Source organism: Rattus norvegicus, chromosome 5, assembly GCF_036323735.1.
Source record: "Rattus norvegicus strain BN/NHsdMcwi chromosome 5, GRCr8, whole genome shotgun sequence".
In the NCBI taxonomy this organism is placed as follows: domain Eukaryota; kingdom Metazoa; phylum Chordata; class Mammalia; order Rodentia; family Muridae; genus Rattus; species Rattus norvegicus.
In genome coordinates this window covers 24,085,350-24,157,438 of record NC_086023.1, presented here as the reverse complement: position 1 = coordinate 24,157,438, position 72,089 = coordinate 24,085,350, and the positions used below count along the sequence as shown (strand labels likewise).

The 72,089-nt window shown below is 41.1% G+C and overlaps 1 protein-coding gene and 2 long non-coding RNA genes across 5 annotated transcripts; 1 reads left to right on the top strand and 2 right to left on the bottom strand.

Annotated features, from left to right (window-relative positions):
- Positions 1 to 28,233: 28,233 nt before the first annotated feature.
- Positions 28,234 to 56,252, bottom strand: Ubxn2b (UBX domain protein 2B). 3 transcript variants are annotated; one of them, NM_001107905.1, is made up of 8 exons: positions 56,115 to 56,223; positions 51,382 to 51,485; positions 45,417 to 45,567; positions 44,043 to 44,126; positions 43,260 to 43,369; positions 39,233 to 39,370; positions 34,819 to 34,980; positions 33,056 to 33,691 (listed from the first exon to the last, which is right to left on the bottom strand). In NM_001107905.1, the coding sequence occupies exons 1-8, from the start codon at positions 56,196 to 56,198 to the stop codon at positions 33,529 to 33,531; spliced, it is 996 nt and encodes a 331-aa protein (NP_001101375.1). In that variant the 5' UTR covers positions 56,199 to 56,223; the 3' UTR covers positions 33,056 to 33,528. The 3 variants fall into 3 exon arrangements, 2 of the variants coding, with proteins under 2 accessions (XP_017448819.1, NP_001101375.1); XM_017593330.3 differs by lacking the exon at positions 44,043 to 44,126 and having other exon boundaries at positions 28,234 to 33,691; positions 56,115 to 56,252; XR_005504428.2 differs by lacking the exons at positions 33,056 to 33,691; positions 34,819 to 34,980 and adding an exon at positions 41,242 to 41,381 and having other exon boundaries at positions 39,149 to 39,370; positions 56,115 to 56,252.
- LOC134478926 (uncharacterized) lies at positions 56,249 to 64,733 on the top strand. Its single transcript, XR_010051695.1, has 3 exons — positions 56,249 to 56,451; positions 56,577 to 56,784; positions 63,239 to 64,733. It is a non-coding gene; the product is annotated as an uncharacterized LOC134478926 (long non-coding RNA).
- On the bottom strand, positions 56,423 to 57,510 carry LOC134478927 (uncharacterized). The gene is made up of 2 exons (XR_010051696.1): positions 57,384 to 57,510; positions 56,423 to 56,776 (listed from the first exon to the last, which is right to left on the bottom strand). It is a non-coding gene; the product is annotated as an uncharacterized LOC134478927 (long non-coding RNA).
- Positions 64,734 to 72,089: the final 7,356 nt, after the last annotated feature.

Sequence of the window (72,089 nt, the reverse complement as noted above, 5' to 3'; positions counted from 1 at the left end):
GTGTAAAATATGTTACTTTTTAGGGAGTGCACTGTATATTTCAATGGGTAGATTAGTGATGGAGATCCTTTTTGGAGCATGAATAAACATCATCCTGCAATCAAATTTGGAGGCACCTCCTCTTCGAAGGCTAGCCTTTATATGACTACTCGCCCACAAAACTTCAAGGTTGTTTTGTTTGAAAAAAGTTTGCTTTTTCATCCACTCTCCTTAGCTCTTACCAACCTGTGTTTAACATAGTAATCCTGAAAAACAACCCTGGGGTTCAGTGCTCCAACCTAGAACCTTTCACTGGATGTCTTCCAATGCTGTCTCATGGTGTTTGAAATTTTGGCACCAGATCTAGAAAGTCCACAGTAGCTTACACAGTGTTCGTATTTGTTATCTTTGTAAAATGCTGTAACCATTGCTGTATCATGGGTAAATCTAAAGTCACTTGAGGACATTGGAAAGGATGATTGGTAAGAATAAAGAAAGTTAAAGCCTAGTCCAAATGTGCCATGATTGAATCTCTCTCTCTCTCTCTCTCTCTCTCTCTCTCTCTCTCTCTCTCTCTCTCTCTCTCAACAGCATTCTATACTCACAATAAAAGCATTGCCCCAGCTCTAGATGACAAATTAAGAGCAAGTGAAGCAGGGTGAAAGAATTGGGGAGAAAATAAGAGCACAATGATAGACTAAGTAACTCCTTATTCAGAGATGCATTTCTCACACCACCTACATTTATAAATATCACTCAAACATGGACTCCCTTCTGAAATATGCCTTCCACAGGAAGCTAAGTTAAGATGTCAATTTGGGATGACCAGGTGCCTTCAAGGCTTAGGTTCAATTCACATATATAATCCTCTCAACCACAACTTACAACACTAAGGAATGGGTGCTAGAGCCTTTGTGGGTGGTCAGAACTGTGCTAAAAGGGGGATTCCATGAGATTGTCCCACACCTGAGAAACAAAGACTTAGAAAAAGAAAGAAAGAAAGAAAGAAACAAACAAACAAACAAAAAACCAAGTCAGTGTTCAGAAAGATGGCCCAGTGGTTTAAAACATTTGGTACCCTCTGGAGAACCCACCATTGATTCTTAATACCCATGAGGCAAGTCACATACATTTGTAACCCCAGTTCTAGAAAATTCAACATGGTCTTCTGGACTTTGCGGAAACAGTCAGCATGTACATAGTAGACATATATTCATGTAAGCAAAATATTCATACACATAAAGAACAAAAAGCAACCTATGGCAGTGACTTACAGAGTTTTCAAGCTTGTGTTTGAGGACACTTCAGCATTCCTCCACTAAAATTTACCAAAAACATGTAAGACAGGTGGACAGGGTCATATTTTAATCCCTCAGTACTTTTAAAATACATTGTTAAATATAGAAACAATAACAATTTCTCTTGAATATTTTGATAATTGTAGACATAAAGAAAAATTCAATTTCTAGAGAAATTTAATATATTTTCTCTATATTATTAGTTAAAGAATTTCATGATATATTTTGATCAATCACCCTCCTTTGCAGCCCTTTGTAGATCCACTGCCTTCCCTACCTACCTAAAATTTTGTCTTAAAGAAAACCATCAATTCTAAATTATTCTGCCATATTACTCTTGGATGTGTGAGCTTCTACTGAGATATGCTGCTCTACCAGGGGTCACACTCTCCATCCCAAGCAGCAATCGATTGATTGTCAGTAGCCCCTCACCGAGCTCTGGGTCTTCATTGGTTCCCCTCTCCTTGCTGGGATTTGGTCTGGCTAGAGTTTACACGGGTCTTGTGCATGTGATCACTACTGCCATGAGTTCATATGTGCATCTGCCCTGGTGCATCCTCCAGACACCGTTTCCTTGCCGTTACCCACCTCCTGTCATTCTTACAATCTTTCCACCCCCCTCTTCCAAAATGATTCCTGAGCCTTGGGAGAAGGTGGTATGGCACAGACGTCCCATTTAGGGCTAAAGATTCCACAGTCTACTATTCTCTGCACTTTCACATGTTCAGGCCTATCAATTAACAACTACTGAAAACTGAAACTTATCTGCTGAGAGTCGAGAGATGCATTGGTTTACAGGTATAATGATAAGTCACTGTTAGTGTATTTAATGCTTGTCCACCCAGAACTATAGGTTCTCCCCTAGGGCTTCTGACTTACATGCTTTTGGCCTGATAATCATGCCAGATATGGTGGCCTTACATCCAATCACCAAGTGTTTGGTCATTCCCACAATGTTTGTTTCATTCTTGTACCAGTGGGGGAATCCTTTCAGGACAATCATTATTATAACTTACAGGGCTCACACTTATGTAAGACTAAGCATTACATTTCTCTTCCAGTAGCATTCATAGCACTTTCTAGCACTGTGAATGTTAGCCAGTGGAGAAGAAGTTTCCATAGTAGTTCAAGTTTTATTTCTCTATATTCTACTACTCAAGTCTTCAGCAATATGGTTTAAGTGTCAAGTTCTAGTGGGCAACTGTCTTTTTTTTTTTAATACCTTCATTTTGTTTTTTTGGTTTTTTTTTTTTTTGGAGCTGGGGACCGAACCCAGGGCCTTGCGCTTCCTAGGCAAGCGCTCTACCACTGAGCTAAATCCCCAACCCCTGTGGGTAACTGTCTTAAATTAGTTTTCTATTGCTCTAAGAAAGTACCATGACCAAAGTATCTTACAAAAGAAACATTTAATTGGGCTTATGGTATCAGAGAGTTAGAGTACATGATGGTGGACTAAAGTCATTGTGGCAAGAATAGCTAAGAGTTCACAACTCCATTTGCATGTAGGACACGCACACGCAGGAGAGAGAGAGAGAGAGAGAGAGAGAGAGAGAGAGAGAGAGAGAGAGAGAGAGAGAGAGAGGAGGGGAGAGAAGAGAAGAGAAGAGAAGAGAAGAGAAGAGAAGAGAAGAGAAGAGAAGAGGTCATTCTCATTCAAACCACCATGGCAACCAAGAGCACTGATAGCCTATAATGTTTGACACTATGTGACCTATGTTACCTCAGTGACTAACAACTTCAAGAGGCAACCTTTTCTTGGCAATGAGCTTTTCATTTGTTAGCCTGTGGTAACTAATAGGAATGTTGACACCTCACAATAGGGTGAGTTCTTCTTAACTCTTTTTTACACATGTGTGTGTATATATTTTAGGAAGCTTCTACAGTAAGTAGTAGGTTCTGTATGACTGTTTGGAAAGGCATTTAGTGTTACATATCCTTTTTCATTGTGAGGGTCAATGTTGATTGTCAACTTAACTACATTTGTACTCAATTAAAATCCAAAGTGTTAGGCACTCCTGTGAGGGATTTTTCTTTCTTTTTTTTATTGGAATTTTTATGTATTTACATTTCAAATGTTATCCCCTTTCCTGGTTCCCCCTCTGCCATCCCCACTCACCTTGTTTCTATGAGTATGCTCCCCCTCCCCCACAGCCACTCCCACCTCAACACCCTGGCATTTCCCTACACTGGGGAAACGAGCCTTCACAGGACCAAAGGCTTCTCCTCCATTGATGTCAGACAATGCCAATCTCTGCTACATATGTGGCTGGAGACATGTGTCCTTCCACATGTACTCTTTGGTTGATGGTTTAGTCCCTGGGAGCTCTGTGGGTTCTGGTTGGTTGAAATTGTTGTTCTTCCTCTGGAGTTGCAAACTCCTTTAGCTCCTTCAGTCCTACTTTCTAACTACTCCATTGGGGTACCCATGCTCAGTCTGATGGTTAGCTGCAAGCATCCTCCTCTATATTGATAAGGCTCTGGCAGAGCCTCTCAGGAGACACCCAGATCAGGATCTTGTCAGCAACTATTTCTTGGCATCAGCAGTAGTGACTGGGTTTGGTGGCTGCATATGGGATGATCCCCAGGTGGAGCAGTCTCTAGATGGCCTTTACTTCAGTCTCTGTTCCATTTTTTATCCCTTATTTCAGGGAAGGATTTTTCTTAACCAGATTATTTGAAGCATGAAGACCCATCCGAAATCTGGGCAACTCATCTGGTGGCAGCCCACAGAAAAGGACATGGAAAAAGGAAATCTGGCCTTTTCATCCTTGCTGGCAAGTCCACTTATCCTTTTGCTGCAGCCAGTATTAATCCAACTTCTTCAGAATTCAAGCATAGACTGAGGATCAGCAGATCTCCAAAAATCCTCTAGAACTTCAGCCCCAGGTTGGGACTGCTGAGACATCCAGCCTTGTGCACTGAACAACTGTTGGATTTTTAGCCTTTCTGTTGTGTGACAGCCATTGCTGGAATGCCTGGACCACACCCTGTCAGCCTATATATTATATATCATCTACCAGTTCTTTTCTTTTAGAGACCCCTGACTAATGTACCAATATTTTCTCCTCTGCTGGTAGGATATGCTTAAGAGGCTGAGGTAGGGGGTCCATAGGAATGGGTCAGAATGTTAATTGTTATGCAGGTAAACTGCCTGCTCTTCTCTTACATAAGGAAGAAGGAAAAGACAAGAAAGAGGAAGTGAAGAGAGAAGCAGGAGACGTAAGGTTGGGTTGCCCAAGATGTTTGCACACTGTCAGCTCTGGAGCCTGGATGATGGGGCCCCATCACTTCCCATTAAACCCAGTCTCCATATGATTCCCATAGGTAATAAATGGCTTCCTCTGAGAGAGGAATTAGTAAATAAATTTTAACATTCAAAAAGTTCTCAAAAGTTCTAAAAAATTATGAAGCTGAGCAAAACAATGCCATTAGTGCCCCTGCTAACCAGAGGCTTCATTAAGAAGTCATTGTCTACTTGTGATATCTTCTGCTGTTTTAAAATTAATAAGAACCTAGCACTCTGTCCTGGTGGTTGTATTACCAGCATACATAACACATTACCCCAAATAACATTAACTCCTGGTTTTCAGAAATGCAGAACTATTTAGCTGGATGCCTTGGTTCAGGTCTCTTCTGAGGTTGCAGTCCTTAGAAGGGCAGACTGGAGCTAAGGAGTCTTGCTCAGATTCCCTTGTAGAGTTATTGATCGTCTTTATAAACCTGTACTCAGTTTTATTTGTATGGTCTTCTTCACGGTCTCAGTAGCACTTGGGTTCTCCTTGTAATGAGCCATCTGAGTACAAGGAAGCATGTTATACATGTACTCTGTAGTCTGATGAGACCCTAACCTCAGAGAGGCATCTATCACTACTATTGTATCCTGTCCTTTAGATATTAGGCATGATGGTGGCTCATGCTCATAATTCCAGCACGTAGGAGGCTACAACAGATGCACCATTGAGAGTATAAGGCTAACCTGCCATACTATATGTTCCAGGCTATACCGGGGTGTAGTATGAGATCCTGTGTCAAAAACAAAATAGCAACAACAGAAGGAAGTCATAAGGTTTAGACTTCTTCCACAAAGTGGTTCCTAGAAGGAAAAAATACATGGCTGTCTTGGAGGCTGTCCCACCAAAGAACTGTAGGCTGGGCTATAGACTAGAAAGCCAGAATTGACTTTTTGGGTCCTCCACTTACTAGCCATCTATTGCCATCTCCCTGTATCTGTCTCCTCATTTTAGAGAGGAATAATAGACCACTGACCACAGAGGGTTGCTAGGAGAAAGAAAAAGTTGAAACCAGGCAGAGGACTAGGTAAGCCCCACAGAAGTTAGAGTTGCCGTTGAAAGGGTTTGTCTGATGTGGCACATTTCCAAGTGCTGTGACACATGGTGACTTTCCCTGCTACCCCATGTCCTGGAAAATCCATGCTAAACATGTTACCTGTATGATGCAGCCCCAAAGGAAGAAGTAAATGGTTCCATATCAGTAATGATAGGATTATAAATGTCTGCCTGGGCAGAGTAGACCTTGTTCCTTCATGGTACAGTCCTGCTTAGAAAGGGGATGCAGTTTTGTTCTATTTTCAGGTCCCCACCCTATTCCTGAGGACAAAATAGGGTACAAAGAACCTCGTAACTTTGCCCTTTAGAAGGACTATATTTGAGAACTGTCCATTTTAGTCCAAGGTTACAGAATTCCAATAGGACTAAAGTCAAAGTAAACATGCCACCTCAAGTCATTATTGATTTTAGGGAACAGGTCTGCCTCCACACTAGAGCCAAAAGCCCATGTAACTGCCGGTAAAGAAAACCCATGACTCAGGGAAGAGCACCCTCCTAATAAGGTGAGAGCAGTCGCTACACCCAGGGCTTGCATGATGTCCACGGTCTTTTGCACCCTATAGACTATGTAATGTCACAGGTAAGGAGACTGCAGTTTAAAGTTACATGATGTGTGACTAAGAAAAGCTCTGACCCCTGGTGATAGACGTCTGACTTCATGTCTCATGATCTACTACAATGTTAATGGCTAAGGGAAAAAAAACCAGAATTTCCAAATTATCAGGCAGTGTTTGCATATGTACACAAGTGATATTTCTTTTCAAATTCTTGTCCACATTCTTAACAATAGTAAAGCAATACTTCATGAGTAAACTATCATTCCTTTATACCCCCCCCCCCAGTAGATCCAAAGCCTCACAAACAAAAGGGGAACGGTAAAAGACAGTTAATCTCAGATTTTGGGACCAGTGCCCTCCTAGAAACATTTTGTCTTTCTTGAGAATATAACGTTTACTTCTTTTTTTTTTAAATCTTTATTAACAAGTATTTCTTATTTACATTTCGATTGTTATTCCCCTTCCCGGTTTTGGGGCCAACATCCCCCAAACCCCTTCCCTTCCCCTTCTATATGGGCTTCCCCTCCCATCATCCCCCCATTACCACCCTCCCACAATCACATTCATTTGGGGGTTCAGTTTTGTCAGGACCAAGGGCTTCCCCTTCCACTAATGCTCTTACTAGGATATTCATTGCTACCTATGAGGTTGGAGCCCAGGGTCAGTCCATGTATAGTCTTTGGGTAGTGGCTTAGTCCCTGGAAGCTCTAGTTGCTTGGCATTGTTGTACATATGGGGTCTCGAGCCCCTTCAAGCTCTTCCAGTCCTTTCTCTGATTCCTTCAACGGGTTCTGGTTCTCAGTTCAGTGGATTGCTGCTGGCATTCGCCTCTGTATTTGCTGTATTTTGGCTGTGTCTCTCAGGAGAGATGTACATCCGGTTCCTGTCGGCCTGCACTTCTTTGCTTCATCCATCTAATAACGTTTACTTCTGCTTGTCTAGAACCCCTGTAGGGTCAGATTACCAAGGACCAGTACTTATGTGCTGAAGATATTGGGAAACCAAAAGCCAATGGAAAGATACCGCAAATAACTGATGTGAAGAATGGTCTGAGGAATACTTGGCACACGGAGGTTAAGGGAAGGAATGGGGGTTGCTTTTCTTCTTGTCCTGAGCCTCCCTTGAACAGAGATGGGATAAAGCCACCAAATCCAAAGCTCTTTGGAGAGTAGACTATGATGAGGCCACAGGATGGTTCTGCGTGCAGTGTTCCACCTGGGAGCATGGCAATGATGGTGTGCAGATCACTGCCAGAAGAACTTCTTTCAAATAGCGGATAAAGAAGAAAACCATCACATGTAAGACTCCAGGGGGAAAACTTTACCATGACAGTGAAAGTTCTGTTCAAAGAATTATTTGTGGGGCTGGAGAGATGGCTCAGTGGTTAAGAGCACTGATTACTTTTCCAGAGGTCCTGAGTTCAAATCCCACAACCACATGGTGGCTCACAACCATCTGTAATGAGATCTGATGCCCTCTTCTGGTGTGTCTGAAGACAGCTACAGTGTACTTATATATAATAAATAAGTCTTTAAAAAACATAATAATTGTGGAAGATGGGAAACAAGGCACAAATGGAAGGAATTATAACATGTTCATGCATTGAAGAATCAATATTGTAAGAAACATCATACTGCCCAAACTCCTTTGGATATTAAATAATTCCTGCTGAAACCTTATAACATTTTGAACATAGCCAGGAAAAGAGTCCTAAACAGATAGCAATGACAAAACTGGAGATATCCTATTTGCAAGACTACAACAAAACAACAACAGCAGAACACTGGAACAGAAACACTGTAGGGAGCAGTAGAACAGTAGAGGCAGCCAGAAACAGAACGACCTCACCACAGTAACTTGACCTTCAGCAAAGTACCCAGTATGCAATCAAGAAAGAACAGTCTCCTCCACAGCTAGTATTTTAAAAATTGGAGACCCACATGCAGAAGAACAAAACTGGACTCTAATCTGACTTCACACATAAAAATCAACTCGAGATGAAATAAAAGCTTAGTTATGGCTTAAAACTGAAAAACTGCTGGAAGAACTGAAAAGACACTTGTTAACAATGGCTTTGGGTTTGCATATATATAATACATATATATGCAATACATATATGTATATATCTTATATATTGGTTATATATTATCTATTTGGTAAGATATATATATATATGAACATATCTTCAGAAACATAGATAACAGAAGACAAACAAGAGATAGGACTGCACTGAATTAAAAAGTTTCTGTATAACAAAAGAAATAGAATAAAGAAAATCTGAAGAATGGGAGAGAATACTTTATATTAGTAATATGAACAACTTAGTAGGAAAAAATAAAAAATTCTGCTGGACATGGAGGAACATGCCATCATACTAGTGCTCAGGAGACATAGAATTGAAATTTGAGGCTAACCTAGGCTACATATTGCCAGGCAGCATGAGCTACATGATGAGACTTTGTTTAACCAACTAAGTCTGACAACAGGAACCCAAGTAGAAAAGAAGAAAGTTTCTGAAATACGTATTTCTCTAAAGAAGACGTATCCATGGGTGCACATGTAAGTCCAACTATGTGGGAAAGTACTCAGTAACGACCTTCATCAAGAAAACATGACTAATCTCTGTGAGCTTCTGCACAGCCAGGGGAGGTCCACAGAGAAATCCTGAATTGAAGAAGGAAAAAGAAAGAAAGAGAATATCACAAAGCTACAAGGAGTTATTCTCTCATACATGTAAGAATGGCTCTCTCAAAAGGAGAATGACAGCCTTGGTGAGTGTGTTGAGAAAAGGGATTGTTATATAACGCTGGGAAGGTAAGATAAACATATAGACTGTTACAGAAGACAGCTTGGAGGGTGCTTAACAATTCATACTGTTCTGTGGCCCAGCACTATCCCTTCAGGGTATATATCCAAAGGAAACAAGATCATTATGTCAAGGAGACATTTGTTTTCCTATATTCATGTTACCATTGTTTGCAGTATTAAAGACATAGTGATAACACAGATGCCCACAAACAGATGAATAGCAAAGGCACAGTAGCACATATACACAATGGAAGACTTAGTTGACTAAACTAGGGATAGAAAGATTAGCATTGTATGATCTCACTCTAGGCTAGTCCTTAACTGGGGCCCTAGCTATTCCAGTACTAACATGCTTGCCAATTGCGGACTCTCTCTGCCCTGTAGTTACCTATTCTGGGCACAAAATCCAGGCGCTCCCACCCACAGGGTCTGTTCACCTCATACTTAAGTTACCCGAGTAAGTGGCTTGATTCCAGTGCTGACAAAGGGAGTTTGTGTAAGCTGTAGCTCCACAAAGGCCAACAAGTTTGCTCGTGTTGTTGTGGAACCTGCTGTTATGATCTCCAAAACTTTGACTACCTAAAGCAAATGTGGTCCTAAAATCAACTGACCAACCTCTAGTCTCTGCTCCTCATACTAATTGACAGAGACTAGACCGAAGATGAGAATAAACATTAGTTGTACATTAAAGTAGCTAAAGCACTGCTGCCAGAAGCATTAATATTAATATTAGTTAACATTAATATTAGCATTAATATTTATCTTGTGTATACATGTAAATATTAATTCCTTCTGAGCTAATTATTTCTTCTTATTCAAATGCCCATAAATTGCCACAAAGTAGCACACGCTAAGCCCAGGTAGACTGCCTAGCTAGCCACCTCGCTCTGCCATCTTTTTCTAACTGGGGCTTACGGTCAGGTGACTAGGCCCGCACAGCACATGCAGAATCTGCGAATCCAAATTCTAGTCCTTATGTATGAGTGCAAGCACTTCCCCTACCAAGTAATCTCCTCAGCCTCAAGTTGGTGTTTGTAAAGCCTTATAACAAGGATCTATATCCAAGGGAAATAGCATTGTGCTGATAGCTCAGGAGACATAATTCCAAAATCAAACAGGACAATTTCCTGCTGTGCTAGCTACCACAGTCTCTGTACTTCAGATCCATTGCTGTAAGTAACCCTCAGAGCGCATCTCGGCTTTTAGAAATGTTCACTGAGGACTAAATGTTTGAGAGTCATGCTTCCAGGAAACCCAGTTGTAGCAGCCTAGAAATGATACTTTTATGGGGGCAGAGTGGCTGTTTCATCGCTACTGGCATAGGTATGGCTGTCACTCAAGTGAACAGAACTGAGGCAGCTTTATAAAATTCTAGGTTATGAAGGAAACCTCACCCTCATAGCGATCCCGTTTTCTGAGTACAGGGTCAAGCCCACTCATAAGCCCAGCTGCATCCCCAAACAGTACTTGTGAAAACTAACAAGATTGTTTACGACTCAAAGCTAAAGATGAAAGGACACATTTCAGACAGTTCTAGAATAGAAGTGCTATACATGGAACTAACTTAAGCTAAGCACAGACAAGTAATTTAATCAAAGAGGAGACAAATTTAATTTAATTAAAGACATATGAATAAGTCAAATATATTGTTTATAGGTGTTTTTATCTTTTACCACACTGGTCATAACTCTAATGAAATCTCAAAGGTTGACAATGCTGAAAGCATCTTTAAGAGGATAAATCGACATCCTTTTTTTTTTTTTTCCAGAGATTTTGGTAAGCTGTCTAACATACACTGTAATGACTGAATATTGAGAAAAGTGTTGGGAGAGGACTCTGAGATCATGGTAATTGCCAGTAGGTGACTTTATTATTTTTTTTAACAACATTCCAAATTACTTTAAAAGGTTGATTTATTAAGAAGTAAACAAACTAGCTCCTAGCAACGGGGGATATGGAACCTAAAACAGCCATTTCCACTGACCAGAAAAGACATCCAAGGGAGGTATTGGGACACCAACCCAGCCACAGAACCTGTGACCCATAATTTATCCTGCCTACAAGAGGTGCAGGGACAAAGATGGAGCAGAAATTGAGGGAAATGCTAACCACTGAGTGGCCCAGCGTGAGACCTATGCCGTGAGAGGGAGCCCACCCCTGACATTGTTAATGATATTCTGCTATACTCGCAGAGAAGAGCCTAGCATAACTGTCATCTGAACAGCTCTATCCAGTAACTGATGGAAATAGATGTAGAAACCCTCAGCCAAACATTGAGCAGAGCTTGGGGAATCCTGTGGAAGATGGGAAGAAAGGATTGTAGAAGCCAGAGAGGTCAAGGACCCCACAAGAAAACCTACAGAACCAATTATTTTGGGTTCATAGGGGCCCAAGTCCTCTGCACATATCTAATAGTTGTACATTTCAGTCTTCATATGGGACTCCTAACAGCAGGAGCAGGGGCTGTCTCTGACTCTACTGCCTGCCTTTGACCTCTTTCCCCTAACTGGGTTGCCTTGCCTAGCTACAATAGGAGAAAATGTATTTTGTCCTACTGCAACTTGATATGCCAAGGGTGGCTGATATCCATGGGAGGCCTCCCCTTTTCAGAGGAGAAAGGGATGAAGGAGGTGAGAAGTAGGGAGCTGGGAGGAGAGGAGGGAGGGGATGCTGTGATCAGGATGTAAAGTAGGTAAATAAAAAATAAATAATTTGTATAATAGAGCAAGAAAAAGAGAAGCAAACAAATTGACAAAAGAGGAGGTGAAAGTGGGAGGACTTGGGAAGAAAGGATTCACTCAGTAGGAGGAAAGGGGAATGAGAGACTAAGTGGAGAGGAATTGTTAAAGAATAAGTAAATAAAATAACAAGCAAAATGTCTCCTATTTTCCAGACAGTAGTGGGTAAGGCAAAGGACCAAGTACAATAGATCATAGACACATAGACATTGCTACACTGTTCAAGATTTCACAGAGGAAAAGAATTTGTCTGAGGACTCACTGATAGTTAATGCATGGACTTGGGTTATAGTTCTATTTTCCCTGACCCATGCCATTTATGTATACTGCATTGTTTCTATGGAAGGTTGCATGGAATACAGACATTAAGAAGTAAACGAGTTCAAGTATGTAATTTGATGAGCTCAGTGTGGGATGCTGATCTAGTGGAATTTAGTTCAGGCAATGTTTGAAGCATCTGGCCAGGGGACATGCTGTTCTTCTTGCTTGCTCAACTGATTCAAACCACAAGGAAGTTCAAGGAAGGACAACATGAACATTTTCATACTCTGGCCTCCATTTAACATTGGTATATATTTTGTTGGTGACAGGGTATGTTCTACAGAAGGTTTGAAACATAAATCTCAAAGAAATCATTGGTTGTACACAGATGTGTTAAGTAAACTGAGATACTATTTTTCCCTTTGCTCTATTCAGTTCTTAGAAATTTAAAGTTCATACAACGGGCTTATCAAAAAGGTGAGTTCATGATTCATATGTCTTAGAACAAATAAATATCATAAGCAAGGTGTGCATGTGTGTACTAGATAGTTTAGAGATGCCAAGGGTTTGGTAACTAAAGAGCTAGCTGTATGGTTTCCAAAGTCAACATAGTCTTGATCCAAGATCAAGGCTGTTTACCGACAAGAGTAGACCTTGAACTGAGCTTAACAAGGTCTTTGGGGGTAAGGGGACAGGGGGCATTACCCCCAGACTAAACTTGCATGTACGTTTGATCTTTTGGTACTTAAGCTTATATTAAAATGATTTTATATTCTTAGGCTTATAAGCTCTAGTCAGATGAAATGACAAACCAAATAACCCAGTAATGCTATAGATACATCTTAAGAATAAAAAAACAGACCTCTATGAACTGGTAGGCAAATGCCATTTACTACCACTTCTTTAAAAGGCAAATTGCTTTCTACAGAATTGCTCCTGTGTTGCAATTCCTGCTGGAGACATCAATTGATTTGGTTAGGGACTCAGTTTATTATTTCTTATTTAGCAAAGGTAGCTATCAAGAAGGCACGTGCAGTTCCTTTCTAAGGCTTTTTTTCCCAGAGATAAGAGTGCATGTGAAAGCCACAGAAATTTCCAAGTTCAATATCTGTGTCATTCTAGTATGAGTCTGAACCATGCTCAAAGGACAGCAAGATGGCAGCACATACATCGAATTGGCCAAAGATGCTCATGAAAATGAAGTCAGCTGCCAATGCTAGAGAATTCTGGGAAAGGCTCCATACTGAATGGGAATCAGGATCTATCTCAGACAAGAATTAGAAGGAAGGGAACTGGAGCCATATCTGTCCACCATGTAGCCTTTTCTCTCCTTCTCTCTCCCTATAACCCTACTAACATTGTATTTTCAGAGCTGGGTGTGGTTCACAAATATGTAACTATCTTGTATCAGTTATTATGTCCCCATGTTTGGAAAATACTATTAGCTGTTGTTTATCTTGTAAGTGAAGACAGAATTCTGAATAACTTTTTTCCAGAGACACACAAGAGTAAGTAACAGAAATAGGACTCATAGATCTTTCTCAGGCTGGGGAAACTTTACCAGGCTACTCAGAACTGAGATCCATCTCATTTGCACTGGGAGTGAGGAGGACCCCTGGCTACTTATCCTCTAAATAGCTGATAGATATGTATTAGTGACTCTAAATATTGATCTCTACTTTCATATCTCTAAAGAAGTAAGTAGGAATTGCTTTTGATATAACTTTTTTTTTCTTATGATTGGTTCTTTATAAGAATTAATTTTCTTAGGCCAGTTTGGATATTAGTTACTTTTCTGCTGCTGGTAAAATATCATGACCAAAGGCCATTAAAGGAAGAAAAAAGTATTTTGGATGATAGCTCCAGAGGCATGATGGCCATGGAGGGATGACAGAAGGTGGCTGGAGTAGGAGGCAAAGAGATCACATCTTAACCACACGTAGGAAGATGTGGGGAACAGCTATAAACACATGAACCCCACCCCAGTACTGACATCTATGCAAATAATTCTGTGCTTCCCAAACGTTCCATAACCTTCCAAACCGTGCCACAGAGGAACCAAGTGTTCAAGTACATGATCCAATCAGAAAGGAAGCACATATTACCTAAACAAAACACAATGATTCTGTATTTTCCAACAGAAATGGGAGGAATCTGAAATAAATTACAATAAAAAATTTCTCAATGGAGAAATATCCACTATTAACAAGTGAGGGGTGAGGCAGAGAGAATGGCAAATATACAAGTTTCAGAGTTGAATTATTTAAAAACAAAGCCAATTAGGTGTCAGTTAACACAGAAGATCAGATTTTTTTTTAAACATAAGGCAGAGTTTATCTGGGCTTACAGTGACAGGGCTAAGAGAGTTCATCATGAGAGGGAGTCATAGCAGCAAAGAACAGGTGAGATGATCAGATCTTAAATACACATTATGAAATACTTGAAGACCAGAGGTCATAATGATTTCAAATTTATAAAAGATATATTGGGAGGTCAGAAAATAAAATTTTATTTCAGGGATCTTGACAAGATCTAAAAATTCACCTGCAATACACTTTTTAAGATTCAGGAAGAAAGCTTCTGTAAGATGAAGGACACTGTCCATAGGACAAAATGGCAACCAACAGATTGGCAAAAGATCTTTGCCAACCAATAGAGGGCTAATATACAATATATACAAAGAACTCAAGAAGTTAGACTCCAGAGAACCAAATAACCCTATTAAAAATGGGGTACAGAACTAAACAAAGAATTCTCCACTGAGGAATATCGAATGGCTGAGAAGCACCTAAAGAAATGTTCCACATCCTTAGTCATCAGGGCAATGCAAATCAAAACAACTCTGAGATTCCACCTCACACCAGTCAGAATGGCTAAGATCAAAAACTCAGGAGGTGACAACAGATGCTGGTGAAGATGTGGAGAAAGAGGAACATCCTCCATTGTTGAGACTGCAAGCTGGTATAACCACTCTGAAAATCAGTCTGGTGGTTCCTCAAAAAAATTGGACATAGTGCTACTTGAGGACTCAGCTATACCAGTCTTGAGTATATATCCAAAATATGCTCCAACATATACCGTGGACACATGCTCCACTATGTTCATAGCAGACTTATTTAAAATAACCAGAAGCTGGAAAGAACCCAGATGCCCCTCAACAGAGGAATGGATACAGAAAATGTGGTACATTTACTCAATGGAATATTACTCAGCTATCAAAAACAATGACTTCTTGAAATTCATAGGCAAATCGATGGAACTGGAAAATATCATCCTGAGTGAGGTAACCCAATCACAACACACACACACACACACACACACACACACACACACACACACACACAGAGAGAGAGAGAGAGAGAGAGAGAGAGAGAGAGAGAGAGAGAGAGAGAGAGTATGCACTCACTGATAAGTGGGTATTAGCCCAAAAGCTCAGAATACCCAAGATACAATTCACAAATCATATGAAGCTCAAGAAGAAGGAAGACCAAAATGTAGATGCCTCAGTCCTTCTTAGAGGGGGGAACAAAATGCTCATGGGAGGAAATACAGGGACAAAGAGTAGAGCAGAGACTGAAGGAAAGGCCATCTAGAGACTGCCCCACTGGGGATCCATCCCATATGCAGCCACCAAATGTAGTCAGTATTATTGATGCCAAGAAGTGCTTGCTGACAGGAGTCAGATATGGATGTCTTCTGAGAGGCTCTGCCAGAGCCTTACTGATACAGATTAAGATGCTTGCAGCTAACTATCAGGTTGAGCACGGGGAACCAATGGAGGGGTTAGAGAAAGGACTTAAGGAGCTGAAAGGGTTTGCAACCCCATAGGAAGAGCAACAATATCAACCAACCAGATTCCTCCTGAGCTCTCAGGGAGTAAACAACCAATCAAAGAGTACATGTGGGGGGAACCCAGGTATCCAGTCACATATGTAACAAAGGATGGCATCGTCTGGCATCAATAGGAAGAGAAGCCCTTGGTCCTGTGAAGGCTCGTTTCTGTGTAGGGGAATGTCAGGGTGTTGAGGTGGAAGTGGCTGGGTGGGAGGGGGAGCACCCTCATAGAAGAAAGGGGATGGGTGATGGGAGGAGGGGCCAACTATCCAATAGTGTGTGTGTGTGTGGGGGGGGGCTTTGCACTCAAATGTGTTCTCTTTCGATGCCACTCTGCTTGTTCCTCACCTTCCACTCCTGCATCTGGATGGACATTGACTGGCATCAGTGTTACCTAGGCAAGCTTGCCTGGGTGAGAGGCCTTTGATTTAAGACCTAATCAGGATGTTGCCATGCCCATCTGCACTTTTAGCTAAATAGATTCCCAGGATTCAGATGTGGCTCTCGCACTGTTCGGCTCCTCAGCATGTTTTATGATGTGCTATTCTCTTCTCAGAAACACCTCTTTCCTGTGTTATTGACTTTAATATAGGAAGATTTTTTTAAAGTTTATTTATTTATTTATTCATTCACTTTACACCCCAGTGCCAACCTCTCCTCTCCTTCTAGCACCTTCTCACGAAAGATTCTTTCCCCATTCTGTATCACCCTACCTCCAATAACAACGCATCAAGTCACAAGTCACTGCAGGAATAGGTACATCCTTTCTCACTGAGACCAGAGGAGGCAGCCCAGACAGGGGACTGGGATCCACAGGTAAGCACCAGATTCAGAGGCAGCCCCCACTCCAGCTGTTGGGGGAACTGCATGAAGACCAAACTGAATATCTGCTACATATGTGGGGGCGACATGGGATGGGGGTAGCTAGGTCCAGCCTGTGCTTGCTCTTTGGTTGGTGGTTCAGTCTCTTGAAGTCCCCCAAGATCCAGGCTGGTTGAGCCTGTTGGTCTTCCTCTACAGTCACTATGTCCTCCAAGCACCTCAATCCTTCCCCAACTCTTCCACAAGACTCACGGAGCTCCATCTAATGTTAGGGTGTGGGTTTCTGCATATCTTTTTATTGGCTGCTGGGTAGAGACTCTCAGAGGACAGTTCTGCTAAGTTCCTGTCTGCAAGCGTAAGAGAACATTATTAATAGTGTCAGGGAGTGGTGCTTGCCCATGGGATGGGTCTCAGTTTGGGCCAGTCATTGCTTGACCATTCCTTCCATCTCTGCACTATCTTTGTCCCTGTCCATCTTGTAGGTGGGACACATTTTGGGTGGAAGGTTTTGTGGGTGGGTTGCTGTCCTTATCCCTCCTGTTGCCTGGCTGTGGATGTGGCCACTTGACGATTCATATTCCCCACTGCAAGGAGTCTCAGCTTGAAATGCCCCCCATAAACACCCTGGGGCTTCCCCCAATCCCAGGTCTCTGGCAAGTCCTAGACATTGGCCCCCTACCCCCAATAATGATATTTATAAAAGATTTTACTATAAATGTTCTGAAAATTGATGGTAACAGCAAGTGAAACCCAAGTCGTTCCACTTGATAGCTGAAGCAATTCACATGTTTATACAAAGCACCTTCAGAGGAAAATTGCACCCGGAAGCAAGATAAAAAAAAAAAAAACAAACAAAAAACCAGGAAGCCATTAGTGATATAGGAACATCCTGAACTTCACTCAGGATGATATTTTCCAGTTCAATCCACTTGCCTATGAATTTCATGAAGTTCATGAAATTTTTGACAAATTTTAACATTAGGTCCTTTAGTTTTAAGACATCAAACTAAGACATAGAGAATTATGAATAATCAGTAAAGAAAAGATATATTGTTCAGAGTTAGAATGAGAAAGTATTAGGGATCATTGAATTGCTTAACGCCTATGAGGAACAATTATATAAAAGGAATTACATAACAGGAATAACTAACATCACGTAGACAACAAAGGACAATTTTGTAGTTTTACAGAGAGGGCGAGAGAATGAGTGAGAATGACCATAAGAACCAAAAGGGGAAATACAAATGAAACAAAGTGAGACTTAAAATAACAAGAAGCGAATTAGGAGAACTAAGAAAGAAGAACGTAGATGGGCTAATCAGCAGGGTGGTAGCGCGAGAGGCTAGCAGTGTTAAACAACCCTTAGCTCTCAGAAGCCCCAACATTCTGCAAGGTAGGATGGACAGTGAGGTGAGGCACCAAAGAGGACAGCCCTGGCTGTGCTGGAACTCACCCTGTAGACCAGGCTGGCCCAGACCTCAGAGATTATGCTGCCTCTGCCTCCCAAAGCCGCGATTAAAGGTGTTAACTGCCTGAAAACAGTTAACCTTTCAAAGCATTTTACTAGAATTTTTGTTACATTTGTGTATGTTGAGACAGAGTGTGATATGCATGTGTCACTTCTCTCCTGACACCATGTGTCCCAGAGATCAAACTCTCTTTGTTTTTTGTTTTTCTTATTGGATATATTTCTTTATTTACATTTCAAATGTTATTCCCTTTCCCGGTTTCCTGTCCATAAGCCCCCTAGCTCCTCCCCCTCCCCCATAAGGGTGTTTCCCCCCAACCCACCTCCCCTAACCACTCCTCCTCGACATTTCCCTGTACTGGGGGTCCTACCTTGGCAGGACCGAGGGCTTCCCCTTCCACTGCTGCAGTTGGTAGCAGTTTGGGTAGTGGTTTAGTCCTTGGAAGCTCTGGCTGATTGGCATTGTTGTTCTTACGGGGTTGCAAGCCCCTTCAATTCTTTCAATCCTTTCTCTAATTCTCCCAAAGGGAGTCCCGTTCTCAGTTCAGTGGTTTGCTGTTAGCATTCGCCTCTGTACTTGACATGCTCTGATTGTGTCTCTCAAGAGAGATCTATGTCCGATTCCTATCAGTATGCACTTCTTAGTTTCATTCATCTTATCTAGTTTTGGTGGCCACATGTGGGGCAGGCTCTGAATGGCCATTCCTTCAGTCTCTGTTCTAAACTTTGCCTCCATATCCCCTCCTATGGATATTTTTGTTCCCCTTTTTAAAGAAGGAGTGAAGCATCCTCATTTTGGTCCTCCTTCTTGAGTTTCATGTGTTCTGTGCATCTAGGGTAATTTAAGCATTTGGGCTAACAGCCACTTATCAATGAGTACATACCATGTGTGTTTTTCTGTAATTGGGTTACCTCACTCAGGATGATGTTTTCTAGTTCAATCCATTTGCCTATGAATTTCATGAAGTTCATGAATTTTATGAAGTTTTTGCTCTCTGAGTAGTACTCCATTGTGTAGATGTACCACATTTTCTGAATTCAAACTTACTTTGTCGGGCTTGGTGGCAGGAGATTTTAACCACTGAACGCTCTCACTAGTCTGAGCTTTATACTATGCAGTTTAAAGAAACACATCTTGGCGTGCTGCAGATATGTCTCAGCCATTAAGAGCTCTTGGGTTTCAGTTCAGCCTCCACTGAAAATGGCTCAGAACTGCCTATAACTCTAGCTCCATTGATCCACCACCTCCTGCTTCTGTGGGCACTACACACACACACACACACACACACACACACACACACACACACACACACATATATACACACACATGCACACACACTCACACACACAGACACACACAGATACACACACAGACACACACACAGACACACACACGCATACACGCATGTACGCGCACACACACGCACACTCACACACACAGACACACACACATATATACACACACATGCACACACACTCACACTCACACACACACAGACACACACACACAGACACACACACGCACGCATGCACGTGCACAAACACACACCACTCACACACACACACAAACACTCACATACACACTGAAATATTTTTAAAAACTTTATGCATAGCCAAAATGTCACTTTACAAAAATTATTTGTGATTTTCAATATACCTTGTCCAAATACAAATTGCAGAAAAGTTTAAGCCAGAAAATAAACAGCTCAAAATATTTCAAGAAAATCCCTGATACTGACCATTTCATCACCAAGTGGTATAGATGTGTGAGCTGTGTTTCTCCAGAAAAGGTTTTTCTTTTTCACAAAAGTGTACATATACACGGTAGACAAGATATTTTCATATTTGGAATATTCCATATTCTAAACATTCTAAAGTCCAAAAAGTGAAAGGAAAAAGATGTTTGTAAAGGTTTTTCTGGCATAAGGACATCTTGGCGGTCTGGAGCCAAGGAATTCCATAGTCACATCATACAACAAACCTCACACAACAGATTTATTGGGGAGAAAAAAGGCTGGTGCTGCATCTGAATGGAAAGAGACATCAGAGCGTAGGAGGAGATGCTTTCAAAAGATCTTCAGGGACGTGATTTTCGTGGGAAAGGGTTCATGATAGGAGACAGCTGTTGGTCATTAACACTGAATCAAAGGGTGGGATTTCTAAGTATTTAAATTTAGGGTCAAAACAGGGTGCTTTTCCTTTGTCCAATGTCTCAGGCTTGGGAGCAGGATTTTTTTTTTTTCCTAGTTCTTTTACCCTACAACTTTTGGTTCAAAGCATTTCAGTGATATTCAATCTGTACTTGAAAACTGAGGAATGGAAGAAATAGACTGGGGTTCATGCTGGAACTGCATGGCTGCTGGCCTCCTTGCATTGAGGTTGCTGCTGCAGGGATTTTCTAGCCATGGTGAAGGGTAATGAGTGAGCAGATAGCAACAAGCATTGAGAGTCCTCATGTATAAGGTGCTGCCCAGGGGTTTTCTGTTCCCTATGAAGATGTTGGATTCAGGGAGGTTTAGGAACTTGGGTGTAGTCTAACAGGAGTCTCGATCTATCATCTTTTCCATAAAGTTATACCTTGTGCACTGAGGCTTACTGACAACTGGAATGGAGGGGAATCATTAATTAATATATATAGGAAACATAATATATATTTAGTAGGCTTACAAAATAGATTTTATGATATTTTATATGTATATATGTGTGTAATTTACTCTTCTCCATTCATGTATATGATACATATGCAGATATATGCTTATATAATAGCTAAATGTAGATTCCACATATTCGGAAGAACATGAGATATTTTCTTTTCCCCATAACCCACTCTTGTTCCACCTATCCCTCTCCATATCCCTTTGACTACTTTCCCTCGGTCTTCCTTCCATTTTCATATCCTATGCGTATATATTTTTACAGTTTGTATCCTGTGTATGAGAGAGAACACATGACATTTGTCTTTCTGGATGCGTTGAATATTATTTTCTTGCAGATGATGTCATCTCATCCCTCTGTATGGCGTGAAACTTCCAGAGAAGGCTGCTAGATTTTAATTTGAAGACAGTAGTAGCAAAGATGAGTGGAGTGTGGAGGCACACAGCTGCAATCCCAGGGCTACACGGCAGGATTTTTACAAGAAGGAAGCAGGCAAACAAGCAGAAAAACCCAGCCGACGTACACATACTACAGGCTGTATGTATGCATACATATATACGGTGCAGTAAGAGGTAGGGAATAATAGTCGCTCATCACCCCATTAGACTTGGTCAGTGAATTAAAATAATAATAACAATGATGACTCTATCTTTCACTGTACAATTTTATCTTCCTCTTCCCTCTGCCATTATCTAGTGATAAGAATATAATATCTTTGATAATACTTGGGCAAATCACACACGAAGTTTATTTCCCCACAAGCCTATCATCTCATGATTTTAACACTGGTAATCATTTGCTGAATCAGTTTCACTAGAGGCTTCAAAATGATGATTTTTATCACGTCCTTTGTTATTTATAGTTGGCATTGTGCTGTAAAATACAGACTGGGGGAGAATAGGCCTACATGTTACAAACCCAAGTCCAGGTGGAGAGGAAACATGGTGAACACTTCCCTCCACATATCCTTTGTCAATACAGAGTTGGTTTAAAGGCTACTTCAAAGGTGAGAGGTCTTACTGGCTTGAAAGTCAGGGAGGGCTTACTCATTCTCATGTTTGGTTATATCTCCATGTTCTCAACGGATGCCAAAGTAAGTGGTAAGGAAGGTATCCACCCAATCTTGTGCCCTTAAGATATGACTCTGTTGGTCTTCTGGTGACTAGATAATCTGAGCTTACATTGTGTTTTCCTGTCTCAAGACTGTCGTTTATTCAAAGTTCTATACCCAGTTTGGGTGAAGAATGCTGAGATCAAATTTGCTTTGAAACAGTAAACATACAAACCCACCAAACTAAGATAAATCGTATTCGTAAGGTAAGTTTATTTTCTTTGTTTTTTTTTTAATCAGGAATTTCTTCACATGAATCTATCCTTAATTCCTTGTATTCTAGAAGACACTCTAAAATCACTGAACACTGTGCTTTAAGGATATCATATCCTTTCATAGGCATGTTTTTATGGTTTGGAAAGCATTAGGGTTCAGAAAAAAACTGTAGTGGTCCTGAAAAAATTTTCATTGACAGTATTTGTGAATGTTATTCCACGAGATATCCCACACATGTAACTAACTAGATGGATGTGTGTGTGTTGCTAGGGATTGGACCCAGGACTTTGTATGTGCTAGACCCAGGACAGTAAGTTACACATCCTCTTAAAATGTTTCCAGTAAGACTTGTCAAATTTTCTTACCAGAAAACTAACAAGGAAGAGAACAACACAAACTACATTTTCCGTAATTCGCTTATTACTTCTCAATGCCTTGCATCATTCGTCTAGTTTAAATCCATCGGAGCATCTTCAGGCACACGTTGCGTATCCACTTTGGTGAAATGGAAGCAGAACTGAAGGACTGTGCTTCTGTCTTCCAGCGTTACTGAAATTCTGTGTGTTTGAGGTGTACAGAGTGACATATTGACAGACACGTGTGACTGTAGTGATTACCACGGTGAAAGAAATTAGTGTATCATGTTACACACTCTGTAGTGAAAACACTTGAGATCTGCTCAGTAATTCTCAAGCATACACTTAATATTATATTGTTCTTCAGCGCCTGTTCCTCTTATAACTCCATCTGTGGAGATGAGTCAGTATCCCAGGCTGTAATGACATTTACATCCCCATCGGTAATAACAGTTCTGTTGTTACGATGAGCTCATGGTTTTCCTTCCCATACATAAAACACCACGTAGTATTTGTCTTTGGCCTTAGGCTTATTTCCCTTAGCACAGCATCTCCCAGGCATGACTATGTTATCACAAATGGTTCCCTTCTTGAAAAGGTCTTGTTATATGTATGCATGTATCTACCTGCTAATCTCTTGTAGCACATTTAAGTGGACACTATATTCTGTCTATTGCAAACAGCTGCATTGAACAGAGGGATGAATATACTTCACAGCAGGGATGCTATTCCTTAGGCTATATGCTGAGGAATGGTGGCTGAGGAGCTGGACTTTTATCCACAGGGGCGGTACAAAATAAAAGTGTCTGATAGCTGCACTCTGCAGAAGAGAGAGTTGGAACCTTAATGCTGATGGGAATGGTTCCTCTTGGTCATCACCTTCACCAGGAAGAGCTGTCCAGGTAAAGACATTCCTGAGTATGTCTGTGAGGGAATTTGTAGAGACAACTGGTCCGTGGGTCGATGAAGTAAGGGTGAGAGACCATTCAATAAGCTAGAAGACTGGAAGAAAATGTGGCTTACTTCTTCCTGAGTAGGCATGCTTTTCTCTACTGCCATTGCCCACACACAGACTCATTCTTTGACTCCTCAGGAGGCTTGTGGACCTTCAGCATTGAACTTGGCTCCATAACGGGTCCTCTTGTTCTCAGAATCCCCCTTTCCCTAAGTGAGCAGCTACTATGTTGGCCAGCTTTCTAGGCTACAGAAAACCTGGCAGTACTATTTAGCTTATGATTTCATAAGCCAGTTTAGTAACTCTCAATGTTATTCCTAAATGTTAGTCCTCTTTCTCTGACAGACCCTAACACATTGGTGGTATGAGGAATTTAGAATGTTCAACTCCTACCCTAATCCCCATTCATTTTGCAATTCTGCCCCCCAAGTCTCTGTTTGTGACTGGACTCTGTAATTATAAATTTGCATCATTAGCTTTGAGAGATGCAGATCAAAGTAATTGACTTTGGCAAGAATTGATGACTGCAGAGATATAAAAGAACCAAGAACTGAAATCCAAGAAACAGAATAGCAAACAAATGGGAAGGGATATAAAGTGGATTTAAAAAAGGAAATACTATATTTTACGTTGGTGGATTGGAATGGATAATAAACACAGTGAGGCAAGTCACATGATCTTCAGGGAGAAAGCTTTGTTAAGTCATTCACTCAAGTGATGTTCACACTGAAAAGAACCCAGCGCCTACTGAGGTGATAGCACTAATGTGTCTATAAACTATTATTATACTACTGAGATGTCAATCGCATTCGGCTATCACATCGGTAGGCAGGACAGACAGTGCAGGTCACAAATGACATTGTAAATGATTATTTGTGACTGGGCTGATCCTGGTGTCTAACAAGTACTTTTGATCCCATCTGTTGATTTCAGCAAAGACAGTGGTACTGATGAAATTCTTTCCTAGTGTCTCACACCCCCTGGTGGAGAAAATGGGTAAACACATACCCATAATGCTTTACCATTAGCAGTCAGTACCTGAACAAGGGCCGAGGCTACCAGGACCCTTGACCCTAAGGATTCATTTCCAGATGATGTTGAAAACTGTGACCATTACGTCACTCACTTATGCCATGTAGCCCCTCCCCACACACATTGTCAGTAGAAATGCAGGGGTTTTTGTGCCTATTGTCACATGTCATTTTTTTGAAAGAGGTGAAATGTAGTTAATGAACTTTTAAGAAATGTCCGTGTGCTGGCATGCTTGACTATGGAGATCTGAGGACAAGCTCAATACTGGTCTCATCTTGCTTGAGATGGGATCCCTTTGTTGTTCATAGCTATATAGTCCAGGCTAGCTGTCCTATGAGCTTCAGAAGTTCTCCATCTTAGCCCTCCAATTTCAGGAGAGAAGTTGCAAGATCAGGCACAAGAGACCTTGTCCAGCTTTAGGTAGGTGAGTTTTGGAGATTTGAGAGAACCAAATTATAGTGAATTGAGTGAGCAGTTACTGTATTTGCTCAAACAGAATATAGCCTAGAAAATAAAAGCTTTGCAACTTCAGCCACACAGTGAGCTCAAGCCTGGACTAGGTTATACTCACATACATGCATGTACATATGCATACAAAAGATGGGGGCTCTGAACATAAAGCATGGCACTTTGGTATACAAAGAACTTCAAAGGGAACTGTAAGGTCCAAGAAGTGTCCTCAAGCTAACTCTCTGGCTACTGACTCACAAGTCCTCCAGATGTGACTCATTAAAGCCGGAAGTCCTCTTCTCCAAAACGGTAAGACTTGAAGTCTTCTCCAGAATGAAAACAGCAGTCTGTTCTTTCTCCTTTAAGCTCTGATACCAGAGGCCCTGAATTATGCAGGGAGAGGCCCCCTGAACCCTCAGGCCTTGCTGGACTTCCTGCTTCTGCTATGACTATTCATTCAATTACAGTTGCCCATTACTCAAGGGAGCTAAGCAAAAAGCTTTCCATGGGGATTGGGTCTTTGTATTTACAGGCAACTGTAACAATAAAACCTGCAGTAAGATGCACACACCTTTGTCTTCTGCCTTAGGTGACAGCTGTGAGCCTTGTGTGTGGGATAACTCAGCACTCCATCTCCAATTACCCCAAAGGGTAGAGCAATGCAAGACAATTCACACCCAGGATGAACGGACTGCTGACACCCCCACTTAGTGATCCTGAAGTAAGTCAGTTAGCATGTCTCCCAGGAAAATCTTTGTTGTTCCTCTCACCTTTCAGTGACCTCAGAATGGCTGCATGAAATAATGCATGGAAAAAGGATTTTAAGTTACTATTATTTGTAGACATCTCACTTAAAAATCCCATGTCCTTTGTGCTTTTAGCATGAGCTGATTTGCATAATTGAGCTATTCAGAATATACTTAATAAGGTCTAGAGATTCATCCAATTAACACGTCTTTGGCAACTGAACTGGCTCCAGTGTGAGTCTAATTTTACATGAGAAACGTTCTTGACAGAGGGCATGTTTGTAATACAGGTCTGTAAGCCTCAGGGAGAGCTTATCAGAACCAACTATGCCCTGCTTTGTCCCTGTTGTTGGCACAGCTCTGACCACACCTGGCTCCTCTCCCTACACTGTTTAGAACCAAGAACTTACTGTTCCAAGCAAAGTTCGCAGGAATCCAAAAGTCCAGGGAAGCCACATGTAGACGTCTATGAAGGGCTTGTGGTACAGACCGGTCAGTCACAGAGCACAGACCCAGTTTAATTCCCAGTTCTGAAAACAATGACAACAGGGCACCCAAAATGCTTTAAATAGCAGGACAATGAGTGGAAGTGAACGTTTCTAAGTTGGAGATGTCACGGTATATGATCAAATCAAAGCAGAACTCCCGAGTATTTGGACATGGACAGAGTGAGGGCTGGCATCAACTAGTATTTGTAATATAAAGAATGAGTAACCATGCTTTTCCATGGATTTAAAATGTCATTGGCTAAGAAAAATCTTGCTTTCCATAATCATTTGTAAAAGTGAAATTGAGACTTATTTGCATGTATGAAATAAAAAGGCATGGAGTTCTAGAAGTGTAAACATCTCATTATTTTCACTAATGGATTAAGATGGGTCCTCTTTATTTAAAAAAAAAAAAAACTACCACTTTAGGAGCAGTGGAAAATAATCTGTGACTTGTCTAGCGGCCTTTGCAACCGAGTGCAAGTTAAAGTCATCGCACAGCAAGCATCATCGAGGAATGGCTACAACCTGGAATTGCATCAGTAAGCCGACAAAAGCAGATTAAATAAAAAACAGAAAGAGATCCAGATGCCTGTGAAGGGATACAGCTGTGTTAAAAGGGATTTATTTCACGTTCTGTACAGAGAATGTTTCCTGCCATTAGGAGCTTTGGTGCTCATTTCTGACAAAAATAATTAAAATGCACGTTTATAAGTAAAAATGAAATCAGCTGAGTTTATATGTATAATTGTGTTGGGATATCCAAACGTAGACTTTCACCACATCATCCTTCTCAAAATAATTCCAAGAACACTGAAACACATGCATGTTTGCAGACTTTATCTGCTTGAAAAGGTCATTTGGAAATCCGTAACTTCAGGTCACTTCTGCCGCCTCTGCTTGCGTCGAAGATTGCACAATGGAGTTAAGTCAGAGAACAAGAACAATGTATAATGAAAGTGAGAAGTCTTTATAGGTGCAGCCAACTTAGGGCCGGGCCAAAGTCAACATCTCCCTAAGCTGGAATATGTAAGACATCTGAGTGGCACATGATTAAGTCTCTATTATCATTGGATTTTCTGTAGCTTTCTAATTGAAAAGATTATTAAATATATTTTAGTGCATGCTCAATTTACTACAGTTACATTTTCTTAACTGCTCTTTCACATTTTAGGGGAATCAGTAGTCATGTGAAATATAGCTTAGCACCTAGGTCTGTATAAGATACGGATTTCTATCAGACTACATGACCATGACTAGTGACCCTTTTAAGTAAACAAATAGAAACCATTAAGCAGGTTGAGGACTTTCCACTGGCTCTGGCTACAAAGAGCAGAGCTCAGTTCATCAACAGAAGGTTTTAATTAACAGATGGACAAAGAGAATACAGACAAGGAAGTACAGATGGAAAATTCCACGGAACATCACAGTTGCACATTCCTCAATCCTTGAAGGGGAATGTCTGTTGTACAGACCTTTCTCTCCCCGCTCAGCGTATCACAGGTCAGTTACTCTTAGACACAGAATGTGTTTTCAGACAGGGCTGTTGGCAGGATCTCCCTTATTACACTTCTGGAATCAGCACACACTGACTGGGACTCAGAAACACCCAGGCTTCTCCCACTGTGCATTCCCCATGAAGGTGTTCCTTGGATGGTTCTGGCCATTACCAAGGAGAGCCACTGGGCACTTTACTCTCACTATGCTACACAGGCAACTAGTCCTGGAAATGAACCAAGATGGCATTTCCAGAATCTTTTCTCCTTTCCAGACCCAGTTACGTCACAAACATTTGCTATTACCGGTATCAGTTCTTGGTATCATTCTGAATCTCTGTTTAGAAACATAAGTGCATACATTATCCAGTGGCCAGAGACTACTGTTTTCTTACTAACTTACTACTTGGCTATTCAGAGCCACTCTTATGTCAGGTAGTGTCATGTGATCTAGGGATATAGTGGACTAAAGTCCTTGTCCTTTCTGAGATGCTGGGGAATGAGAACGGTAGCAGATGAGAAGCATGCTACTGGGATGACTGGGAGCAGCCACTGTAGACAGGGTAAGGGGGCTATGCAGACAGGGATGTCAGTCACACTGAGGCACAAAAGGAGGCTTCTCTGAGGAAACTGCATTTATTAAGCTAAGATCAGGACAAGGTATATAACACAGTGACATTAACTATAACGTGGCTGTAGAGAATGCTGATCTCAGTAAGGCCTCAATAGACATAAACCTACACATCTCATGTACTCCTTTATCAAAAAGGAATGGCATACATGCTTAATATTACAGAATACAAAGAGATAGTTTGAACTGCTATGGAGTACCTATGTGCACAATATTTCAAACACTTCCATTACAGATATTTATGTGTCTTAAGGGGCATTCCTAGACTCATTATTATGCATTTTTATAAACATAAAAACATACTATTTACATACAACTTTATTACATGAATAAAAATAAATACCTCATGCATTGGAATGTCGAACTTAACACCATATCCATCTACAGAAAACATGAACAGTTCTTTAAGACATTACTTCTCTTAGGGCTTTAAACCTCAAATGGCAGGATACTGAAAGCAGGTTTGTCTACTTGCTGTCAACGTTGCTCACAATGGTTTTCAAGTCTACCATTTCCTAAAAGCGGCAAGGATAGCAAGAAAATAAGACTTTGTCATAGAGGTAAAAATCAAAACAAAATGGGGAAGACATTAAATACGAAAACCGCATCAAAGAACTCCTTATAATTGTGTTCTGAAAGACACATCCCAATGAACACTGCGTAGAGAAGAGCACAAAGAGGACAAAGAGTAAAAAGGGTGTTTACTAATCTTTTTGAATGTTCCTACCCAAACACAGGACCAAGCGAATGCAGACTGAGGAGGAAAAGGCAGGACAACAAAGACTGTTTTAACACAGGGGCAGTTATCACTTCCTCACCTTTAGTCTCTTGGCTCCCCCCTTTTTTTGTGTGTGTTACAAATTAGACAATATCCTAATTTGCCAACAGAAAAAGGATTGTGTTGCTAATTTTGTGCAAGTCCATCCTACTGTGTTGCTAGTCATTTACTTGGTCCTGCAACAAAAGGAAGTGTTATGATACAACCAGAGGCCACTCATTAGCTTTCTCCGAGTCTTTCCTTTAAGGAGCTTTCTCTGAAATCAACTGCAGCATCTAAGGGAGCTCTTAAGGAAGCTGCGGATTAAAGTGATTTGAGTCTGCTTCCTATGTAAACATTCATCTAAAGGAGAAGGGACCATATCAAGTACAAACCTTCCAAAGAGCAGCCCCAGGGCCCCAAATCCTGGCAATGCGGTCTTTAAGAGGCAAAATTGTTAAGTGACATGGTATTATCTGTAAGTCACAGAAGTCAGTGTTCCAGACTATGTAAACACACACACACACACACCCCAGGACATTTTTTTTTTTATAAACTCTTTAAATTAGAGAACAGTAGATATTTTGGCGTATAAAAATTTCCTTAGCTTTTGGCAATATTGGCCAAATACATATTATCAACACGGATACAAAATCTTAAGGGGAAACTGAATGTAACCTTATAGTAATATACTTTATGCCAATCTTTTCTGAACTACACAGGGCCAAATAGCCAAAAGTACCTGACTCTATTCCTGTGGTAGAATAAAAACCGAAAGAGCAAAGGCAAACTCAGCCATATGAATTAATTAAATCATATGAAAATACTCGTTTAAAAGAAACCGAGTCAACCACGTAAGTCAAACCACACATGATGAATAATTTCATAATCATATTCAATGAGTTTCAGTGAAAACATTATTTGTAAGCAGATACTGCAAACTTTTTATTACATAATCATGTAAAACAGTCCTCAGACACTTTTCTGACTGCTCACCGTGGCCACCTTGTCTTGTGACAGCCATACATTTTAAAAGTCGGAGCAAATGTAAACGGATCCTTAATAAAACCTATGCCGTAGTAGTTGTGAAAGCACTAGTCATCCCTGTGGCATTCAATTCTGTCCTAATGCACACCTCTGTGTTCTGGAGGCAGTCACAGACACAGAAATGGCAGTCATTCTTCTGTATACGCCTTTGTAGGCATTCCATGTAATAGATGGAAAAGCTACAAGAAAATTTCAAGTTATTTTACAAGATTGAGATATCATTTCCCTGTTTCTGAAACAGGTAATGCCCTTTTGTTTACGATGATTATTTCTCCATTTATTTTTTGCACATGTATGTTGGAGAGGAGGCAAACCCATGAGCATGCATGCCCATTTGTGTGCCTAGAGGTCTGAAGTTGATTTTGTCTGATTGTTCATATTTTTTGATGAAGGTCCTCTTGCGGAATCCGGAACTTTCCCATCTAACTAGTCTAGTTAACCCCACCCCCCACCCCGATGCAGATATCGCCCCCTCTGCCTGCCCGTCCTGAGACTACAGGTGGCCACCATGTCTGGTGGGATTTATGTGGATTCTGGGCATGCAGTTTCTGCTCCTCACCTCTGCTCTATCTATTAATTCATCTCTCTAGCCCTAATTTTCCTTCATCTGAAATTATGTGTTCCTCCTTCCCCATTTTCTAAAGGCAGTTTCACACTGGCTGGTCGCCAGGTCACAGGGGTCTTTCCTTAGTGGTAGGATCAGGCACGTGTGCCCACAGCTGGTTTTGGTAATCTTTTGAACTACAACTGTTACCCACATTGTGTTTAACACAGAAAAAGGAACAAGGCAGAGCCTGTACAGTGACGGAAAAGATTCTGAAGTCTTTGTTTTCTATATGACTGAGAAAAATTCTCCACAGAGATCTTGTTGTAAAAGACCAAGTATTGGAAAAATCTCAGTTCTCAGGTGGCCTAGGACTTTAACCCTAGCACTCAGGAGGTAGAGGCAGACAGATCTGAGTTTGAGGTCAGCATGATCTACCTCATGAATCTCAGACCAGCTGGACTATATGGCAAGACCCTGTACGAAACAAAACTCTCAGCTCACTTCCTAGCAATAACCAGAGAACCCTAGGTCCTGTACAGCATGTTCTAGCCACAGGAGAGAGTGGGGTCCGCTACTGGGCCAATCCCAAAAGGTAGATGTGGCTTTGGATTCCATACAGTAGCCTTAGTGTGCAGCTGGACAGGTACCCGAAAAGCAGAATTTGTATATGATGAGCTTAGGACTAGGCTGAAATTTTCAAGTAAACGTTAACCTGTATTCTCTTTGCTGGTTATAGTAGTTTGATAGTAGATAGACACACTGTGTGGAGAGGCGATTTAGAGAGAAAGCAGGGCTTGGTGGAGTACTTACTCTACCTAAACAACTACTACACTGCGGCTCAGTAGCTAAAGCGCTCGGCATGCTGGGTGGGTAGGAGGGCTGCCTACCATTCCACACTCTGAAGGTGGAGACGGGATCCCTAGGGCAGGCTAGCCAGACTAGGCACAACGATGAGCTCTGGGTTTACCTGAGAGACCCTGCCTGAATAAGGTGAAAAGAGACTGAGGAAGATTTCAGACATCAACCTCAGGCTTCTCCCAAACACACGCAAACACACATAACAAAACGGTTTGCATATTCAGTCAGACAAAGGGCTCTCTGAGGAGACTATGCATATGATACAGTTGTTTTCTCTGAAAAAGTAAGAATTAGAGATGGGATTGTTTCTGTTCCATAGAAGGATGCTTGGAAGAGCATCCTGTTTAATGGACCTAATTTAAGGTTTCTTGACGAACATTTGCTAGTTTAGCATGAAGGGTTCACAGTACAACAGGAGAAGGAAGAACCGAGCAGTGTGGCTTCTGTGCAAGGAAGAGGACGGGAACAGTCAAAACTCAGAGACTGAGTTATGCAAGCTACATATTCACCTTGGGCCTTAGGCGGTGCATGGTGTGTCTGGATGAGTCTGCACTCCATTGCTTCCTGCCCCTTTACGGGTCAATGCTTATAGCATATTTTATAATTGTGCTGCCACTTTCTTGTGGGCAGATAATTCATTTTTACTGTCATAGGTAGAAAGGAAGCCCCAACTTCATTTAGATAATAAGATTTGGGACTTCTGAGTTGATAAAATACAGATAAGATTTTGGACCCTGAATTAGTGTAATTGGTTGGGATATCTGAGCACCTGTGAAAGGGGGGAGTTTATTTGGCAAGTGAGTCTTTGCAAGAGTGGACTGGGGTAAGAAATCATGTCAATCCCTCTAACCACATGAACGCGTAACTGAGACAGGAACGAGTGACTCTGAGAATGATAGCGTTCCTATAAAGTTCACACTCGGCAGTGACAATGGACTGCCGTGTGCATCCTATCTTATCACAGGTCAGAGAGACGCAGTGCTGGCTGTCAGATGAAGGAGAGCACCGTGGGGAAAGGGCACAGTGGCCTCTGGAGCTGAGGAGCCAGGGAGGGGTTGTCTAGGGCCTCCATGCAGTCCCGCCAACACCTAGATTCTAGCACAGACAAACTCGTGTTCAGGTTTCAAGTTATATTGTTCTAAGATACTAAAGCTGTACTATTGCAGTCACAAATCCTGTACTTTCTTATGTCAGCAGGAAATGACACAGAAATGGTGACCAAGGATAGAAGGGAGCCGGGGGGCAAACAAGCTTTTCCGTCATTATTGGTTTTACCCAAGCTATCCAAGAAATGCCTGGACCAGGGAAACACAAACATCTTGCTGGTAATTTTTACTTCAGTGTCTCAGACTGAGTTCACACACTGAGGAATTGATTATGGGTTGGACACATATGTGTCGGACACTTCCAACAATGTGTGTGTAATAGAGTCCCCATAAAAACGCTGACTGAATGAATGACTGTGATCCTGACAGGCTCTGTAAGGGACTATATAAAGTGCTGTTGACCACATCTTGTCAAGAGCTGATGACTTATATCTACTAAAATTTAGTTCATGACAGTTGTAATTCTACAAAACATAAGGCCAAAATATGTCCTGTGGCACTAACATAGTTTAAACAATATGCAAAAAGATATGCAAAATCTTAACTGTTGTATGAACAATTTCAAAATCAGAGGAGACACTATGGCACATATTACAAACAAAATATCCGTTCTGGCTACTGGACACTGCTACATTAAGAAATTTGAATGCAAATTTTATCAAATGCATTTACCAAAAAGGGCCTCTTTTTGTTTCATTTGAAAAATGTTATTACATTAGCACTGAACATGTAATAAGTTGATTGATCTAAACATTTACAAGCTATCAATATAAATCAGCCCTACAACTAAAAACTCAAACATCAAGATCTACCCTTAGTCTAAATCATCCTTTTATCTAGACAAAGACTGAAACGGAGTAACAGCAAAACCAGAATTTATCTGAATAATAGAAGTCATTTGGTTGTTTTATGCTGGAAGTGTTTTACTAATGATCACAGCACTATCTGTTCCGGGTCGGAGCAGCACTACTTCAGTTGCTGGAGTATCACTGTGTTAAGAATATCCGCATCTTGGAGAGTCACGCTCTCATCTGTTAGCTCTTTACTTGGAAATGAAGTCACAAGAATAAAGTCAGTAGTTGCAAATTCAGGACGTGACTGTACTATAAAGTCTCGTACATCCAGAATCCTGAAGGAATAAGTAAAAATGGCTTATTGTAGAAAAGGGACATTTTTAGTTTAAACCATTCTCACAATAAAAATTATATAATCCCAATTTTTGTTTAAAGGTGTTATTAATTTTCTTTAATATACATTATTTTGATAGGAAAGTTCATCAGATTTTAAAAGAAAAATAACTTTGGAGCATATATTTATCATGAAACAAAACAATCTTAAAGTGAATTATGTATAAAATAGTGTTAACAATATTGCTATATTAAAAGTATAAGTCTGTTTTCAGAGTAAGAACTGTTAGCAGCCTAAGTGTCTAAGTCATCTAACACTATGAACAAGATTTTACGTGCATGCATCCATACATATAAAAGGTATGTGTGGTGGTACAAGGCTGTAATTCAACCTCTTGGAAGAGTAAGTCAAGATCACTGAGTTTGAGGCTAGCCTAGGCTACACAGTCACACAGAGAAATTCTATCATTAAAAATAGTAACAAAAAAGAATTTTAAAAACTATCATCACATGTACCTAGTAACTTAACTAAGACCATAAATGCACATTATAATTAGTGAGAAACAAAAGTACTCTTATGTTCAGGGAAATATTTATATTCAAATGAGTATCAAACAGACAACACAACAGTGTATTAAAGATTCTTACCAACAAAATAAACTATGTATGTTATGCATTTACATTATGAAGTTGCTATACAGAAAGGTCTGATTAGACTTTCAATTTGAGATAATGTCTTGTCACATAGTTTAAGATTTACTTTGAACTTGTAATCATTTTGAGTTTCCAAATGACAGGACGACATTTGAGTACAACCGTGCCTCGCTGACAATGACCAACATTCTGAGAAAGTCCTGATAGGATCTTATCATCTTAAACCTGAGTCCATTTGATGCAGTTTTAGTCACAATGCAAAACTAACGCTCTATACCTAACGAACTGGATAATTTACAAAGATTATGGCCATCTATTTTACGTACTATAAATAGTTGCTATCCTTTTAAATATTCTTCTGTCAAAAGTTGACTTTAAAAATGTCATACCTTCACTTACTCAGTATGTTTTGTGCAGTGTCCTATGGATGAACAGTGTAAGAACACAAAGACCCACAGCTGGCAGAGAAGCTTACCGGTGTGTGCTGTTGAATCTCTGTATGAGACGACTTCCGTCTGCCAGCCTGATCTGAATTTTTGTAGTGGGCACTGAATCATCAATAAGAACAGCTGCATTCAGTATTGATTTATCCTCTTCTTCTGGGGAGGAAGGAGTACTGACGATTTCAGGTGTAAGGCTAAGAAAGCAGAGTTTAAGAATCTGAGTACAAACTGAGTATGCAGGCCACAGGGCACACTCAAGGTGGCAAAGCCTCAGCTCTCCAGTCAGCTGTGCTATGATCCCACAGACGACTTCCAAACAAGCAGACGCAGCTTCCTCCCAGCTTCCTCTACTCTTTTGGCTTCTTTAATTATATTAAAATTAGTCTGGAGCCTATGATTCCTACTTACTAATTCCAGATCTCTTAGAAGACTAGCTACATTTCTTCAATTTCATCTCTGAGTTTTCCTCACAGTTTGGAGAGAAATCAGAAATCAGAGAGTTAATATCAGCGTGCCCAGGAACATGAAGAAAACAGATTTCAAATTCCGAGTGTGCTATGACGGATATACTCGAGGAAGTCCATAAGCCTCATCTAATTCTCTAAGCTGCATCCCGTAATGCACTATTATCCCAGAAAGTCCTTCTGGGTACTGCCTAGAACAGAGCTCGAAAGCTGCTTTTGCTTATAAAATCAGAACTCAACTGCTACTTTATACACTGCCAAGACTGTTTTAGAGCACTCGATTTAAGACACTGCTTTGCAAAAGAAAAATAACTCTAAGCTATTAGAGAAAATTTTATTCACGAGGACAAATTCATATTGAAGCTTACAAGACAAAATACCACTTGATCTTGATTAATAGTGACTTTATTGGTTTAATAGCTTCTAATGATGATCAGATACAGACTAAAAGTTACTGTGAAGAGAGAGCTCTTTCAAGATTAAAACAAATTTAATCAAACCTGAAAATCTAACAATCCCTTAGCATCTTAAGAAGAGTTTTTATATTTTTATTTTCTCCAATACTAAGATTTCAGGATCTTTACATGGCTCCTGCTATGAGCACTAGACATTGATTGACTCTTACCCCTATTTAGTTTATTAACTGATAGTAAAGTTAACTGATCTTTACACCAACACTTGCCCCCGCTTTTCACACTTCCAGATTTAGAACCAATCTGAGAAAAAAATGTGATTAAAAATAAGCAAAAGTAGAAAACAGCAAATTACTAAAAACTTAAGGAAATTCAAGTTCCAAACCAAAGACTTAAGCAGTTACATTGTCATGCTACTGCCTAGGGGGAGAGAGATGGAGATCAGAAAGGAGGTACAAGATGACACAGGGTGCCTTTCTCACCAATAACCATGTGCACACCTCATCAACACCACTGCACAATCGTCTCCCTCACTTGTCCTGTGTGAACTGGCAAGTCAGCCATCCTCACTGACCTGAGTCTGTCTGTTCTCACAGAACTATTGTGAGTGCAGATTAACTTTGTCAGGCGCAAAGGCACTTTAAGGTAGTTTTCTATTCTACCTAAAGCTGGAGCCTACTGAGACATGAGAAAGCTGACCTAGCTCTTTTCTATAATGCAAAGCTACTTCACAATGCTGTTTCTGCCATGCAAAATTTTCCTTTGGAGAAAAAAATTTGAGGTCAGTTTTTTTCTGAAACAAAAATAAAGTACAAAGTAGGGGCAAAAATCTAGGTAGAAAGCACTTGGATGTGTCTCCTTGTAAGAGACAGGTGTGTGAAAATGAATTATTTACAAACTGAAATGGATGGACTTTCGGAATAGGTAGGGCACCATGTCAATGGAAAAGCCTTGAGTCAGAGGTAGACCAGAACTCTGTCCAATGCCAAGTTCAGTACTGGTAAGTAGCAGTTGTGGTTATATTGCTAAACTCAGTGTTCACTTTCAGAGCCACTTTTCTTTGCTGTTGAAATCTTTTGTGGCAGTGACTCACTCTGTAGCTCAGGGTGGCCTTATTCACCCTTATTCAACTACCACACTACAGTGGCAGTTACTTACAAAGACTTGGTTTTATGTGTACAAGTGTTTTGCCGACATTTATGTGTGTGCACTATGAGCATGTCCTGTGCCTATGGAAACCAGGGAAGGCATTAGTTCTTATGAATCTCATTTGTAGATGGTTGTCATCTGCCCCACTTGGGTACTGAGAACCAAACCAGGTCCTCTACAAAAGCAGCACACACTCTGAACCACTGAGCTACCTCTGCAGCCCTACAGTGACACTTTCATGTACAGTTTTTGTTTTAAGGTTAATTAAAAACAATGTATTTTAAAGAGGACAACTGACATACAAAATCCTGCTAGGAAGGCAGGAAGAAAGGTTGGGGCTAAGAGTCCTCTGGGCAGGTCGAAACTTACAGAAGGATGGACTAGGGCTCTCAAAGTAACATGATGAAAACACTTATTATCAGGCTGGAAAATTCTTTGAAGCCAAACCAAAAAAATGTGCAGGAATAGAACCGGGGCTGAGGGAAGGCAGCAGGGAGCATCTGGGATTAGCCACTGGGGTCCGGGAGGCAGCACTGTCTGCTCTGCAGGGCTCACACTGTAAGCGGTCCCAGCTGCAGGAGGCAGAAGTTCTGATGACGGAGCCTTCAAGGGCTGGCCGAGCAGCAAGACCAGCAGGAGGCAGAAGGCAGGCCAGAGGGGCTGCCCAGCATTCGAAAAGAGCATCCCTGAGAACTAGGGACCATGGCAAAACAGAACCTCAGATTCAGTGCCAGATGACCATGTGGCAAGCAGAATCTTCTCTAAGCAGCATACAAATGGACAGAGAATGCCTTTAGACACAAAGATAGCTATTAAGTTTCATCATTGTGCATCAGTTACAAACCCATGGAGAATGTCACCTCTTGCCTTCCTGCCAATAAAAGACTCCAGCTCAACTCAGGTTATCCTACCATTTGTCTCTCCTGACTTCCTTATTTCTATTATATAATTGGATATCATCTTTACTCTGTGATTACTCCATGACTACTTGTGTATCACAAAACATGGGTAGCATCCATCTGTATTGTCTTTATTGAATAGACTACCACCTATGAGGAAAATGGATGATCCTCTTCTATTTGTGTTAAGCAGTTGACTGGATCTCTTGGAACATGATAACTGTTAAGCTGCTATCTTAATAGGTTTGTCTGTCTGTCTGTCTGTCTGTCTGTCTGTCTGTCTGTCTGTCTGTTTTTCTTTCTTTTTTAATAGTTTTGGTGCCAGGAATTAAACCTTATCAGTTCTTCATCTGGATGTTCATCATAAAATGTTATGTATAATTCTTTACTTTAAAAATGTAATGATTGAGAGTTTGAGTACTGAATAATATTACATTAATATTCTAGTGTTGTCTGTATAATAAACCTGAACAAATGTCTTTTTCTAGTTTGAAGTAATTCAGGCTGTGGTAGCCCCGGCCAGCAAGAGTGGGTATACAGCTGAGACAGGCCACTGCCTGGCTAGAGACTGATGACGACCTTGGAATTCTGCTCTTCCTGCCTCTATCTCCTTAGTGCTAGGATTTCAGGTGTAGACCACCAGGGTGGGGTTGTAGTACTGGAGACGGAACTTAAGGGCTCCTTAATAAGCCACAGGAAACTACCTCCTGCACTTCCTCAGTGTTTATTCATGGCAGATACGCCCACTTAAAAGTGTGAGGTAAAATACAGCCACTGTGCTCTCCATGCAGCAACTCCATACAGTTTTTCTTCTGAAGCTATGTGATTGGAAGCAGTAATAAACAGAAAAAAAAGTGACATTAGAGAACAGGGAATTCGTGGAGAAGGGGAGGAGGGCAGTGTGTGCACGGAGGTAAGCTCAAAGCATTGTGCATTTTATGTATTATATACTTACAGGAAAATGGCCTTATGTAACCCTACACAACAAAACTGAACCAGAGAACATGGCACGGCAGTGAAAAGCATAACACCTACAATGCTTGGCTGGAACTTAGTTCTAAAAATTCTCTAGCTCAGTCAGACCTTGGGCAATTACTGTTATTTCAAAATGGAGTAATAAGTATCCACACATTAAACTTAAACTTTGATGAGTTTAAAAATTTACTTTTAATTATGTGTATGTGCCTATGTGGCTATGTGTGCACGTGTGTAGATGCCCACTGATGCCTGGAACTGGAGTCACAGGTAGTTGCAAGCTGCATGGCAGGGGTGTGTGGAACTGAGGTCCGGCCCTCTACAAGAGCAGTGTGGGTTTAAAGAGCTGTTCTCAAGTGAGCTTAATGCATGTCAGAAGTACTGACCTCTGGGTACCTGCTACTAATATTATGCGAGTTGTACACCTACTTACAGCAGGAAGGACTTCATAACTCAGACCAGTTTTTACAAGTCATTTTGATTTCTTATTCTCCAAGGAATGTCATTTTGAGCAAACAAGTGTTTTTCTCACTGGAGGAATTTTACCTTCCAAGTTTTTGCCCTTCTCCACTAAAAGCCTTGAAGCGCAATCTGGGTTTTATGTACTCTTGGTCTTGATGGTCCTCCATGTCCAGGCTCACCTGGCTGCCGTGGACCAGTCGCTGAAGCTCCAGAGGAATCTCTCTTAAAGGAGGGAAGAAGGTTTAAGTTAAGCTTGTTAGAAATTATATTGCTCCACTGAGACGACTGTAATTAAATCAGAGCTACGTGCTAATATAAAATCTTTCATGGGGATTTTGGGGTTCACATAGATTATATCACACCTTTCCAAGTTTGAGAGTTTATTTGTCTGAGTGGTTTCTGTTTGTCTATGCTCCACATGCACACCTGGTGCCCCTGAGTTATGGACGGCTATAAAGCACTGTGTGGATGCTGGGAACAAAATGATTTCATGACGGCGTCTGCATGCACACATGCCGTGGTGCTTCGTTCCTCCTGGTGTCTCTCCCGACTCTGCTCCCCATGCCCTCCTCTTCTTTACTTGCGATAGACGGCCTCCCTTCTGTCATCTCACACGTACTAGGCTCTCTCTTCCTACCTGACTATCTCTTTTTCCCTTTTCACGACCCCTTTCTAGTCTACATACTCATACAGAAGCATAAACAGTTATATATCTACTCATATATCAAATCTAACCTAGATGATGCATGAGAGAAAACACATGATATGCGAGCCTGGCTGATGTTACCTAACAGTTCAGAATCGCATTATGTATAGTAGCCACATCTCCTTAATACATCCATGTGTTAATGAACGTCTATGCTAGTCCAGTCTCTGGGCTAGTGAATGGTGTACCAATAAGCATGGACATACAGGCATTTCTACGGTATGTTGCCCAGAGTTCTTTAGGGAATCTGTAGCTCCAGGGATTCATACTCCCACCAACACTGAGTAAATAAAGAGATTCATATTCCCACCAACACTGAGTAAATAAGGGTTCTCTATTTGCTGTGTCTCACACCAGGACTCGTCATGGTGTACACAGAAGCATCACACCTGACCTCAAACGTTTATTTCTAACTCCATCCTGGAGAGAGCTAGAAACTGGTAAAGGTTTATTGGATTATCAGGTAAGAGGTAAACACCGCTACACTTCAGGGTCAAGGGCAGAGGCTGTGAAGACTAGTTTTATCAACTGAGGACAGTATCACAGCTACACCAAATCAACGTGTGCCAGATACTCACACGGGGAACAACTCTTCTCTTTATGTCAGAGCCTAAGTCTATTTCTCTCATACAAATAAGCAAAAAGTACTAAGCACTTTTGGAGGTTTTTAGTTATTTTTTTAACATACTTTGCAATTCCAGGAATATATTTATTATTTAAATTACCAAGTCCTTGAATGAGCACCACTAATAGTAATTAAGCTGACAACTCCACACACTTCATTATGGTAATTTTCTGCTTGTCACATTTACACAGAAAGTGCTAGATGGATGAATCAGGCATATATATGTTGGAATATGAATTTATATTAAAGAAATAATATAACTATCACTGACAGACATTTTTGACTTGTGGAAACTTTTCTATATTTAATATACATAGGTAGAACATATCAATTTTTGGAGATGTGATATGTATAAGCAGATTACATTACCTAATCATTGCTCCTGTAGACCAGGAAAGACAGTATATAAGAGAGAACCTCAAACTGATATTCTTCTCAGAAAGGAGACTCTGCTTACTGTTTGTACTTGATGATATTGTGTAACCCCAATGAATGTCCTAATTGCCTGAAAATTAACTCTAGCAAATAATTAACATTTTCTTCTTGAACAGCAATGTTGGTTTTCATATACTACTTGAATATTTCCATTGCCTTGTTACTCTTAGTTTTCAACTGTTTAACACTGTCTTAACTGCTATATCCAAGTCCTTGCCACCAATGACTTCAGCACTCCATTGATAGCATCTCATCGTGCCTTTGTTTGGGATCCTTATAGTATCTATGCCATTTTAAATTAAAATTTAAATTTACACACTAACTCACTTTCTACAATGTCTTTCTTTCAGAGTTCCTTTGTTTCAAAGGATTTTATCACCAGCTATTTAGCCATTCTCCTTGGGCATGCTTCATTAAAGGGGCTCTACCTCCAATTTCTGTATGGGATGTTGAAGTCTTGGCTTGTGCTGAAAAAAATAAAGAGAAAAGGAGATTCCATCTTGCCACTTGTGGAAAGACCTAAGGAATTATCTATTCCTAAAGGGCAACAGCAAATCAAAGCTTATGCAAATGTAATTCCAGTAGGGGCCATGATTCTATCCCAAGTAGACAGAATTTGAGAGCTCTGGCCATTGTAGTAAGAAGGGTGCAGAAGTAAAGGGGTTAAGGCAAGCTGCTTAGGACAGGTGTGTGCATGGCAGGGGATTTTCCTGAATGGAGACACAGAGAGGATACTATGTGAGACTGTGAAAGCGATGCTTGGATTATTTTGGAGATCCCAAGATGCTGGAGATGACAGAACCATGGAATTGTCTGCCAAAGAATATTTTAGGCAGTGATCAAGACAAGAGGGAGAAGTGTGCTGTGGTCAACAAAGCTGGAAGGAGTGGGACATCTAAAGAGCTATCCAAGTCATCTGAGGTCACACACAGGAGTACAGGATTTGGAGTTCACCCTGCTGGGTTCTGGTCTTGTTTGGTTCAGTTCTTCCTCACTATTTTCTGATTCCTCCTTTATGGAATGGTCATCTGTATTCTGTAGCATTGTAGGTGGGAAGTATATAATTTGCTTTTTGCTTTTGATTTTACAGAGTTAAAACTGAGAGATTTCCTTGAGTCTCAGAAGAGACTTTAGACTTTGAAACAGTGCTGAGACTAACGGCTATGGGGACTTTTAGTTCTACTAACTGTAGTTTGCATTATTACATGGCTATAAGCCTATGAAAGCCAGGGAGTAGAATTTGGTGGTTTTGATTAAGAATAGCTTCCATTGGCTCATGTCCACAGTTGGTGGAATTACTTGGCTTGGGAAAGATTAGAATGCCTGACTTTGGAGGTGTGTCACTGGAGGTGGGCTTTGAGGTTTTATACCCCACACCACTTCTGGTTGGCTCTGTCTCCCTTTGCCTCGTGCCTGTTGCTCAGACTTAAGTTCTCAGCTACTACTTGAGTGCTATGCCTACCTGCATACAGCCATAACGATTGTAGTCCCACCTCTGAAACTGTGTGCCACCATTCAATGCTATTTTAAATAAGTTACATTAGTCATGGTGTGTTGTCATGGCACCCTGTCAACAGGAAGTGGGGAAGAAGCTTAATAGCTAGCTAGCTAGGTAGGCATTCAATTTATTGATTTATTATATTAAGATATTTCTTGGAGGGGGCTGGAGAGATAGCTCAATAGTTAGGAGACTAACAACTCTTCCAGAGGTTCTGAGTTCAACTCCCAGCAACCACATTGTGGCTCACAACCATCTGTAATGGGATCCGATGTCCTCTTCTGGTGTGTCTGAAGAGAGTAATAGTGTACTCACATACATACAATAAATAAATCTTTAAGAAAAAAAGAGAGATTTCTTGGAGCAGAGCCCATAGTGTCATCATAGGTAAAAGATATTCAATCATCTAATATCCTTTCTCCACAAAGATCCATCTCCCCCAAATCACTTGTGTAATAAGTCACCGTAATTAATTCTTGAAAGCTAGTAGTATATACAAAACAGTGAAAGAGAGAGAGAGAGAGAGAGAGAGAGAGAGAGAGAGAGAGAGAGAGAAACAGTCAAATAGTTGCCACACAAGCATGATAGCCTCTAGAACGTAGATAAGGAGGCTGGATGTGGTGGTGTGAGCCTGTAACCCAGCACTGGGGTCACAGACCCTGGAGCTCAGTGACCAACCAAGTCTGGCCTATTTGTCAAATTCTCAGCAAGTGAGAAAACCACTGAGGTTGACCTACGGTCCCCACATGCACTTGTACACATACATATACAGGCACAGGAACATGCATGCACATACTAAAATAGTTCCATTCAACATGATAAACAAAACACAAATAATTCCTCTTACCCTCTCTTAACGGACTCCAAAAATTGAGCATTTGTTGGGTCGCTGTAAGGCCTCAGTTCTCCATCATCTAAACTGAAACCATTGCTCCACAGCCTCAGTAAAATCTGAACCTTTGGAGGTACAAAAAAGAGAAGAATTCATCTCCAAGCGATGTTAAGTTTCAGTGTGGTATTTCCCAAATTACTACCTGATTGATTTATCTTAAAATATGAAGATATTTTATTCAAAGCTAAATATGTGTGCTCATGTGTTTACTTAAGAGGTTTATTTTTAGCTTAAAACACTAATAAAAGCTGCAAATATCAAAGTCCCACAGGAGGAGCCTGGCTTCTGTGCAGTTGCTCAGAGTTCACTGAGGAAACAAACAGTGAGAAGATGGACTCTGCTTGGCTCCTGTGACTCATCCACACCCAAGCTCTCCTGTTCTGCACAGCTTAAACATCAGGACAACGCGCAAGGCAGACCTTCGCAAAATCTAAAAAATTATTATTTTAACGTTCCAAAGTCAACAGAAATAATGGTTTCACTTTTTTTTTAAAACTGTACTCATTTTGTATTATGAAGGTATACAATTTTAAAAAAGAATTACAAGAATTATATATTCCTGCCACAAATAGTTATACATCTCTAAACGTAAGACATAGCAGATAGAAACAGAGTTTGGCTTCAACCCATGCTTTGAAAACGAATAAGCGAGAGTATATTTAATGTCAAGTGTTAAGTTCAGAAAGGGGGAAAAGTAGCATTAGAGGGAATGCTTGACCATTTTGGGGCGGTACATACATCTTGCAGCTGATTTTCTCCATAGATATACTCTGACCTCTTATAGAAGGAACTGCCCAGTCTGTACCCTCCACCTGTAAATGACTAAAATACACCACAAATGGGTAGAAATGGGTTAAGAGTTCTCCACGGCTGACACTCAAAATGTTATTCTTATACTTGACACATTAGACAAATAATAACTGACCAAATTCATATTGACTAGGAAAACATATTGGAATAAGACCTTGAGTTAGAAAGAAGTGTGAGAAGTTAAATATTTTCTCATAAAAACATCAGTAACTCAAAATATGAAATAACGTAGTTTGATTGCCAGAAGCCACAATGGTAGAGAGAACGGACTCTTGCAAGTTGTCCTCTGTCTGCCATATGTGTGTTGTGGACATGTGGACACATACAAATAACTGTTACAACAAAAAATTCTATATGTATTTAATAGGCTTTTAAATTTTTTAATGGTTTTAATTAAAATAGAAATTATGTCACTTTCCCCTCCAGTTCCTCCCACACCCCCATTCTCAAGTTGATAACCTTTTTTATTATTGCTACATACATGCATTGTTATATAATGTATATATACGCAAACATTATACATATATACACTGAATGTTTTTGTTAATAGTATGCATATGATTTCAAGGGTAATCACTGTATTGGACAACCAATAAAGGGCTCATCCCTGAGAGAGTTGATTTCCCTCTCCCAGCAGTCATCAGTGTCTGTAGTTCTCAGGAGTATGACCCATGAAATTCCCCCTCCATGTAAATGTGTCCATTGACACTGCCATTGACGCAGTCTAGGTTAAGCAGCCATTTCTAGGACAGAATGTTTCACAGCAGACTCCGTGGAATTCTGGTTCTTACAATCTTTTGGCCCCCTCTTCCCTGATGTTCCCTGAGTCACAGGTGCCGGGGCTGTGATGCAGATGTAGTTGTTGGGGTTGGGCTCACCACAACATATTGATCTCAGCATTTGTGCCTATTTGTTTTCTGTGATGGCCTCCATTTCAAGCCTTTTTCTAAGCTACAGTAAATTGGCTATGGTCACAATTGATTAACTACAGCAAACTGGCTATGGTCACACTTAGGATAATATGAGAACTGGCTCTTCTTTTAGTTACCATTTTCATCACAAATGCACTTTTAATTATAACCTCACTTCGTTTTACAAACTAAATCAAACCCATACTTTTCTAACAGAACTGGATAACTTAGAGGCTTGACTGCAGGAAGCTGTCCAGCTGCTGCCAAATAAAGACTAGAGTCGAGCCTCACGGAGAACAGCCATAACAGTGGGTGCCAAAAGGATCAGGAAGGCTGTGTGTAGACACCTCCTAACTTCCCAGAAACACTGTAGGTTTAAGACAGCACTGACCTTAGCTTTGTCATCACTTGAAGATCTTGTGGCTTCATTTAGAGGGACAGCCCCATGTTCCCTTGCCTCTTTGAAAAGTTCGTTCACAATTTTCCCAGTTGGAGGTTGAGCTATATGTAATCCACCATATTCCTGATCACCTGAATAAAGCCTTTAAACATCAGAGCTCATAAATACAAACGCACAATAGACATAAACTATTTAAAATAAGAAGCTACATAGCTTTATGAAATAACTTTCATTTATAAAGAAGTTCACCTAACTTCTTCAGGTGTAACCTTAAAATGAAACTCAAATGGGACAGTTTGTATCCCTTCTGAGTCTGTGCAGAGTCCAACAATTTTAGCAACATGGTAACGGGGTCCTTGCCTCCTCCCTTCACCCTGTCTGCCTAGGAAATTCTACTTTCTCAGACCACTGTCTTCTACTGCTGTGGTGAAGCACTCATCTACAGGAAGCCATTTACCAGGCACATATGATTACACAAGAAGCTTTACTCTTTGGAGATTCTTGAATTAAAAAATTGCACTACAATTCCCAGTGTAAATAATTTCATATATTCTCTGTGTAGTAACAAAGATCTCTGCCCTGACTCTAACTTAAGTGCTATGAAACATACATTTCTATCCACTTAAGATTAATATTCTTTCGATTGATTTTATTTTTGCCTAGTATACTGAGAAAATTGAATCAATGAAGAAACAGACATGCTTCCAGTATGTGCAGAGTTCATGCTTTGTTTTCCCATACTTTCTCCTCCAATTCCCAGTTCACACTCACAAAGCAATAGTGGAAACTACTACAGCCCTGAAGAAGGGGCAAAGGTATTCTTCAAGGTTTTCTCCTAAACTAGCAAATGAGATACAGAGAAATCGGCAGTGTGTTCACCAGCAGCATCTCACAACGGCTATGGGAGAGCGCTACCATCTTGTCAGTGTCACTGAATACACTAGACCCCACAAGGCTTTCCTCTCATGCTTACGCAGCATACCTGGGAAGGGGAGTGCAGCAAGCAGAGGAGAAACAGCCTGCCTGTCTGAGATCAGGAGAGCTAGAGAGGCAGAGTTGGAGAGCACATGGCCTCAGGCAATTGTGACAAACAGAAAAGCAGAGCAAGCTTCCTGCTGTGCCTGTCCCCTATTATAGCTTCTTCCCCTCCTGTCTCTGTCTGTAAGCTGGCAACGAACTGATACTCCTGTGTCTTGGTGAGAAAGACCTGAGAAAACTGACCAGAGGAAACAATCTGCCAGTTTTTATGGCCTCCCCTACGATCATGCAAACACTGTATTTCTTCAAGCAGCTTGTCCGTTTGAACTTTTATATTCAGATCCACAATCCACCTGGAACTGATGGCTGCATATAGCATAAGGGAGAGGCCCTAATTTCTTCCTTTTGTTGCATAGTTGTAACAAAATTCTCTCTCCTTGTTACTCTGTAGTGGCATCTTTGTTATAAGCGAAACAGCCTTCTCTGTAGGTTATATGTATGTTAGGTCATAAGACTCTGAGTTCCGGCCTTGGCTACTGGTCAGTCCCCATCAGTTCTCTGAAGTTTCGGTACGTCTTCACATCCAGTCCTTTCAGTCCTGAACTTGATAGGTTCTTCATGAATTCTCCAGTCATTGTTGTGGAGACAGGCACCCAGAGTATTTACAACTGGCACAGTAACAACATTTCCCAGTTTCTTTTCCTCATTTCACATCTGAACTTGTCCTTCTCTGACTTTCCCGAGAGCAAAACTGTTTGTTCCTCTGTATAGTGGGTTCCAGCCATGATTTGGTTTTACTACATTTCCTTCCTTCTCTTCCACAATAAGATGGTGACACCCTTGCCTTCTGTTCTCCTTATTTGATCAACAAAATATTTATCCTTTCAGATTACAACTTCCGCTAACATCACCTGAAGGTATGGTTTCCCCAAGACTCATTTCTTTCCATTCTCTCACATACAGCCCAAGCCCACTTGATGCGTTTGAGCTTCTAGCCTTAGTCACGCAAGCACTGGTGTTATAGGCATACGGCATCGTGCTTAGCTATTTTTTTACTTTGTTTGCCTGGTTGGTTGAGGCAGGCATGAGACAGGGTTTCTCACGTACATGAGTACTCGAGGCTGGTTTTGAAGTTAGTACATAGCTGACCCTGACGTTCAGCTCCTGATTTTCCTGCATTTACCTTCCAAGTGTTAGAAGTAGAGCTGTGCCACAACTTACTGACCTTTAAAAGTTTATAAAGATCTTACAAAAAAAAAAACAAAAGCGAAAACGAAGCACCTACTCAATAATTCTGCGTGAATGAAGCCCATTAACTCTGTTCTGTGCTGGATCCCCCTCATCAGCAAGCACAGTTCTTCTACCACAGGTCCCAAACCCGTCCTTTCCGGCTCATGCTGTGCACTGTCATAGTTTCTATGATCAACTTTTAAAAAGTACTAGAGCAATTCCATCCTCTCTCCTTCATCCCAGTGTAGTCACCACATCCAAGTTTTTACTGTCATTCGTAATCTAAGATTACAAACTGTCATCTTCTTGATTTGCCCCTTTCTTTTCTCCCTCTGCTGCAATTTTACACATCTTTCTAAAATGATATACTTTTCCTACTTCCTAAAAGAGTTAACAGTTAATATGACCAAAGGGCAAATATATGTTCATTTAATTCTTCTAACTAAACTATCCTCATTTTTTAAACGAGGAAACTGAGGCTATGGGAGATTAACGAAAAAGATACACTGACACGCTTGCACCCACACATGCACGCGTGCATGCACATGCACACACCACATAAACATAGGGCTGACAGGCAACTATTTTAGAGCCAGGTCTTGTCATTATAGCTCTGTAACTTTAATGTACACTAGTATTTCCAAATGAATGCAACATAATAATGGGGGCCAATTACAAAACAAACATGTAAATACCCTCACTCAAAACTCACTCAGAAGTCAAGTGTTAAATCCACCACAGGTCCTTAGGAAGTGTAGACTTGCATGATAGCACAGGTAAAATCTCGATGAGGCTCAACCTGACTGCACCTCCACTTAACCAACATGGCTTATCTGCCATGGTCTGCAATGTTCTGAAGCTTCTCTTTCTGTCCTCTTCTATCCTTTTATCCTGTTTTCCTCTATGACTCTTTGTCCCTGCTTGTTGGTGCTTAGACTGTAGTGATTGTTTAAGGCTCATGCTAGGCATATTGCAGTCCATCTCATTTAATTCTCAAAACAATGCTCCCTAAATAATGACCTGTAGAGGATGTGTCCAAAGTTTTGCTTGTGGTCTAATGCCTCTCATGAGTAAACTTGCTAAAGAAGTTGTCAGAGTGTCCTGAAGTTTCTACAAATTACATACCTCTTCTTGTAGTCTAAACACATGGACCACATTATGTCTAATATGGTAGATAATGAAGACTATGCTGGACCTTTTATTTAGCTTTTGTCAGCATATAAAACACTGGCTAAAAGCAAACTGGGGGAGAAAAGGGTTTTATTACATTATACAGGTTATCTACTACTGAGAGGAGTAAAGCCAGGAACCCAGAAGGAACTGCAGCAGAGACATGGGGAAATGCTGCTTACTTGCTTGCTCTTTAAAGTTTGCTCAACATGCTTTCTTATACATGCTAGAACTCCCTGCCCAGGGATGGTACTTCCCACAGTGGGCTGGACCATCCCACATAACTCATTAATCAAGAAAATACCCCACAGACATGCCCAAATCAGAAGGAGGTCATCTCTCAAATGAGAGTCTTCTTCCCACGAGACTCTAGCTTGCATCAAGTTGACAAAAACCAACCAGTGCAGCTGGATTGAAAAGCCAGTGTGCCACATGTGGTGGCGCCAGCAGACTCTGGAAATCTTGACACCTGGGATGCTCCAGCAGGAGGACTGACTGCTGGAAGGTAGCCTGAGTGACACTGAGTTCCAGGCCTGCCTAGGCTACACAATGATACCCTGAAAACCACAAGGACAAAATGACAAGCAACATATAATTGTTTTGGTCTCTAACACTGCCCTAGGAGGACAGGACAATTAAAGATGCCTATACAAAATACAAGTGAAGACAACAGGGAAACATTCTTACTGAGTTCTACGTAGAGCAAGGAAGCAGGAATTGCTCTGTTGAGTGGAAAACAGTATCATGCTTACAAAAAAAGGACTGCCAATGACCTTCACACACTCTACCTTAAGTGATTCAACGGCTGTCTATCTTTTAAAGAGACTCATCGTTTTGTGTAGTAAATAATTCAAGAAGATGAACTTGAGGCAAAAAGTCTTTAATAATTACATCACTAGTTGGAGAGGTCTAGTTCCGCAGTAGAAGTATTTGGCTAATATGTGTGGGATACTAATCTATCGCATTCCCAAACAAAAACAAACCGAAGAGCGTTAGGAAAGTAAAGCTAACAACAACAAAAGTTTTCAGGCTGTATAAGTATACTCATCTGAAGAGAGAGTTCTAGGGATTGAACCCAGGGCCTTGCATATGCTAGGCAAAACTCCCACTGGGCCACTTCCACCACAGACCTTAGCTTTTAGGGGCAGTTCAAACTGGCTTGAACTTACTTGGCAGCTGAGGGAGACCTTGAACTCAGGATCACAGAATTAACACTCGAAGAGCAAGGAAAATATTTACACATCAATCTTATACGAATTCAAATATTAGATTTAGTGCACTAAGGGGAGTATTAAGTCATTCTGCGTGTGCTCAAACCAGGGAGCAAAACATTAAATACCTTGATACCGAATGAATAAAATGTAAGTTTAGGAACACATTAAATAGTAAAAAACTTTGGGGAGTACATACATGAAGGAGTCAGTTAAGATATCATACAAATCTATATATACTCGTTTATCTAATAAGTAAGAATGAAATCAAAGGATAGTATATTCAAACCATGCCGAGATACCAACCTGCTGATTATAAAGCAAACTGTACCTGACAATGGAGAGATGTGGTGGTCAGCACCTTAACCAAGTGAGCATATCACCAATAGTGGGAAAACTTGAAATTATATGGCTCCTGATGTGATATAATAAAAAGCAGACAGTATCACTTATCTAGTACTCTTGACAAAATGTTTAACAAGAATCTAATTATGGGGAAACAGCGATCTAGAATGTGGGAAGTTTGGAGACATCTGGTGTATACTTTTAAAAACTGAATATAATACATTTTAGATGATGTAGATGAGCTAAAAACAGACAGAAAAGAGAGGATGCCCTGCACTGAAACTCAACATAGGAAAAATCAGATGCAATGAGTAGTCTCTAATTGGGTCCCCAAATCCCCAAAGGTAGCTGGAAGAAATGGCTGACCACAGGCTACATGGTAAATGACATCATGGCACCACTGTTAATTGTTAACCTATACAGTGACATTTTCTGTTATATACTTCATTCTTAGGGGATGCACAATGAACTATCTAGAAGCGAGTGCCATAATGGCTATCCTGTGCTTTCAGAGTTGAGTGAAACAAAAGTGAGAGCATGTGAGAGTCCATTCTTTTTATAGTTCAGAGATTTTAATGACAACAAACACATCCCAGGAAATCATCTGTTAGACTAGGCATCACACAACAGGATCACACACAGAAACTTCAGAAACTTGAGATTCACCTCAGTCCCATGACGGGTGGTGAGAAAGCTCTGGCCCTCAACTGACAGGACTGCATATGAAGGTTGCTTTGGAAGGTGAGGCCTGAAAACACCATCAGACCTCAATGGGGCTATGATAAAGCTATTCAAGAGCCACTGGGCCTCAGAAAGCAGGATCAAGACATAATTTCACGTGGTGCCTATGATAATTATCATATACTAAGGTAACTGAAGTTTCTTTTAGCTGATTGTAAGAAATTTAGGTATAGTACTTCCGTATCTATTTTAAAAACTTTAATTTAAAAAGTCCCAAGGTCACTTAAAGTACTCTGGGCTTAGTGAGCAAAGCAGGGTATGTGTTTGGAAGCAATACTCACCGAAGGGGCGGTGTTCGTGGGCTCTTAAAGGCTGTAGCTGTAGATCTGTCAGGCTTGGAAGACTTGCATTTCATTTCATCTTCATATAATTCTGCCAAGGCCAACTACACACAATAACAGGTTTGTTATACAGTTGACACTGGAAACAGACTTCTAGACAATACCTGAGGAACCTGGCTTGAAATTGAGCAACGGCAATAGCCTATGAGAAAATGGGGTGGTTGTCTCAAAACATGTCTGTCCAAGACTAAGTTACCAGGTCTCATACTATTCAACTAATCAAACTGTCTATGTCAGAAAAAAAATTGTTATAATAATTCTTTACCTATTCAACACTTTCAAAAACTGAGTTTGGCAACATACTATTTTTGCTGTGGACCTGTGTAACTTTCTTCAAGGTTTAAAGATTTTTTTGAAGACAGTTCAAGTTATTGACACTTTCTCTAATTCAATCAACCCTATAACTTCACTTATAGCTGTTTTCAAAACCTAAGTACATAAAATGAGTTCAAAAGTATTGTGTAAAAGTCTACTAAGACACAAATTTCATTAAGTTTAGGGAAAGGAGATGAATTAAATATAGGTTTTAGCCATTTATAAAGTAATACTGTTAAATTAAGTATTGTAGATGTATAGCTGGATACCTTCTAAATAAAGTAAAAATACATTTGTCCTTGAAATAGAATTTAAATAATAACCAAATTATCAATTATTATAGTTTTCTTTTCCTTTTCCTATTTTTGGCAATAATTTAAAATTTTTCAGTCAAACACAGTGGTAAATACCTTCAGTCCTCGAACTTGGGAGGGAGAAGCAGGAGGATCTCTGTGAATTTGAGGCCAGCCTGGTCTACAAAGTGAGTTCCTGGACAGTCAGGCCTCTCTAAAGACACCCTGTCTTGAAAAATCAACAATAAAACAAACTTCCTTAATGCTGCTAGTCGATATTCCATTGGTATGATTGTTCTTTGGGGTTCCACTCCAAGGTTAGGAACACAGGCAGGCCTCATACATGTTAGACAAGCACTGTGACACCCAGCTACATTGCCTGGCCTTTGAAGATTCCATGGCCTTTAGATAAACACATTTAGAGTACACCCTCAAGATGCGTAGAATTTTTTCCACTCCCCTAATTGTTTTTATTCCTGTTCCTCCCTCACTGTCGGAGATAGCATCAACTTGTGAATTTCTATAGTGGCTATTTCCCTAGAAATGCAAATCAATGCCTCTGACCTAAGAACTGAACTCAAATATTTTACAGAGCTATAAGTTTTCGAAATGAAAATACAATTCTATCATTTTCTCCCTTTTCCTCCCTCCAGACCTCCACCCCATGTTCATACACCACGTTGTTCTCTCTCAACTGGATCCAAATCTCAGGCACATACTGTGTAACATTTGGTGGATTACTAAACAAATTACTTCTATAAATGCCTATCAAAATTCTTCTGAAAATCAGCTGAAAGAGGAATGCACATAGAGCACAAGCCACGTCCATTCCATCACTACAAAGTCTTATTTTAAACTGTGACCCTGCATGTGCCAGTGTTCCGGATTTCACTCTCTGTGTCTCCCTGCCATGGTTTGCTACTTTTGCCCTCCAAAACCCCAAACAGAACTAGAAGCAGGATAGGGGAAGGACCATGACTACAGTAAGTGTCCATCTTTCAAACAGTCTTCTTTGAGAGACTTCCTCCTGAGCCAATTGTATTATTTCAGATCTATGAATGACTTATATGCTCAATGTATCTCATACAATGTTTTCTGTATTCTAATCACCTGTTTCAGGTGACCTATGTAAATAAGGCTTCAGATTTTCTTAAATATCTTTTTCTAAATCTATATACCATACGCTAGCCTCCTAGTGACATTTACTTTAGGTGCCAACTGTGATGGGTAATCGTCAGTGTCAACTGGACTAGGAACCTCCTCAGAGACAGACCTTTGGGTGTGTTTTTCTGCATTATTTCTAAAGAGAAAAGCCCTACCCTGAGCATTAGGGTCTTAGCCTGAATAAAAAGGCAAAAGCAGCTACGTTTCCGCTTTCCACACTCTGCTCTCTTGATCCAGGTAGATCTGAGGAACCTAGCCGAATGTCCCTCCTTCATGAACTCTACCATGCCTGCCTCACCAGTTCTTATTTTTAGCCACTTATTTGATTGCTGCCAATTAAAATGTTTTTCTTCTGTAAAATAAATAAAGCAGCTTTGACTTTACGCAAAGTAGAAAGGGAACACGAAGGATGCTATCCGAGTGTGATTTCCTCAGAGGTGAGCAAGTTATGTACCAGTTGCAGTTCTGACAAGGGCTACTCATGAATATTATTAAATCTTTAAAATTTAGATAACTAGACATAGCAGACTGAGCACTCTTGAGATTAAGTAAGGGACAGTCTTGCCTCAATTCTTCTCAAGTAAGGGACTGATCATCTTTTTAGCCTGGAAGGAAACCTGGATGTAAGTCTCTGTGAAAGGCAGAAACACAGCAAAAGAGAACTAGAACTCTCAGCCTTCTCATGCTACACTGTAGAAAACACAGTAAAGTTACCTGTACAGACTGGCCAAACCTGGGAAAACTCTGGCAACTACATAATGCTCAAGCCACACTCTGTACCTAGTGGACTAGATGCTGGTATGAGGGCTTTCCACACATTATTTAGCCTTTCCAGGGACATTACTTCTCTGAGAACCAGAGATCTGGAGGAATGACAGTCAACAGGACCAGGCATAGTGGCAACTATTAGCCTCAGACCAGTTTACTTGTTCCCAATGCTAATCTGGATGGAACCACAGAATTAAGAACAGTAATCCTGTTGATATTATTCTGTAGGAGCATTGGGAAGCATGCAATTAACCACCTTCAACACCTTTAAACCCTCTAACTGCCCGAAGGACCAAACACCAGCCTTAAACACAGTCCAGAAGACACAACATAGACACTTTAGGAGATAACTGTGTAGCCCTCTTCTGGTGGTTCCCAAAACACTCCTTCCTGATTTAGAAGCTAACAGACTATTCTGCATGGCAGCAGAGACATTCTGTTCAGCTGGCAATTCACTATCCAGTGTTTACCCCACACCTGATGGTGATCTCTGCATTCTCCAAGTTCATCTTCGGAACTGCCCTTTTTTGGCATTCAGTGACACTTCAACTTGACTCTGTGCTTAGTTCTCCAAAAAGTTATGAAGGCATCTAAAAGGTTATACGTGGTTAAACAGAGACTGTTTAGGTCAATTAAACCTAGATTACTTGTACAACAAAACGGAATTCCTGAATGGGGCAGCCCCCAGCGTCAGAACAGGTTGGGAAAGTTCAAACTGGCAATGAGATGGGACTTTGTGGAAACTAGCAAGCCACACATAGAAAATACTTAAGTTTGGTCAACCAGTCAGATGGGTACCTCCCTAATGTGCTGGCTAGTTTTACATCAACTTGACAAAGTTAGAAATATTGGGGGAGGAGGGGGGCTCAACTGGGGGAAAAAAGCTTTCTTAAAGCTGTAGGCAAGCCTTTAGAGCATTTTCTTAGAGATAGATGGTAGAGGGCCAAGCCCATTATGGGTGGTGCCACACTTGGGCTGTGAGTCCTGGCTTCTATAAGCAGGCTGAAGAAGCCACGGGGAGCAAACCAGTAAGTAGAACCCCTCCATGGCCTCTTCATCAGCTACTGTCTCCAGGTTCCTGCTCTGACTTCCTTTTCTGACGATGAACCATGATGTGGAAGCGTGAGTCTCCCTTCCTCAAGTTGCTTTGGTCATGGTGTTTCATCACAGTGATGTAACTCTAAGACAGCTAGCTAACTGGCTCCAGGGTCACCTGAAACCAACCAGTGCTCAATTAGTACCATTATAACTTTGCATTGGTTTGGTCTGTTTCAAATCTGTGACCTTTCCCAAAATGTAATTGCTTACAACAGTATCCATTAATACTTATGGATTTGATGTTTTATTTATATACTAATTCCCCTCAGTGCAAAGTTAAAATGGCAAGTGGTCAGTACATCTGGTTAAAGAATGAAGACCAGCTATTAAAAATGTTCTGTCAAGGTTTGTGAATTCAGGCTCATTTATTCTCAACTCTAACCCGTAATATACGTTTAATTGTTGGATTTTATCAATGATTTCATGAGGAGATGGAAAAAGCATCTGATAAGACAGCATCCGGTGGAGAAGTGTTCAGCTGACGAATGTCAGCATCATAACGTTGCTGAGTTTTATTTCTGTTAAGTTGTTTTGTGGGCTACCTCTTACAAGTGGGCTGTGACCAACGCCTGAACTGTTTTAAGCTCTCCCCTGCAAAAAACGCAAGCTTTTTCCTAAGAAAGGAAGAAAGCGCTTTTAATCTATAAGTCACCAAATGTGGAAAAAAAAAAAGGATCTAAGAGAACAAACCTGCATGCGTTATTTTAAAGTTACTTTTTTAAGTGATAGCTGATTGACCACTGGCCACAGAAACTCTCCAGATGCAGGCAGCAACAACTGGGAGCCACCCTGATGGCTCCGCAAAATGACATTTTCTGCTTTGTGCATCCTGCGTGAAGGGAAACCCTGTATGGCCGCCTGAGGCTAGGGCACTGGTTTCCACACGCACCACCCCGCAATGCGCCTCCGGGAGAGACCCTCCAGTTCTCCGCAGACAGGGTCAAGGAAAGGCTCAGGCGAGGTACAAAGTGGCTCTGGCCCGCGCCCACCATGCCCACACCCTCTCGCCCACCGCCGCGCTCTGTGCCTCCGCACCTGTAAGTCCCGCGCACTCGGGGGCCGCGGCCTCGAGGACCTCCGCTCCTGCTCCTCCGGCTCCGCGCCGCCACCCTCCGCCATCTTTCACCCGCTCGCGGCGCCCGCCCCGGACCCGCGACTTCCGGGGCTGGTTGCTTAGCGACTGTGGGAGGGGCAGTGCCACTTGGTGACTCCCACCTCCTTGGAGAGGGGGCGGAGCTGTGCCTTGTTCGCTAGATTTCTCCCGTCTCCTTCCCCCACCACCCCGTGGGCTCTAGCTGTAGGGTTCCGACTCACCCGTTTCCCCTTTTTAGAGATCTGTCTGCAGTCACCATGCAACTCGCTGGGAGATGCTGTAGGTTGCCGTAGAGTGCAGCATTGTCTTCCAAGTTTATTTAACTAAATAGTGCAATATCTTAACAGATGAACATTGCAACTTCACCGTTCATTTCCCCTTATCTCTCATTTTCCCTTATCCAGGATTGGATTGCAAATTAGTCCTTCTGAGTGGATCCATATTGAAGACAGGAAACACAGTAAAGCTTTTGGCAACAAGAAAGGAGACTCTTAAGCCATCTTCTTTTCCGCCAGGATTGATTTAACTCTCGTCTTATTCCAGACACACCTCCAAGAGTTGCCTCCCAAGAAAAAGGAAGTCTGGGTCTTTATGAAATTATAAGCTAAACAGGTAACAGAGAACAATTTGTAAATAAGGTTTGCAGAGAGTACTATGCGAGGCCTGTATGTGAATGGAGAATACTCTCTTGGTGGCTGTTGTGTGCACCATGCTAGGTGGGAGCCTACAGCCTGCTGCCTTGGCTGTTCTTTGAATCCCAGGCACTTCAAAAACAACAACTTTTACAAGCTAGAGAAGATGAATCTGAGAGGTCTGTTTACCACATCTTAGCTACTTTTCTTGATTGCCAACAGTATGATACACCCACATAGGCTTTCACGTTCCTATGAAGACACTAATCACATAATTTTTTTAAAAATAAAATTTGTGCCCTTTTCTCCTGTAAATCTGTTTTAGTTCAGTTTCTTTCTCAGGCCCAGCTTGAGACTCAGAGGGCAAAGGACGATGGTCCCTCTCCTCAGTTTAGAGTCTTCCACTTGAATTGCTGAATATGCAGTGTTGTACTTGAGTAAGTCAAATGATAATTAAACTAGAAACTAGCAGTACACGTTACCAAACCTTGCATTGCTGTCTTGATATTCTTAATATACATTCTGCCTTAAAAGTTCCCATCACTTTTTTGACAAGAAAATACCCCAGAGAGCCAATACCTTCAATGTTGGACCTTGAAGGAGAAGTATTTTCCACAGTTGTTGTGCCAGGAATGACCATGAGTAAGAGGTCACAAATATGTTCTAAGACAGATAATGGGGACTATCTTAGCCATGCCAGCAAAACACTACATGGGTGTTTAGAAATGATTATGTTTATAAGCAATGATGAGGCAGTCAGTAAGAGACCTAGACTAGAGATGTAGGCTTAAGTTAGATTCTAGAGTGTAAGCAGCCATGCTTACTTCCTGGGCCAAGGTCATCAGATGCGACCTTGACTAATGAAAATCAGTCCAGTTGGAGGGGCCACAGCAAGACTGAGACTGTGATGGTTTTATCAAGAGCCATTAGACTGTTATACCTTTGTCAGAAATAGAATACAACTAACGGCAGTGGTAGTTGCCAGGATATAACGACATTCGCAAGCTCCACAGGTACACCAGGTTAATTGACCAAGCCGGCTCAGTCAGCCAACCAGGTCTCAAGGGAGGGTGTGAGGACTGAAAGGAAAAAGACAATTAAACGACTCTATAACATGACTCCAGCCAGCGCTGAGGCTGAGGCGGACTTATTTTTCTCCAGCCTGCTTTTATATCATTCTAAGTACAGGCAAATGATAAGGGCAGTTCTATGTCAAGGAACAAACAAGGCTATAAGCAGAGTCCTGTGATCACTGTTTCAGAGGGCTCATCAGGATGGCCAAGATAAAAGGAAGGCCACACATTCCTCGGCTGAGTTTACCTTGAGCTTTTTGTTAGCTCAAATGTAAATATCATCTGAGCCTACTTCCATATCCTAAACCAACATCAAATTCCTACTGGGTCCACTTCTCTGTCCTGGCCCAATGTCAGACTCTTGTCGAGTTTCTAGAAGTAGCCTAAAAGCTCTCCACAATTATCACCTGAGACCAGTTATTCTGCTAAGCTTCCATGCTTCCTTAATGTCTAAGAGACCATACAAAGAAACAGCCCAAACACCTCACTGCCTGAGGGAACATATCAGTCTCTCAACATCTGGAAGCTACTTTGTGCTCCAAGAGCCATGGACTCTAATCCAAAAAACTAGTGACATGTGCCTTTCAAGGCAGCTAGACCAGGCCAACTTCTTGGTTCCCCTCACCAAAGGAATGTAGTTTTACAGTCTATCTGAGGGAACCCGTGAATAGAAGTAGTGGTGATCTATAACTGGGACCGAGATTGCCAGTCTTCATAGCACCTTTTTCATTCTTGGTAAGTCATGGACTGTGGAGGCATAGAGATGCAGGGTCAAGTAAGGACTGGTGACAGTTGCAAGCGCCCTTGAGAAGAAAATGTTTTTCTCGCTTGGCCTTAAACTATGTTCTGCTGTGTCCTGTTTCTGTGGAAGCTCTTCTCACGCTCTCTTGGTAATAGCTAGTATATTTTGATAATAAGAAGAGGGGTGATTTGTTATGTGAATATTTTGAGAAGAAACCTTTGTTTAGTCATGTTTCTTCGTTTAATCTTACCTCAGTTGTTCCTGGTATCGTGGGAACAACAATCTTATGGTATCTTGCCAAAATGGAAATTGTAGTAATGCATATTCATATCTATATAAGGATTAATAAAGCTTGCAACTGAGCGGTTACTTCTGCCTTTGCTCTGCACCCCCTGTGTCCTGGTTGTGTGCGACCGTATCCAGGGCCCCCAACGCACAAGACGTTGAAAATGGACCACAATAGTAAGATGACTCAGTGGAGAGCCTCATCAGGCACAGACAACTCTAACTTCATAACTTACATAAAACTCATATTTGTGTAATTTTACTTATGCTGAATTTCACTAGGCGAGGTTCAGAACTGGCCTTCGTTTGTTGTCTCATCTGTTGAAACATTTTTATCTTGTTTCTAAAACATTTGAGAGAATGGCATATGTTTACAGCTGGTAATTTTCATGGCTTGCATAAACTATACCCTCTACAATAACTTCTGGCTTAGGTATCCTCTTCATACTTTAGAAGTAAGTGTGTGGGGGTGGGGTGAGGGCAAGAGAAAAAATAAGCTTCAGAACTAAGTTTTAAATTCAGGTGCATTATACTCTAAAGTTTATGCTTTTCTTTTGACCCCCTCCCTGCTCCCTGGGAGCTGTTCTGTAGCTCCTGGCAAGATTGCACAGTGTTACTGCCTAAGGACCTCTTGGTATGTTTCATACCATTTTTTTTTTTTTTTGGCCATCCCTCAACAACATCCAGCCTTTAACCAGTGATATTCCCTTGGGTTCTGCTTTAGCCTTTTTTATTCTCTTGCTGTGTGAAACTCCACTATTCAGTGTCATCTGTTCTTGTTCCTATCATGTATATACAGCTGGCTCTCATTATCCACAGTTCTGTTCCATGAACTTGCCAAGAACATTATATTATTGATCACCGAATTATTGCCGTTGGGATACAAGGTTATGTCCTTGAAGCCCCTGTTTATGTTCATCAGGTGGTTGGTTCATAGTCTTGTTCTTTGTCTATTTCTGTATAGAGACATTTTATGTAATATATACTATGGCTGCATCAAAATCGAACTCACTGTCCCAGCACTGCAATTCCTTCTTGAAGGAAGTTTGCCTTATATGCAAGCTCCTCAAGGCACATCCACTTAGGAACCCTAGGCAAAATGTCAGCACTGCACTAGCAGGCAGTTTTAAATAGATCCAAAAGGAGAAACACAGAGTCTGAAGGATGTGGCATTAAGCAGACTGCCAGCAGACAGTGTAAGAGCTGAAAAAGGCAGAGCCTCACCTTGTTTGACTTCCTTTAGAAATGAGCTGATCCAGTGGATCAAACGCTTGCTTCCCTGTGCACGTCCATGCTATGGGGTGAGCAACAACAGTATACAACCAGTTGCAACAAGTACAGAATTTCCATATGTGCACTTCGCAAATAATGTAGATTGAGTGCATACAGAATTTCCCAGTCTACTTTTTCAGTACCCACCCAGTTCTTCCCATTACTCAAGATCTACACTCCTAATTGCTTTTTAAATTTGTATTTCCATTTGGATGTCTCAAAAACATTGCTGCCTCAACTCCAAACTCTCCCTTTTCTCCTCCAAACTGCTGCTTTTCTCATTGTGTCCCTGACATTATCATCATTGTTTTAATTAGGGTTTCCATTACTGTAAACAGACACCATGACCAAGGCAACTCTTATAAAGAAACTTTAATTGGGGCTGGCTTACAGGTTTAGAGGTTATCATATAGCAGGAAGCATGGCAGTGTCCAGGCAGCCATGGCACTGGAGGAGCTGACAGTTCTATACCTTGTTTCAAAGGCAAACAGGAGAAGACTGACTCCCACATGCCTAGGAGGAAGGTCTCAAAGCCTACCCCCATAGTGACATACTTCCTCCAACAAGGCCACGCCTCCTAATAGTGCCACTCCCTGGGCCAAGCATATTCAAATCATCACAGCCATCTAACATCTATTGGAAATTAGTCATCTGGATGTCACTGAGGCTCTTCATGGCTGAAGTTAGAATTTCCAGTGCTGATGTAGGCTAGAGCCATTATGACTAGACAAAGGCTCTTGAAGTAGACATTATGGTGAGGAACTGAAGTTTTGGTGTTTTTCCTAGCTGAAGTGTAGCTCTAGACACACTCAACGTGTTCTAAGCAGTAGAGTTGTCAAGGGAGAGGCCTATAGTAGACAACTTCCTACCCAAGGTCACTGGGCACCATGGAAAAGTCTGACAGGTGTCAGTCAGAAGGGCGAGGTTTCAAAGAGGAAATGTATTACATGGGAAAGATTGGAGAAGCATGCAGCATGGCTTCAATAGAAGACCCAAGGAGAAAAGAGATGGCTTGGAAATGGCCAGGAAAGACCACAAATGCCAATGCTAAGGAGTTTGGTTCTTAGTTCTACAAAAATATTTACAGAAATCAAAGAGTTTGGTGGGGGCAATGCTGACACCCCTGCATTTTAGCAATAAAACTTGGTTGACCAGATCAGCTGAGGGCAAGCTTGGAAGTCAGAGTAGTGGCAGAGCCCTTTGAGTACCTTTGGAGTGGAGGCAGTGAGGCTGTAAATCAAGTCAGCTTGAGGTAGGATGGGCTTCAGCTCAGGTGCACCAGATTTATTCCTGGAACATTGTTTGTGAAGATATTGTATGTCTTTGGCACTGCGACTATTTAAATCTCGTTTGATGTCTTTTTTAAAATTTTATTTTTTTATTTTTTTATTACTCTTATTTTTTTACAGTCCAGTTGTTGACCCTCCCCCTTCCAGTCCACCTTCTTATAGTTCCTCATCCCATTCCTCCACCCCACTGTCCCCAAGAGGATGTCCCCCCTAACTCATACCCCTACTCCTCCATCAGGCCTCCCACCTCCCTGGGGCCCCAGGTCCCTCGAGGGTTAGGCTCATCTTCTCACACTGAGGCCCAACCAGGCAGTCCTTAGCTGTCTATGCGTCAGGAGCCTTGGACCAGCTCATGTATGCTGCCTGGTTGGTGGCTCAGTATCTGAGAGATCTCACGGGGTCCAGTTAGTTGAAACTGCTGGTTTTCCTATGGGGTCTCTTTCCTCCTCAGCTTCTTCCAGCCTTTCCCTAATTCAACCACAGGTATCCACATTGGTTGGGTGCAAGTATCTGCATCTGTCTCAATCAGCTGCTTGTTGGACCTCTCCAAGGACAGCCATACTAGGCTTCTATCTATAAGTACACCATAGCATCAATAATAGTGTCAGGTCTTGGAGCCTCTCCATGAGATGGGTCCCAAGTTGGACTGGTCACTAGACTTCCTTTTCCTCAGTTTCTTCATTTTTGTCCCTGCAGTTCTTTTACACAGGAACAATTCTGGGTCAGACTTTTTGACTGTGGGATGGCAACCCCATCCCTTGATGCCCTTTCATTTTACTGGAGATGGACTCCCTCTCCCCATGGTGGGGCATTTCATATAAGGCTCCTCCCTTTGAGTCCTGAGATTCTCTCACTTCCCAGGTCTCTGGTACTTTTTAGAGGATCTCCCAGCCCCCACGCCCTGAGGTTGCAAATTTCTATTTATTCTGCTGTAACCCGAGTTTTTGATCTTAACAATTCTGATTTGTGTAAGGTGGAATCTCAGGGTTATTTTGATTTGCATTTCCCTGATCATGAAGGACTTTTAACATTTCTTTAAGTGCTTCTTAGCTGTTAGAGATTCCTCTCCTGAATTCTCTGTTTAGCTCTATACCCTGTGTTTTGATTAGGTTGTTTGGTTTTCTTAGAGGCTAGCTTCTTGAGCTTTTTATTATTTTGGGTATTAGCCCTCTATTGGATGCGGGATTGATGAAAAAAAATTTCCCAATCTGTTAGTTGCTGGTTTGTTTTATTGACTATGTCCTTTGCCTTACAGAAGCTTTTCAGTTTCCTAAAGGTCTCTTTTATCAATTGTTGATATTAGAGCCTAAGCCATTGGAAATCTCTTTAGGAACCTCCCTCCCCATCCCTGCCTTCTCTCCCTCCCCCGACAATGAGTTTGAGGCTCTTTCCCACTTTCTCTTCTATTAGATTCAGTGTAACTGGTTTTATGTTGAGGTCCTTGATCCACTTGGATTTGAGCTGTGTGCAAGGTGACAAATATGGATCTATTTGCATTTTTCTACATCCAGACACTCAGTTAGAACAGCACCATTTATTGAAGATGCTTTCTTTTTTCCATTGTGTATTTTTGGCTTCTTTGTCAAAGGATAAGTGTCCATAAGTGTCCATGAGTTTATTTCTAGCTGCAATGGTTTGCATATGCTTGGCCCAGGGAGTGGCACTATTAGAAGGTGTGGCTTTGTTGGAGGAAGTGCATCACTATGAGGGTGGACTTGGAGACCCTCCTCCTAGCTGTCTAGGGATGCTCAGTCTGTTCCTGGCTTCCTTCAGGTGAAGATGTAGAACTCAGCTCCTCCTGCACCATGCCTTCCTGGATGCTGTGACGCTGCCATGCTCCCTCCTTGATGATAATGGACTGAACCTCTGAACCTGTAAGCCAGCCCCAATTAAATGTTTTCCTTTATAAAACTTACATTGGTCATGGTGTCTGTTCACAGCAATAAGACCCTAACTAAGACACTAGCTCTTCAGTTCTATTCCACTGATCCACCTGTCTGTCTCTATACCAATACCATGCAGTTTTTAATCACTATTGCTCTGTAGTATAGCTTGAGGTCAGGGATAGTGATTTCCCCCCAGAATTTTTTTATTGTTAAGAATTGTTTTTTTTTTCTATCACAACTTCAGCAAAGTGGCTGGATATAAAATTAACTGAAACAAATGAGTCGCTTTCCTTATATAAATGATAAACAGGCTAAGAAAGAAAATAAGGAAACAACACCCTTCACAATAATCACAAATAATATAAAATATCTCGGGGTAACTCTAACCAAACAAGTGAAAGATCTGTATGACAAGAACTTCAAGTGTCTGAAGAAAGAAATCAAAGAAGACCTTAGACAATGAAGAAATCTCTCATGCTCATGGATTGGTAAGATTAACATAGTAAAAATGGTCATCTTACCAAAAGCAATCTACAGATTCAATGCAATCCCCATCAAAATTCCAACACAATTCTTCACAGACATGGAAACAGCAATTCTCAATTTCATATAGAAAAACAATTTATCACAACTAAACCTGACTGCATTCTTAGCTAATCCTGACTTGTTGAGCTTTGAGACAGGGTTTGATTAAGTTGCATAGCTTGGTCTTGAAATCCTAGGCTTGAGTAACCCAAGTCAATCCCAGTATTGAATTACAGGTGCATAGCATCCACGCCCAGCTTCTATTTTACAGCTATCAATTGGTAATTTCCATGTCTGAGTCCTGTCACTCTCTGTTTAGACTAGCTCTCTGAAAACTTTAAAGCCTTGGGGTCACCTTTCCTTGCATTTTTGTTGTTATTAAACATTTTTAAAGGATACTGTAGAGTCTCTATGCATTCTGTCGTCTCTTTAGGGAAAGGGATACCGTTTTCTTTAAGTCATTACTACAACATATCTACTACTCTTAAATGTGCTCCTGTAGCTCCTTGGGTATTTCTATGGAAAACCAACATAGTCAAGTATCTCTCATTTTCATGGCTTGATTTCTAGTGCTGCCTCCAGAGGGAAAAAGTTGCTGCTTTCTCACTCGACCTTTTGTTGGTATTTGTTTTTATTATTATTATTATTATTATTATTATTATTATTATTATTTGGATTTTGTTTATATTAGAGAATAGTTGAAGATTTTAGGAATACTTGTTTTTGCCTACAGGGGCACACCTTTTTGACTAGGATTTTTTTTTTTAATATTCCTATCACTTTCAGCAGCAGACACTGTATCTGAATCCTAAGTCCAAAAGGAATATTGCTTTCTACACACACACCTCCCTCTCCCTCTCCCTCTCCCTCTCCCTCTCCCTCTCCCTCTCCCTCTCCCTCTCCCTCTCCCTCTCCCTCTCCCTCTCCCTCTCCCTCTCCCTCTCCCTCTCCCTTTCTGTCTCTCTCTCCCTCTTCTCCTCCATCTTTAATATGCAAGTCTGAATGAGAGAAGCCCTGTGGAATGCCAGTGAGTTTGGACCCACTGACTGTGTTCCCTTCTTCTAGGGTGTATGTTCCTCCAGATACCTGTTCACACGTGGCTCCTCATTGGTCCTGAATTTAAGGCTGTTATTAGGAGATTAGTGTTACATACCCTGTTTTAATATCCCTGGCTCTTCAGCTTCAAGTTTACTAATATTGTTTGCCTTTGCACTGAATGTTAAGGAATAATAGTAGCCCATTGTTTCTCCTTTTAACAATTTCCTTGTTCCGTTTTAGCGCCAAGTTTATCCTAGCTTGTCAAACATGCAGGGAGGATAAGGTCATCTTTTTATCTATAGAAAAGCTTAACGAATATTTTCTTTTTTGTTGTTTTAAAGATTTCAAAAATTGGATATTTTTATTTTGTGTGTACGTGTATTTTGCCAAGTGTGTGTGTGTGTGTGTGTGTGTGTGTGTGTGTGTGTGTGTGTTTACATTCTGTAAGTGCCTGTGGGGACCAGAAGAAAGTGGATGTATAAACAGCTCACAGGAGTGAGTCACCATGTGGGAGCATGGGATAGAACCCTATCCTTTGCAATAATACTATGCTGTCTTAACCACTAGACCATCTCTCCGGCCACATTATACTTTCTCTTCATTATTCTTTCTCTTAAGTGTGGGGCTAGAATTTATTTGAAGGGGTATTCAGGCCCAGATTTTTCCCATGGGGAAAAATTGAAATTAAATAACTTATTGAATAGTTATGAAATAACTTGGATTACCTGGTTTTAGCTCAGTTTTATTTTTTCTCCTTTTTACATTTATATTTTGTTGGCCTAAATGGTATATCGGTGAACTTTCTATTATTCTAATAAATACCTGAAATAAAGGCAAAAATCTTGGGTATAAGAGACAGCTCACTGTTGCCAACACTGATGAGCTGAGTTTTGTCCTCTGTGGCCACATGGTAGAAGGACAGAGCCTATTACTACACGTCCTCTGACATCCATGGGGACTCTGTGACACATGCCCCACTCCCACACAAATAAATACCTGGGATTTTAAAAAGACAAAACATTTGTTTGGACTCACAGTTTTGGAGGTTTATGATCATGACTTCTTGGCCCACGATTACATGGTGGTCCTTCCGCCTGTTGGTGGAGAGACAATACAAGAGTGAAGAAAATTGTCTGTTCACCTCAGATCTCCACCCAGCCTCTGCAGAGGGGTTTCCAGCTCTGGCTCACTTCTGCGTACCACTGCTTGATTCTTTCCCCCCTCCATCCTTAGGCATGATTGTGAAAAGATCAGAGTTCTTCGGTGTCCATCTGCAGACACTGGGAACATCTGGAACAGCTTCTGAATGCAAGGTCATTCAGCCATAGTCTGATACATTCGAAACAGGATATAATGAAATCCATTTGATTCTGCAGGATATTTTATTTGTTTCTAGTTGATGGCCCAAACCAGACTGGTTAAATCTGTCTGGTGGGTTGGCAATGGCAACTGGTAGAAATGCTGAGGGATGCGGCATAGAACGCGGATGGCTCTGTGGCATTTAGTAAGTGTCCCTTCATTTCGTATGTGCTATGGCCATGTATTTCTCCCTGGGAATGTAGCAGCTTCAAATTTAATATGAAAGAGAAATAAAATTGGACTTTATTTAAGCCATTATTTTTTCCATGTCAGATACAGCAAATTTACATTCTGAAAATATGTGATTAGACTCAAATGTGAGTAAATGAGTGGAAACAAGCTTATGGCTACACTATGAAGTATGGAGATTAGAGCTCCCCGCCAAGTGGGAATATGTCCACTCTGCACCAGGTATTCTGAAAAATCTAGAAAAGTTCATTTGACTTTCCAGAGATCGTGACATTTAGAATCTCTTCTGTGAGACCTTGGGTGGTCAGGAGACTGGCATTTGGGTACCCTTTGCTAAGGCCAGTGTACGACCTCAGTATCTATGTCACATTTTGTCCTGAGTGCCCACATGAAACAGGACCAGGGCTGTAGTATCTGTCACTTCTGTTCTGGCAGCTTTGACAGGCCTCATTTCTGGTTGGAAAATAGCAGTAAGGGGAAAAAAAGAGGGGTGAGGATGGGATGGGAATGTCCTGAGTCTTTACTGTAATCATTGGAATGAAACTTATTTCTCCCATGCCACATGAACCCTTATGCCTCTCAAGTGACTTAAAAGATGTCACCAGGGTCCCCCTCAAAACACAAATATATCTCAGGATAACCCTAAAATCTCTCTCTCTCTTTCTCTCTCTCTCTCTCTCTCTCTCTCTCTCTCTCTCTCTCTCTCTCTCTCTCTCATTCTTCCACTGTTGGAACTTTTAAACCAGAAATCAAAATATTTGTCAAAATTCACTTGGAGAGCCTCAACTCTATAAAAATGTAAAAATGCCTCCAACCCCCAACATCCAAAAAGAATGTTTTTACAGATGCTAAACTCTCAACTTTGGCCCATTACCAAAGGTTTATTTAAAAATATATATTTTCAAGTCAGTTGAATTGCCACCCGGTTCTATTCCCTGAATATAATATTTTCTCTTAAAAGTGTCTCTAATAAGCATGAACAACCATTTATAAATGCTGGATCTAAATTTTTGTTATTGACATACAATAATACAGGAGTAGAATTATCTCAACTAGGATTCTAGGGGTTCTATGGTTTAGTACACTCATGGTGAAGTTATGACTACCTTCACAGTCAGCTCAGTGATTTTATTGGACAATAAATAGCCCTCACCCTTATCAATGGCGATTCATGCTCAAGGACACCAGCCAATTCCCACAACTGAAGATGGAGTAAACCTAGTTTACAAATTTGTAAGATATTAAATGTAATATTAAGAACTATTAATGCACTATAAGAAAACTTAAGTGCATATAGTCTCAAAAAAAATAATCCTGTTTACCTTCACCTTTTTACCTGAAGGACGCATACTGCAGTTTCTCTTTGGCATGTCTGGATGGCCAGTGTTATCATTCTCCCACACTGGAGCCCTTATGTAAATCGAAGGTGACACGAACCCATGCATCATGATACCGGGACAGATGCTCTGAGAAATGGGATGGCTACTCAGTGGCTAACTGGTGCTGAGTGGGCAACGTACTATCTTAATAAGCTGGAAAAGGGACTGATGTAGATCACAGGCAGGACAAAGCCAAACAGTCTGAAGTCCCTATATGCTGTACAGATGTGTCTGCAATTTCGCAGCAATAAATTATTTCTGAAAACTTTCTACTAATACTATAGGTTACAGTTTGCTGAAGGTAATTAAGATTACAGACACTGACACACTGGTGAGGTGCTATTGTATCCTCCCCCCACTGATATAACTGCCTCTGTTTCTGCTATTCCTTTTCCAAGTAATGTGTTAGTTGACTCACATGTAGAAGTGACAATTAAATTGGCTGTGATAGTGAACATTAAGTCATCTGAGTTTTAAGGACCACATATAAGATATAAAATCCACTGAAGATAAATGCTAGATTCCTTTACGTTTATCCTCCATAATAGCAAAGGGAATAGGTAATTGTGGTGGTTTGAATATTTCTGGCCCATGCGAAATGTCGCTACAAGGAGGTGTGGCCTTGTTGGAGTCTGCATGACCTTGTTTGTAGTATGTCCCTATGGGGGTGGACTTTGAGGTCTTAGTGCTTAAGCTCCAACCCAGTGTGGAAAAGACCTTTTTCCTGGCTACCTGGAGAAGACGGTGTCCTCCTGGCTGCCTGTGGATCAAGGTGTAGAACTCTCAGCCCCATGCCTGCCTGGATGCCACCATGCTTCCCACAGTGATGATAATGGGACTGAACCTCTGAAACTGTAAGCCGGTCCTTGATAAGAGTTGCCTTGATCACGGTGTCTCTTCACAGCAAGGAGACCCTAAGACATTAATCCAACTCAGGGCTGAGAATTTCAGCCTGCAAGTCATGCGGGCTAGTACCATCCACATTTCTTTGAGCAGAGCACAACCTTTATGCTGCTTAGTAACTGAACTGTGGGCCAAAAAAATTTAACAAAAGTGACAGTTTATGGATATATATCAACAAAAATTAATTCAAAACCAAATGCAGAATGAGTCAGGTGTTTCTGGCACTCCTGTCCCTCGTTGAGTCGTGTAGTATCATTGCAGCCTTGGCTCTGATCACAAATGTGCCTGTTGTCCTGCCATGCCATGCCAAACAACGCTGTCAGAAGTAGCTTGACCCTGAGTTGAGACAATTACTATACATACAATGTTTCCTGTCCTTGTCAAACATAGTGATATAAACATGGAAGGCAAAGGCTTTGTAGTTTCTGATTATCATTCATCAGCATGGAATATTAGATTACTATGTCTTTGGATTTTATTTATTTATTTTTTTGGTTCTTTCGGAGCTGGGGACTGAACCCAGGGCCTTGTGCTTCCTAGGTAAGCGCTCTACCACTGAGCTAAATCCCCAGCCTGTCTTTGGATTTTATTATGTTGGAATGTTTGACTTAAAAAACTGGTTTGAGTTACTGACTTGAAACACATGAAAAAATTGTCAATCAGGACAGACAAAGTTTCTAACACTTTCTGTAGTGGCCCTAAAAATACTTTTATGTTTTATACTACATATTTGTACAAAATAGTATTCTCAGTATTGATAATGATAAAATCAAAATAGTGATCAGTTTCTAAAAACATTGATGATATTGTATGTTCTCTAAAATCAAATATTTAATGAAAATTTGTTGTTGTAAATCTCCAACCTCAGTAAACCCATGCAAAAACCACACAACACGGTTATGATATTTATAAGCTGCACGCCTAGATTGGGCAGATCTATTTCTACACTACTCTATTCCCCAGCTATGAGACCCCCTTGCTACTTGTGGCTTCTCTGGGTCACATGGTTCTAGTCCATCTTTCTTCCACCTCCTCTTCCTCTGCCTTCCCTTCTCTTCCTCCATTTCCTCCATCCCTCTCTCCTCCTTCTCTTCCCTTTCTCTAAATCCTCCAGCCCCACCCTTTCCTTCCATTGTCCAATCACAAGCTCTAGTGTTTATTTGATCAGCTAAAATGGGGAGCAGGTTCACATGAAATCACCTGAGTACACGATCCAGTCCTCTTCAGAAGCAGAATTAGCATCAAAATACAAACAGCACCAGGGCAATCCACAACATTTCCCCCTTTTTGTCCAATTAAACGCCTTTTTTTTTTTGCCAAGTTGAAGTTATATTTTCTTACCTTATTACAGAATGTATTTTGATACGGATTTAAGGTTTTCATTTCTTATATTGATACAACTATAACCGTTATTACAAACTGTTTTTAGATGTTGAGCAATTTGAGTTAAGGGCCAGATAGCAGACTCACAGTTATGTTAGATTCTAAGTTAATTATAAAAGGGTGTTTTCAAGATATTTCAATTAGAAATGTTTGAGAGTCACAGCCAACCATTGAACTGAGAACAGGGTTTCCAATGGAGGAATTAGAGAAAGGACTGAAATTGCCGATGGGGTTTGCAACCCCATAAGAAGATTAACCCCCCCCCCCAAGCGCTCCCAGGGACTAAACCACCATCCCAAGAGAACACAGGAATGGACCTATGGCTCCATCCACATATATAGCAGAAGATGGCTTTGTCTGGCATCAATGGGAGGATAGGCCCTTGGTCCTGTCAAGGTTTCATGCCCCAGTGTAGGGGGATGTCTGGGTGGGGAAGTTGGAGGGAGTGGGTGGGTGGGTGAGGGAGCACTCTCATAGAAAGGGAGGGGGCAGCTGGATAGTAGGTTTCTGGAGGGGAAACCAGGAAATGGGATAACATTTAAAATGTAAATAAAAAATTTTAAAAAATGCAATTAAAAAAAATGACTGAGAGTAGTCAAGGTTTAACAGTTCAGATTACCTTAAATATTATAGTCTTAAAAACATCAAAAATCCACAGAATGTGACATTTAATGTTATTTAATCATTTGATGTTGAAACATATCTGCTCCTGACAGTATCTCCTCCTTGGTTCAAAGAAGATATTGAGCATCTTCACCTCTAGGTGAGGTTGTACATCGTGGCAGAATTTCTGGCATCAATGGGAGGATAGGCCCTTGGTCCTGTCAAGGTTTCATGTTCCAGTGTAGGGGGATGTCTGGGTGGGGAAGTTGAAGGGAGTGGGTGGGTGGGTGCCCACTGGGCAGAAATTGTCCATTTCATCTGTAGACCAATACTGTCCAGGAAAAGGACACTTTATGCAGAATAGTCAACTGTTGGCTTTGCCAAGACAGGGTGAGCCATCCTTAAACAATTCTGCTTTACAAATGTCTGTCAGATAGATGACCCAGGGCTGGTAGGCTCAAGTTCTAAGGCTTTGAGAAAGGAAGGGGCTGCCCAGGTAGTCAGCTGTCTCTCCAGTTGTTTGAGAAGCTATGGAGTGCTTCCTATATACCCAGATAATGTTTAAATTGTTCTCAGATTCCTGACAGGGTTGAAAATTAGTTTTAGTATCATAATCAAACTTAGGTTGAGAGAGAGAGAGAGAGAGAGAGAGAGAGAGAGAATAGAATGGATGGCATGGTTTTCAGATGACTTTACCGGCTAAAATCTAAACATAACCTAGAGATGAAATCATAACTCAGTTAGGAATGATGGTAGGATATTTTATCTTATTGACAAATACGATGGGCTAGGTGTCATTTGTATCATGTCGTATAATTTACTTGACTGTTATGGTTTTGTCCAATTTATATCTGAGAGAAGAGTTGGTTTTTTGTTTGTTTGTTTGTTCTGTTTTGTTTTTGGACAGAAAAGGTTAGGTATAAGGGAAGGTTCTGATACTAAGATCTAGTTCTCCAGGCGGGACTTTTAGGTCTGGGGAGTTAAAGGTGGAGAGAGCCTTTTTCTGCCTTGCTTTAGAGAAAGAAGGACGCAGCAATCATGTAAGGCCTCAGGGGCAGCTGGGTGCTTGTGGCCTCTGCTACAAGTGGGTGACCAAAAGTGTTTGGCGGGGACTAGTTGGAACAAGCCACTAGGTCTGGGGTGGAAGGAGAGATAGAGATAATAAATTGGTAAGGGCACACTTTCCTAAAGCGGGAGATATCTGTGCCCAACAACTGTAGTAGGCAAGTTAAAAAGCAACAAGCTGCTCACAGCCAGAATACAGCAAACACAGAGGCGAATGCCAGCAGCAAACCACTGAACTGAGAATAGGTCCCCCGTTGAAGGAATCAGAGAAAGAACTGGAAGAGCTTGGAGGGG

What these genes read in the sequence shown, in the direction of transcription:
- Ubxn2b (NM_001107905.1), bottom strand. Translation starts at nt 56,198, where the DNA reads ATGGCGGAGGGTGGCGGCGCGGAGCCGGAGGAGCAGGAGCGGAGGTCC. An exon ending in CCACGAACACCGCCCCTTCG is followed by an intron (nt 45,568 to 51,381) that starts GTGAGTATTGCT and finishes TGATGTTTAAAG; the next exon opens with GCTTTATTCAGGTGATCAGG. An exon ending in AGATTCAACAGCACACACCG is followed by an intron (nt 33,692 to 34,818) that starts GTAAGCTTCTCT and finishes TTATTCCTTCAG; the next exon opens with GATTCTGGATGTACGAGACT.